We start from the raw sequence: 72,089 nt of genomic DNA on the forward strand, positions 1-72,089 counted from the left end.
TGTACAGCTATTCTCTGACTACTGGAAGAGAGAAGCAGCAGCAGTTTGCTAGTCTGTGTGCCCAACTCGGAATTCTAATATCACTTGGCTTATATTTTCTGGCAATCGAATACATTGGCAGTCAACTTTGAAAGCAGTGTTGTAGCTTATCAGTGCTTTTGAAAATAAGATATAGAAGGGGTACTCTGGTCTGCCTTGCCCACAGAGAGGGATTGGCAATGGATTCATAATGTGTTTGTGACACGATTACAAGAGCTATGTCACGTCCTATAGAGTTACCCTTTGTCTATACTAGACCAAGAAGTACTGCCCTGGGGCCTCTCAGCATGAGCAGGGTTTCCGTCCCTTAGACAGCTACCACGTTGCATTCGCGTCACTATTCAAATGTGGATTTGCATGTAGGAAGGCACTGTGACTTGCACACAGACAGACATAAAACTACTCTTTCAACTGACCCTGTAGGTAGTGTTCAATGATGCCCCCTTCAGCGGAAGGATAACTGCTCACCATTTCCAATGCAAGTAATGTTGTGTTGTATTGAAAAACAAGTTGTCGAGAAGGAGGGACCAATTTTGGGGTGCGACATGCAAGCAAAGGGGGGAGGATATAGCTGGGATATAGTCTTATATTCAAATAAGGATGGCGTCATGGAACTATTCAAATTGTTTACAGGCTAAATTAAACACGTCCTTTTCCAAGCACCAGTACATTGTAGTTGTTTGTTTTAAAAAAGAACATTCATTAATCTATAGTTAAAAGTAATACACCAAGGTTACACCATAGCAGTGTTAGGGGACCACTTGGTTAAGGAACATGGCTCAAAAGTGGGCGGTTGTTACTTCACTGAAGGCAAAGAAAACAGTACAAACAAAACCATACAAGACTACACCCTCGAGCAACTGAGACACAAAGAGAAAACAGCTAGCCTCACTGGGGAATGCAAGTCTGCAACATGCTTTTTTTCCTCGTTCTCCAAATTGTTGTCCATACTTTAGCAATAAAACACATTACTGCTGTTAGTTATTGGGGGACTGCATGATTGTTCAGCCACATTCCAATATTCTTTAAGTCCTGGTAGTTGGACCAATGGAGTCTTGCTGAGCACAGCTCTGATCAGATGAGAATGGGCACTTTGTGGCAGTATTCCCTTCACCAGTAGGGGCAGTGTTCTCCATTAAGTTCTGTGTTACCCTATATGGCAGTGTCTGTTAACAATAGGCACAGTTGGCATATCAGGCTAGCTACAGATTCAAAGAGTCACTTACATAGGTTCGTCTGTAATGACCTGCTTATTATGTCAAACACTCTCAATTTTCCCAGATACATAGGTTTCATAGGCTAGTGGGAGAAAGCCATCCTCAAGACTACTTCAAGCACCAGCAATAATGCTTGTCATGTTGTTGTTGTGACAAGACCAAAAAAATGACATTCTTGTGTTAAAGGCTCACTCCCCTCTCTCTCACACACACACTCAAACACACATACATGCACGCCCACACAAACTTAGTGAAGTTACACATATCCAAGCAGGTTCCCCTATTCATAAGTGCTCTGACAGAACCAAATACCCAGATAGAGTCAACTGTATCAGAAAGACCATATCACATGTTTCTTTTTTCTTTTTTGGAAAGCAACCAAACAAAAAAACAAATACCTCTGCCAATAGAAGGTCCAGCTATCTCCTCTGACACCTCAATAGCAATAGATGTGAAAGATCAAAACAGTCCTGTTTATAATCAGCATGCCTTATTTTCGTTTTTTTCATCACTTTTATGTTAGCTTTACATGATACAAAGTTTGGTGCTTACACCCCAGCTTCTATAAAAATATATCAACACAAGTATATATTTTCATGAATCATTAGTGTGGTTCCCAGCTCTTAGTGGGGGAGGGGCACAAGTTCTTAGTGGGGGAGGGGCCCGAGGGTCAAACAAGGGCTTAAAACCTGCTGGTTTCCGTCTATTAAGAGATGAGCACACAGTCACAAAAAAAAAAAAAAGATTTCAGGTGTCCTTAATTCAAGCCTGTCCTTTCGTTCATTTGATGTTTTATTTTTTTCGTATTGAAAATCTCAAAAAGAGGGCGGAGCAGACAGGCAGGAGGGAAAGGAGGAGGCAGGGCCCTGGGTCCGGTGATCGGGACGGGGGTGGAGCAGCCTATTCACTCATTGTTGATGCTGCTGCTCTCTAGGTCCTTGCACTGGATGTCTCCCCCACTGTAGTCTGTGCCGGGCAGCTGCACGCCGTACTTGTCCACGCACCAGCAAATGCCCCGTTTCCTGCCGCGAGAGGGTTTGCACTGTGGGAGCGATCGATGTGCAGCAACAGGAGGGGGGAAAGAGAGCGAGAGAGAGAAAGACAGTGTAAGAACAAATATTATTTCGAAGCCAATGTGGATCTGAAGAGGCACATCAGTATACAACTGGTCTATGTTAAACCATGAATAAGGATGATGAAGGAGGGATAGTTCTCACCTGTTTGCGCTTGAAGAAGCCCTTTCTGTCACAGTTGGGGAGGTACAGGGACAGGGCCATGACACGGGATGTGTCCTTCATTCCCTGGATGATCCCATCCAGCTTCCTCCTGCAAGGACCCTGTGGAGGAATGATACAACTAACATTAGTTCCCAGTGCTAGCACCATGGGTGGAACAAAATCCTGCACACGCAGTTCTCTCTCCTAGGATCAGAGTTGAAGATGCACACTAGCAAGCATCAGCATTAGCACAATATTAGCGTTAGTCCCCATCTTTCCTACTCTCCACTTGTACTTACAAACTCTGGCTCGTGTTTGTCAATGGGGAGTGGGGAGTAGTCCATGGGCCCAATGAGGAGCAGTTTGGCCTGCGCCCGCTTGCGGTCCTTGTCCTTGCGCATGGCCTGGATCTTCTTGCTGTTGATGAGGTCCTGCTTGGGGAGGAGCGGCACTTTAGCAGGCTGCAGTTGGTCCTCCATTATCTCGGTCGTCAGGGTGTCCTCGTGTTCTCGAGACTCATGATCTACACAGGGAAAAAATATTTGTATCAATGGGTGTGTCATCAACATGAACTAAAACAGGGCATACCTGTTTTGTAAAATGTTCAAACAGCTTTTCCTGCACAAACTAAAATATGGACTATCAGATGCTTTTCCCAGAGTTTGGGCCACCAAATGTTGCTTTTGCATTTGTTTACAAAGGAGGGGTCAGGATCAAGGATCAACAGCTGATAAACTACTGTACCTCCTCCACCACTTCACCTCTCCCCCACCATACAAACAGCCATCATCAACTAATGGAGGTCAAAGGAATGAAAGTAAACACGTCCGAACTCTGACCAAAAATGACAAAAGCTTAGCTCAGTCACTTCTGTATCATGCTGGCTACATGCACGACCTTGTCTCTAAGACATCTGTACAACAAGGTGGGTGGAGTTTTGCGTGACACAATGGCTTATTTGGTTGATCGTAAGCTATTTTGGTAATACAATACTTCTCTGGCAATTCCTGCAGACTTTCACATCTCTCACAGATCAGACTTTGATGTCATGGTAACTGAGGATCCATGGCAACTGAAGCCTATGGCAGTGGTGGACACATCGTAGTCTGAATGTATAGTATAATCTAATATCAAGAAACATAACATAGTAATGTAAAAGAGCCTGAAGCCAGACAGAAAGGCCAATGCTCTCCCCCTACCCCATCCCACTCCCCAGGGGGCACTGCAGTCCTAGAGGTACATAGGAAGTTCCCACCAGGCTAGAGATTTGGGGTCCTGATGCCTTATCCCCTCTCCCCCCAGTCCCTCATCTGGGCTCAGCCCTCATAAGCCAAGAGCCCTAGCCTGCATGAGGTTCTCTGAGGCCAAAGAGATGAGCGCTCCTCTCCCCTCTTTGCTTAGTCTATCGTAAGCACACAAGGCACTGTTATGGGACTTTGCCAGGCCCCAACTGGCGAGCGGCAGCAGTGCCAGTAGATGACCGGGGTTATATTTATCCAGCAAGGAAACCCACAGGTCATTGCAGCGGTGGCAATGAGGAGGGCTGGCCCAACCGGAGTAGTGGTTGGAATGTTAGGGCTGAGTGAATGTGCAAAGTATTGTTGAGGAGAGACAACTGCAAGATATTGACAGACAGCTGAAGATGGGGACGATACAAAATAATTCAAACAAACCACATTTCAATGTTATCTTAATTAAGTACAGGCTAGGCTCCATTGGTCTGGACTTAGTACATGGCCACCTTGGAAAAAAGGAGAGACATGTGAACACTGAGAGGTGTATTTCCCGAGAATTGATGTCTGAAGAGTCTGGACACAGCAGGGGTGTCTGGGAGGAGGTGAGTTGGGGGATGAAGGGAGGAGGGTGATTACCGGAATTGGGACCCTGGCTTCTGAACTGCCGTCCTCGCTTTGAAAGTAATCTCACAACTCATGACTTGGCAGGCGTCTCTCAGTGTTTGGATACGTCCTCGACTCTCCCTGCTCAGACCGCCAGGGCTATAAAACACTATAAATAAGTATGTCAAATGAGCTTTCCTACGTGCTCGATGCCTGGATGCTGGGGTAAGAATTCTTCATTCGACCAGTATTCAAAGTACCACTGATGACAATGCTGCATATGTGTTTCAAGCCTTCATGCATTATTCTGTGATTCTACAAATCATTTTCAGGGTTACCTACTTCAAACCGGAGAATGTATCCCCCTTCCATTTTACAAATGCAACACACACTACATCATTGGCCTACTTTACATGCAGTGTGGGAGACACTTGTGAGATCCTAGACATGTATTCACATTTAGCCTAATATGATTTGGTTGAAGAAATATCAGATAGAGAAATGTCAGCACATTGTCAGCACACTGACATCATTGCACTCCAATTACATTAGCAGTAGGATTTGTGAACAAGTTCATTAGCTCAAGTAAGTCATGATTGAGGGATGAGAGTTTGTGTTACTTGTGTGTATAAGCTTGTGAGGAAATATTGGACGTTATATTGGATGTTCTATTGAAATATGGGATGGTAGAAGAGTTTGCTTCATATTTGATGGCGAAAATGAACATCCATCAACCGTTTAAATGTATGTTATTATTATTACAAAATGTAGTATTTATTTTAGTACATCATGCTCCTTTCCCAGAGTAAATAAAGTGCTGTTGTGCTTCCAATTCACAAGCTGTGCCTGCAAATCAAAGACATGGAGACAGAATGTACCCATCTTTAGCCAACAATACCCAGAGTGTAGCCCGTTTGCAGACAATGGAGTCTCTCTCTCTCTCTCTCTCTCTCTCTCTCTCTCTCTCTCTCTCTCTCTCTCTCTCTCTCTCTCTCTCTCTCTCTCTCTCTCTCTCTCTCTCTCTCTCTCTCTCTCTCTCTCTCTCTCTCTCTCTCTCTCTCTCTCTCTCTCTCTCTCCTAAACCACCAAATTCGTATTTTCTGAAGTGGGCTCTTCACCGCAGCCGCAAAAACTCAGTTTTTCCATGCTTAGGGTCCCCAGCTTGTAAAGGAGGCTTAGTAGGCCTGTGTTTAAGTACTGAAACACTGCCAAGACGCTGGCCTCCAGCCAAGACAGCACGGTCACATGCAGCCCCCTCCATTAAGCCCAGGCTGACGAGGTATTGTTATCTCTCCCCTTGCTCTCACTAAAGTTTTCATTAAGACAAGAGGAATGGAACAGGCAAAGGAGGTGCAACCGATACACCTCTGTTTAAGAATGTACATGTGCGAGGGGTAATTATGCTTCATGAATATCCCAACCCACTGGGCACACACTGGTTGAATCAACGTTATTTCCACATAATTTCTATGAAATTACATTGAAACAACGTGGAATAGATGTTGAATTGACGTTGAATTGACGTCTGTGCCCAGTGGTTAGTTTCTTGCAGCCACGAAGCCTAAGCATGAACGACAAGCCACTCTTCTTTCAGTTGTTTTTCTCTCTCTCAACTGGTCAAAATGAGTTCACAGTCATTCTACTTGGGGTGGAAAATGCGCCAGAAAAATGAGTTGCTCAAATTCTCATTGGCTCACACACCTTACACCACTGAGTGTACCCTAGTCCATGAACTAGCACAGAACACCCTCTGAAATTACACTTTTACAAGATCCAAGGTGGTGAGTAAAGGTGCTGTTAATCCGGGAGTCAGGGGGGTATGCGATAACATAGTGATAACGGCGCAAGAAGTCCTCTGTCATCTTTTAGCCACAACACTGGCCAACCATGGCTCCCTCAGTCTGATTATGATTATTCATATTTCAAGGCTTCTGGACAGAGTCCATGGCCTGATACCCCTGCTGCTGTAGCATAGAGAAGGAGACATGGAAAAACCTTGGACCATCATTGTAAATAAGAATTTGTTCTTCATTGACCTGCCTGGTAAAATAAATGGTAAAATACAAATAAAATAAATGGAACACTGCACTTGAGTAATTATATTACAGGTAGGAATACATGATCCAGACTGTAGGGATCTAAACAAAATGTACAGTCATTGGAGCACATTCAATTCCACAACGAATGGCCTTACAAAATGCTTGCTCATTGGGGCATAACTCAAACACTGCATTGCCCTCCAACACAGCTGGAGAGCAATGCAGTGTAAGAAGAACATGTTGGTTTGTTATCAGTAGTCCTGTAACAACCTCAACTAAAATGTATGTGGAGATAGAGCCAACATACAGTGCATTCGGAAAGTATTCAGACCCTTCACATTTTCCACATTTTGTTACGTTAGAACCTTGTTCTAAAATTGATTAAATAAATGTTTTCCTCATTAATCTAAACACAATACCCCATAATGACACAGCGAAAACAGGTTTGTAGACATTTTTGCACATTAAAAAAAAGAAAGAAAAAAAAATACCTTATTTACATAAGTATTCATACCCTTTGCTATGAGACTCGATATTGAGCTCAGGTGCATCCTGTTTCCATTGATCATCCTTGAGATGTTTTTACAACTTGGTAAATTCAATTGATTGGACATGATTTGGAAAGGCACACACTTGTATATATAAGGTCCCAGAGTTGACAGTGCATGTCAGAGCAAAAACCAAGACATGAGGTCGAAGGAATTGTCCGTAGAGCTCCGAGACAGGATTGTGTCGAAGTACAGATCTGGAGAAGGATACCAAAATATTTCTGCAGCATTGAAGGTCCCCAAGAACACTGTGGCCTCCATCATTATCAAATGGAAGAAGTTTGGAATCACCAAGACTCTTCCTAGAGCTGGCCGCCCGGCCAAACTGAGCAATCGGGGGAGAAAAGCCTTAGTCAGGGAGATGACCAAGAACCCGAAGGTCACTCTGACAGAGCTCCAGAGTTCCTCTGTGGAGATGTGAGAACCTTCCAGAAGGACAACCATCTCTGCAGCACTCCACCAATCAGGCCTTTATGGTAGAGTGGCCAGAATGAAGACTCTCCTCAGTAAAAGGCACATGACAGCCCACTTGGAGTTTGCCAAAAGGCACCTAAAGGACTCTCAGACCATGAGAAGCAAGATTCTGTGGTCTGATGAAACCCAGATTTAACTAATTGGCCTAACACCAAGCATCACGTCTGGAGGAAACCTGGCACCATCCCTACAGTGAAGCATGGTGGTGGCAGCATCATGCTGTGGGGATGTTCTTCAGCGGCAGGGACTGGGAGACTAGTCAGGATCAAGGGAAAGATGAACGGAGCAAAGTACAGAGATATCCTTGATGAAAAACTGCCCCAGAGCACTCAAGACCTCAGACTGGGGCGAAGAGTCACCTTCCAACAGGACAACGACCCTAAGCATACAGCCAAGACAACGCAGGAGTGGCTTCGGGTCAAGTCTCTGAATGTCCTTGAGTGGCCCAGTCAGAGCCCGGACTTGAACCCGATCGAACATCTCTGGAGAGACCTGAAAATAGCTGTGCAGCCACGCTCCCCATCCAACCTGAAAGAGCTTGAGAGGATCTGCAGAGAAGAATGGGAGAAACTCCCCAAATACAGGTGTGCCAAACTTGTAGCTTCATATCCAAGAAGACTCAAGGCTGTAATCGCTGCCAAAGGTGCTTCAACCAAGTACTGAGTAAAGGGTCTGAATACTTATGTAAATGTATTATTTCAGTTTTATATTTTTTATAAATTTGCAAACATTTCTAAAAACCTGTTTTTGCTTTGTCATCATGGGGTATTGTGTGAAGATTGATGAGGGAAAACAATTTAATCGATGTTTGAATAAGGCTGTAATGTAACAAAATGTGGAAATAGTCAAGTGTTCTGAATACTTTCCAAATGCACTGTAAGTGCTGGTGGATAGTCAAATCATAGTCATGTTAAACTTATCCAGAATTACATTATTTCCATACACTTTATTGACACCTTTAGATGGCTACTACCAGTCAAAGCAGATTTTGCTTCCACCAACACGTCCATCAATAGGAGATGTCTTAATTACATCTTCAAAACAAATGATTCACAGGTGAAATTTAGCAGGGCCTTTAGAGCTTTTCTTTCTGCTTGAACTAAAAATGCTGGACCTCATTATAAAAAGTGGAATCATATTCATGTGGTATCAATATTAACACACCCTTTTGCACTGCTAAAAAACAGCTTTGGTTGGACAAGGAGGCCATGCTACTGCTTTATTCAGTACAGTATGTGTGTTGTGCAGTACAGTACAGTGCCTTGGCGTTTTTCCTATTTTGTTGCATTACAACCTGTAAGTAGTTATGCACACTCAAGTTTTCTGTTGTTTTATCTTATTTCTTGTTTGTTTCACAATAAAAAATATTTATGCACAATCAAGTTTTCTGTTGTTTTGTTTTATTTCTTGTTTGTTTCACAATGAAAAATATTTATGCTCACTCAAGTTTTCTGTTGTTTTGTCTTATTTCTTGTTTGTTTCACCCAAAAAAATATTTTGCATCTTCAAAGTGGTAGGCATGTTGTGTAAATCAAATTTTCATTCCAGGTTGTAAGGCAACAAAATAGAAAAAATGCCAAGGGGGGTGAATACTTTCACAAGCCACTGTATGTGTGTGTTGTTGGTTCCTGTTTTGAACCTTGTATCTTGGCCCTACCATTGAAGTCTCCACTGGCACTGAATTCAAACTCAATCAGCAACTTACAGGAAATCGCTTTTCCCAAGGTACAATGTGCAACAAATATGTATAGTGCAACAAATAACCAGAGTTAAAAATAGCAGCAAATAGCAGCAGGAACAATTCAGGGATTGAAAATTAAAGGAACACTTGTTCCGTAGGGATGAGATACCCTTCCAAGTAGGGCATAGGTATACTGACCTCACTGCCCCTCTCGCAACTGCTGCACAAAGACATTTCTCTGTTTAGGTAAAATAAATGTTCGACAGCAGTTGAAAGCACACTATCACAATGCTACATGCCACTGCTCTCCTGTGAAAGCCTAATTTTGGTCTGAGGTCTCATTCCACATCTGAGTTTTGTTTTTTTGACAAGCCACATGGACGGACGCTGCCTTTTTCTGGGTCACCATCACCACAACACAATTGCTGGGTGTGACATAATTCAGACTCCCCGGGGGCAGAGGCTGCTATTTTGGCTCGCAATGAACGTTCTCTATCCACTGTCCAAAGCTCAACTTCAGACACTCAGGCCAGAGACGTGAGGATGAAAATGACAAAATTCACATTTTGGAGCTGAAACCGGCACCAAAGCTGCAGACAAAAGATAAGGACCTCTATTGTTCTCGTTCTGCAAAGAAACTTGAGACATACTTTTTTTGTTGAGCTCATTACAGTGACTTTCAACAAGTTAGGTTCTTCTGTGGGAAGTGATTAGTTGATTTTGAGCCTAATAACATCCTTATGCTGTCCTGGGTCATGTCCAGTAGGGAGAAAATTGATTGAAACTGTGTGAAAAGAAAAGCACTAAACAATAATTTTCGTTGTCTGTTGCAAAACTTTTGGTGTTCTCTACTGAACACGACCCTTGAGTTGGAGCGGTAAATGGTGGCAGCGGTTAACAGGGCCTACACAGTTTAGGTCAGATCACACGTGTTCCGGTTTAAAAGCCAGCATGTGGATGTCACTGCCTTTGGAGTCACATGTTTCTGATAGAGGAGACTACCGTGTGAGCTGATTCTCTCCACAGCTGTTACCCACTAGCCTTCCAGGTGTAAGTGACAAATGCTAGACTGATTGCTATAAAACTTTATTGGAAGAACTCATTCAGGCATGCCAACTCCAAAGTAAGTTCTCTAGCTTTAACACTGTGCATGGGAGCAATGCCATAGCTTGACCGTAGAGCATGTTTGCGTGTTCGTTTGGAGACCTTACATTGGCAATTGGTTTCCCATGATTAACACTTGCCATGGCACAGCATTCAAGAAAGCCAGAACCTACACCAAAGAAGACTACATATCGTACGCCAAAGACGGAATGTCATTGATAAACTGTTTCACATCTGATGAGGTTGGTTATATTTAGCATTCAACAACAATATCCAGTTCTGTGAGGAGGGGGTTCATGGTGAGTGAGTTGTAAAATCCCCCTCAGCAATGGTCTTCTCCCTATGACCTAGCAATGTAACAATCAAACATTTGAGGCCATCTCTGAGTCAACTGAACTGTCCATGACTGATAGAGCCATTTGTGTGCAATGTCTACAGTACAGTGGGTGTTCAAGTAGACCATTTACAGTAGATAGGCCAAACAAGATGCCTCACACAAATGTATTTTGTCATTGGACTCTCTGTTGAAGAAGATTGGCTTGTCTGATGTAAAATAAAAATGAAAGGATGTTTTGTCGATTAGGGAATATAAAAATGCAGTAGGGATGTGCAACGTTAACTAGCCCATACTGGCATTCTGCTGGTCTGTCTGATCAGTTCAGATGAGGAGAATTGGTGTGGAAATACTTTAAGTTGACCCCTGCTACTGTAAAATATTTTCTTTACATGGCTGGGGCTGTATCTTATCTTTAAAAGAGCAGGGATAAAGAAAACTTTATCATCCCCCTAGTTCTAGCCTTTCAAGAACAGAGCCACAAATCACTTGGCACATGGATTAAGTTGTCAAGCTAAGGGAGTAAACTTTATTTATAATAAGGCTTACATGGAGAAGATCGGACCGCTCTGAAATGAAAATGGATGGCCCTCCCTTCAGCAAAATATATTTTACCTAAACCCTCCCTGAACACTTGAAAAAACTGATGACCCTCCCCTATTCCCAAAATAATAATTAAAATAGCAGAGAACATATCTACCGTTTACCCTCACTTCTTGGACAGACCAGAGCCTTAGATATGCAGTTTTAGAAACTGTTCTTTGTTCTGTAAGCATTACATGGCAATGCAGGAATTTTGATAGCTCACAGGGCTGCAGGCCAGAAGGTTGTGGGTTCGCAGACCCCCGTGGACAAGAGTAGGGGTGGAAAGATCTCCTTTATAACAAAGCATTGCATGAATCTATGATTGTATTTGTAGGTCAGAGAATTTTTTTTATTTTATAAAATGTCATGCAATTCTACATCATTTTACATATTCGCAGAATATCTTTTAATACCACACAAATTACCGTAATTAAAGGCTAAGAATAGACAGAGAGATAGGCCTATGTGTTCATCTGATAATATTTCTCCACTGCCGAATCAGTGTCTTGTTTGCAACGAAACTGTCCCTGTTTGCAAATAATTAAATCTGAGACATCATAAGGAATCTGAGCATGGTACTTTCAAAAGTTAGGCCTACCTTTCCACCCTAGACAGAGTAGGCCTACCAATGCAGAAACATTTAAGCTTTAACTGCTGGCTACTCTACTTCTGTGGCTTAACCCAACAAGAGGTAACAAGTGTTTCCCTAAAAGCTGTCTGGGTTTAAACATCTTCTATTGTACAGAAAGTGAATAGCTTAATCAATTGATATAGACAGAATTAGATTACTTCCCAAGCAAAGTCTATTTATTGTCTCCTCAGCTATAAAAGGTTGTAGCTCAGCCTCTGAATGTCAAAGAAACAAAACAATGATATTCCCATATGCATCGGAGTCAGCTTGTTTCTAGAATAAAGCATCGCGGACCAATGCGCTGTAATAGATCACTTTATATAATCGGATCTGTTTTATTTTCTCCAGAATCTTAAGCTAACAAGCCTATGCTTTTTGCCATTTTCATTAATAAAAGGTAAGCCTATGGCATACCCTCTCATACCCCCCCCCCCCCCCCCCCAATTGAAGTGTTGGTTTTAACTTAACAGCCCTTCACTGACACAGAGGTAGGCTATTTAAAGAGTGCATGGTGGGTGGAGGAATTGACCAACAAATCTATAGATATAGCAGCCTATAGCGAAATGTTCTAAAATAGGAAGAAATAGGCTCCAACACAAAGACCTCTTGTTGTTAGTAAAGTCTAATTAAAAGGAAGACCGTTTAAATGAATTATGCCTACTCGAATTTGCCTACTTTCAGTACCATGAGCTGTCTATTTCCCATTGATTGTGCCACAGCTGATGCTTCAGGTTTCAGCACCACAATGTAAATTACTAGAATCTGGCTTAATGTGAAGTCAATAACTCTGATAAATACATCATGGCAAAAAACATATTGTTTTTAATTAAATCGATTATAGTAGTAGCAAGCTATCAAAGTTGACCTCCGGTCCTCCTCATCTTCGTGCTCTCCTTCTCAAACTGAACAGAACATAGGCTATAGGCTAGTCTGTGTGCAAGATAGTGAATTATTTAGACTAGGCCTAATCAAAACAATTATAATCTGAGGAAGCCTTTGACTCTCCTCCTGAACTGCCACCATAGGCCTACACAGCACAGCCATTGGTTAGGTAGCACACAAAAATGTTTTTGATCAGCTAGAGCAGAGCAGGCTGGGGCTCAGGGTTGGAATATCCATTGCAGTGTGTAATGCAGCCTAGTTTTATTTACACCATCCCAGCAGCTATCTTCGAAATATAACTTTGCTCTGTGCTTCTCCGAGCATGCACTTTGTAGCTTATAGCCTATAGCAGGACTTCCCAACCCTGTTCCTGGAGAGCTACCTTCCTGTAGGTTTTTGCTCCAACCTTAATCTAGCACACCTGATTCTAATAATTAGCAGGTTGATAAGATGAATCAGGTTAGTAACAACTGGGGTTGGAGCGAAAACCTACAGGAGGGTAGCTCTCCATGAACAGGGTTGGGCAACCCTGGCCTATAGGCTATGGATCATTTGATTGAGACTATACTAAATAGCCTATTGGCACATTTGATATTACGCTCCTAGCGGAGAATCAGAGATGAGGTATGGCATTCGGGCACACATCGATATATAGCCTAATAAGCAACTAATTCTAAAACACTGAGAAATATTGACATTTCATCAATTACAAATTACATGACCCTCCCCTGGACTAGATTTAAAAAAAATACTAAAACCTCCCCTTGACTGAAATTTTAAAAGCATGACCCTCCCCCATTTTCCTCCAGGTAATAGTTCTGTAAATTCCGATCCATCCCTAACACCACAGTTGGGGTGTGAGCATTTGTTTTGTGCCATAGCCATTGTAAATTGTGTTAACAAGGACAGGTGACAAACAACTGGCTTCTTCGCATTGGCTTGTGATTGCACTAAAACGTGTAAATGTACCAACAAGGCAAAAACAAAATCTTGCAGCACAAAAACAAACCCCAAACATTTTCTTTTCTTTTGGGCTTTGGCGGAAGCTGCATTTGTGTTGATGCTGTGTTTATAGAGCACAACGTGCTTGTTCATGTGCAAGTCAAGCTTTCTAGATTTGTACGCTCTCTTTAATCATCTTCTTGTTTCTTGGCAATGAGCAATCTGTTCAAACATAAGGCTCTTTCACAAGCTCCGAGAGCAAGGGGCCTTCTGCCATGGAGTCATATCTGTTGGCAGGCGTTCCAGGATCCTATTCTTCTGGGCTAACACAGTGCACTAAGAGGCCAGCAACACAAACCAGCCATCAGAGCTAAGCACCATTTCCTTGGAACACAACTCAACAGTCAACAAAAGAGGGTGACACCAGACTTATGCAGAGATGAGAAAGAGACAACAGAGTCATGTGTAGTTTGGCAACATTGTATTACAGTGTTATCCCATGTCATGCCAATACATTTGTGAGAGAGAAATACAGAGATAATTCAATGTCATTCTCTCTCTTCAAGAAACATATCCTGATCTGGCAGTCACTTTAAACAAACTACAACTTATGAAGACCTTACATATGCTATATATAGCCTTTATAATGTGTAGATTGTTTAAAGTGGGTCCACTTTAAAAGTGGCTTTTTTCTTGCTAGGATGCAGTAGAATTGCATGAATGCAGCCAAGAGATGGAAGCTATTGGGTCCCCTGAGGATCTGTCTTTGGACACTTGACCTGTCCTCTCTCTGTCTGCCTTGCTCAGCTGGTCAGAGCAGGTTGAAACCTTACCCAGCAGGAAACCAAAGGCTTGTGTCTAATTCCAATCGTAGCCCTTGATGGACAGCCCTTCAGAGAAGAGCAGCCGGAGGCATTCTGCTGAATCACTGCACTGTGCTTGAGCGCCCACACTGCCTAACCAGGGGCAGGAGAACGGACGCGCTCCGGTTACCACCCAGTGCCAAAAGAGAAGTCAGTATTCACACACATACACAAATGCACGCACAAATGCCTGCACACACACACACACACACACACACACCCACAAGCTTCAGACAGAGTGCGTGTTGGAATTCAATCTACTGGATCAGAGGGACACTTATAGCTAGACAAAAGTACTTGGGTTTATTTCAATTATAGCTGCATGTATTCGTTGGATGTTATGTATAGCCTTGCTGCCATTACTACAGACAATGGTGACCTCTTGAATGGGCTGAATTCCATGCTAATGTTGTTTAATGCATGTCCTCCAAGGAAGTTACATGTAGGGTGTTTCCAAAGCCCAAATAGCCTCAGTCTTTCAACCTGGCCAACCAAAGAAGAAACCAGTAGCATTAATCAAATGTAGCTGTTCACCAAAATGTGTATGCAGCCTAATTTTGTTTTCCAACAACTGAAAATCAAAATCTTGAATCATCTAATACCATGTGTCTATCTGTGACCTCTAAATGTTGATGTTTGGTTAATTCAAACCTAACTTCTCTTGCCCCGTGCACACACACATTTAAGATTTAGAAGTGCGCACAGACTACACACACACACACACACACACACACACACACACACACACACACACACACACACACACACACACACACACACACACACACACACACACAGACAGACACACACACCATCAGATTTTATATTTGAGCGGTAATCCGACTCTCAACACCACCCACAGGGACTAAACCTAAATTCAGCTTTGAAAAGATCTGTAGCCTCAGGAGCAGAACCCTCTTCAGTCAATTAGGCTACAATAAGAAGAATTAGATATTATATGTTGGAAAATATTGATTTTCTTCATGGGTGGCAATTATGTTTGTGAGAAATGCTAGTGTCGAACACAGTGAAAAGGGATATAACTAATTTCCAGAGAAAAAAAGAATAGCAGCAATTATGTATTACCACATACAATATGTTCTCACGTGAGAAAGAGGGCACAAGAATGGAAGTCCAGGCAGGCACTGCGGCAAGGGAGGGACACAGCCATGTAGATAAGCATGCAGAGGAACACTTTAAGTCAGTCTACCATACTGTATTCATAACAAATTACATATAGCAACTGCAAGTTAGAGCAGGGTTTCCCAAACTCTGTCCTGGCTGTGCTGCTCTCTAACTCAGGGTTTCCCAAACCTTGTCCTGCACCCCCCCCCCCCCCCCCCCAACCCCCCGGGTGCACAGTTTGGTTTTTGCCCTAGCACTATACAGCTGATTCAAATAATCAAAAAAATGGATGATGAGTTGGTTATTTGAATCAGCTGTGTAGTGCTAGGGCAAAAACCTAAACGTGCACCCATGGGGGGCCCCAGGACAAGGTTTGGGAAACCCTGAAAGAAAGCAGCACAGCCCACTGTGAAGTCACTCAAAACTAAACTGTCATGAGTCAGCACCCACTTACTTTGAATTTTGGTTTTAGGCACAAACCTGCACAGATAAGATCAATACTCACATCTCACAGGTATTTCCATATATCAAACCTGCTATTACTATGGTAGGCTACAGATGTAGGATCTTAATTTGAAACAGTTTGATACAACAGGAAAATAATCCTGCAGCAACAGGACATGTGAATTATTATGTGGATTATAATTAATGACATTTTTTGTAGGGGTTGATACATTTTTCGTAAGGGAAAATCAATTCTGAAATTTCAAAGATGATATTACAAACTTCAGAAGCCGTTTAAACCTCAAATACTCTACACGTTTTACATTTCCTGCAATGCAGGACAGTTCTCCTGCAACAGGGTGATGAAATTAAGATCCTACATTTGTATGCAATGGCACATGTATTCTGTGCATGTGCTGTTATTGTGGCATGTGATGAATCCGATTGTGTGCAATTGAATAACGACCCAGATTCACAATTAAGCCTGCCGCAATCTCTGACAAATCGGACAGTTTGCGCATAGGAGCTACTCATGCATGCTATTTGTGCAGTTATTTCAAATGTGGATTCCAAAACTTCAGTGTGCTAATGCATTTGCTCACAACAGCATGACTTTACAAAACTGGAACATCATGCAAGCTCGTTTGCGAGGGGTTAGCGAGGGGTCATGGAAGCACCAAGTGGAAAGTCCTGCTAAAAACGAAACAAAACGTGTATAATGCAGTTTACCGGGGCCGGTATAGCTGGAACTGAATTTCAACTGCGACAATAATCATGCTGTTGTATTTTACACAGCCCCCTTGGATCCCCTAAGCGCACGCATTCATTGCGCCTTCTTACCTATCGGTGGTTGGAGGGGTTTGTATCCTTTCTCGTTTGTGCACACTCCCCTGCCATGGAGAAGCGCGTGAAGGGGCTTCTCTTCTCCATTTCTCGGCAAGCAGCGCAAGCCATGGGTGCATGTTCCGGTGTAAACGCCGCACGCCTGACCTTCCGATAGGGCGCAGGTTAGGCAGCAACCGCAGCCCGGTTCCTTCACGAGTTGACAACCGACGGGGACTGGGGGGCACATCGAGAGCGCCTTCTGGTCGCACGGCTCGCAGGGCACATATGAGCCCAAGCACCCAGACAGCCCCAATAAAAATGTCACCAGTAGACAAAAACTGAGAAACATATTCGTCTCGCAATTATTAAACCCCAAATGTGAATCGAATTGACAGACAATGCCCGTGGGTTAAATGATCCGATTTATAAAGCAAAAAATCTGTCCGCGTCCAAATGGATATAGTGATTTCTGCACTTCAGTTGAAATAAACTGAAAAAAATATAGGTTATATTTACAAATAAAAAGTATTCACAGAACAAGTCAAAATATCACGAAAAGACTATACTTCGGGATGCAATGTTTTTCTTAATTGAGAAGTGATGTCCTCTCTCGGTGGAATGCAATTCTTTGCACAAAACCTGGACCTTTCCCCCTTTGAAACCGATTCCAATACTTTCCCCTGCGGAGAAGTTTCCTGAGCAGACTGATCAACTTCAGGCCAGGCTTGCCTTTTTAAAATCAGCCAAACCCCTAACTATGAATACGCCTAACAGCAGGGAAGGGAGTCGCACTTGTTCCAGGTCTTGGCAAGTGGCCAACCTTTTTACAGCAATAGGATCAGTCTTTCACGCTGAAGGCTGAAGTGATGCCAAGTGCGAGGAGCAACACAAGAAACCAACGCAACCTTAATCAAAACATATTTTTGAAAACACTTCATCTGGAGGCAAAATTAGGGTACTGAATACGTGCTTTTGCTAGGCGAGCACACACTCCTTTCTTACCCCTGAATGTTTTCCACCTGGTCTCAAGCGGTGCACATCGATTGACTTTTAAAAAATAAGTTTACGCACGAAGCTGAGAGCAAAACAATTGGAAAACGTGTTTTCTTAAATCATAGTTGCATTATAGACAGAATTAGTAAAATGCATGATCATTACAGAATACACCACTGTGCTGCATCTATCAACGATAGTTCTTTGGTTACAATTTGTCGGGGGAGAACCAATATGAGTTGACACATACCCATCAATGTCAGTCTGGCTCAAAACACTGCTCAGAGGTTGACGCTTATAGCTCGGATCAGCTCTTGATGACATGTTGTGCTGTTTGAATTATATGTTTTACATTTTGAAATGGTGTATTGACTGCTGCTGCTTTCTTGGTCAGGTATCCCTTGCAAAATAGATTAAGTGTCTCAATGGTTAATTTTCCTGGTTAAATAAAGTTTAAATAAAAAAATATATATAAAACAGAATGCTACATTTTGAATAAACGAATTATGTGAATAGGCCTCTACTATAATGAAAATACATGCACTGTATTTTTTTGTAGGCTACTGTAAGCATTATCAGGCACAATATCCAACTTGGTATAGAGAGTGGTTGGGTCATGAAATAAGTGTTTATTATCATAGCTAATCAACATTTAATTTCCCAAATATGTAGTATAAATGTATTAATATGAATGTATGTCAAATCATGCCGTTGTAAAAAAAAAAAAAGCTTAGTCCCAGTAGGCCTTGACGAATGTATGGCAACAATCAGGCAATGCTCGGAGACTCTGGCTAAGATTATCTCTGTTTTGTATTTAGATAACGCTGGCTGTGGATGCCTATTTCACTCTAAAAATAGGCATACTTTAAAGCCTGCACCTGTTCTCTCCATTGGACACCATTTCTGATACAAAGGTAGCCAACTGACTGATTTAAATACATGCATGCCTCTCAGTGTGTGTGTGTATGTGAGTGTGTGTGTGTGCGTGTGTGTGTGTGTGTGTGCGTGCGTCTGCGTGTAAAGCTTTGAACACACCGACTGTGTTTGCGCAAAATAGTATGTGGCATCATCTAGATATGTGTGCAACAAAAGTTCAACATTCACCTTCTGCTATCGTTTCTGTCAACCCGTTTATGCATACAGTTTGACGCATACTTTCGATAAATCCAACTTATGCACCACACAGAACGTAGTGCAACTGCCTCTGCAACGCAATGCTGCAGGGCAAACGCAGCGTTCCATTGGAAATGAATGGACTTCTGGTGTACCAAAACGCAAAATCACAGTCGGTGTGTTCAAAGCTTTGCGTCATTGCGCAAAATAGTATGCAGCATCATCTAGATATGTGTGCAACAAAAGTTCCAACATTCACCTTCTGCTACCATTTCTGTCAACCCGTTCACGCATATAGTTTGACGAATATGCTCGATAAATCCAATGTATGCACCACACAGAACGCACTGCAACTGCCTCTGCAACGCAATGCTGCAAGGCAAACACAGCGTTCCATTGGAAATGAATGTACTTCTGTACCAAAACGCAATGACAAGGGGAGAGTGGCTCAGACCCTGATGCTTAATAGCCTGACAACTCCAATTCAACATGGGACCATCATTTGTTGTTTTCCTTTCACAGACTCTGGCTAAGTGAAGACTGATTTCTTTTTTCTGAATTTGAAAACATTCTATCTCATTCAATTGTTCATCTCCAGTTAGTGGGATATTCTTGCTGCAGCCTTGATTTAGCTCAGGCAGTTTGACAGTTCACCACTAGACGGAGCTGTTACCAATGACAAGAGCTCACTATGAGAGTTCACATGAAACAGCTCTGCTCCCACATTATTTGTCCACACAAATAATCAACAATCAGCTTCATCGTTGAAAGTTCACGACCACTGTGTGCAAGGCTGACAATAAAATGGCTTGCTAGGGAATATGAAGGCAGCCACAGGCTGTGCCTTGAATGTTGGCTTCTGTATGCAGTGTATACTTTAATGTAACTCAATCTGAAAAAGGGGGAGACAGATATACATACATGTTATGACCTATTGAACTACATAGTTTGTGATACATTAATATGAACTAAACATTACAAAAAAGGAACAGACATATTGTCACATACACTGGATAGGTGCAGTGAAATGTGTTGTTTTACAGGGTCAGCCAAAGTAGTATGGCGCCCCTGGAGTAAATTAGGGTTAAATGCCTTGCTCAAGGGAAAAAATGACAGCTTTTTCACCTTGGTGGCTCAGGTATTTGAATCAGGAACCTTTCAGTTACTGGACTAACACCCTAACCACTAGGTTACCTACAGTACAACAACTATGCAGAACTACTAGAATCATTTTTCTTGCTTATTTTGAACCTTCTGTACAAGCACCACACATGCTTTACTATTCATCTTTATACTATTGTAATTTTTCTGTATGTCTTTAGTGCAGAGATGTGTCAAAACCACGAGAACATGTCTGCCATGTCATTTTATCAAACTGATTACAACACATTTCACATAATATAGTGTCTATTCCTTTGAAGCATTCATGAATGTTCTGATCCATTCATTAAAGGAGCTTGAACATAGTGGTGTGCCCACTTGCACTGCCCAGTCTGCTTCTGTATCTGGGCAAGGTTTCCCATGAATGGCTCTTGCCTCCTTTCCTTCCCATTTCTGCCTTTTTCCCATGTCTTCCTCCTCTGCGTTAACCAGAACCCACAGTTACTGCTGTCTGAACTTGGCTTCCATTCCCACCGTATAAGGTGTCGGATTGCCCCTGGTCTGCCTTGCTTGGTTTTTTACACTAGAAAGAAACTGAAACTTGCCAGAAATTCCCTAGTACAGAAGTCGTTGGGAAGACGCTGGAAATGTAATCCAGTTACTAATGAGGAGATAAACTGTTACAAATTACTTGAGGCCGGCTCTGTGGTGTGGAGTGCTGCTGCCATGGTGATTTTTTTTCCAGGAGTGGTGTCCACTCACCGCAACATGCAGGTCTGATATGGCATCAAACTGTCCCTATGTCATGGGGGAAGAGTAGTGTTCTGAGAACAGAGCGTTGAGGAACACTGAAACATACCGTAGATTTCTAATATAAAGCTATTTCCATCCACAGAAATGAATTGATACCTATTGATCAGATCTAAACCTGGCAAGAGCCTGTCGGCATAGACTGTGTAAACCACTGTTTAAGTACGTGATAGAGAAAATGCCTTAGGACGGAATGCTATTTGCAGCAGACTTTTTCACTTTTCAAGATTTAACATTTGATCCCCATTTTTATGACCCTTTAATGGTGCACCTTCAGCACCTGGTTCACTGTGAATTACAGTTCCATAAACCACAATTCTTTCACTTTTGTTGAGACAAAGTCTTGAACATACAGTAATATATGGACAACCTCAGTACCACAACTGCTCTTACCATATTTAGGTGTGAAACATTGCAACTGGTTCCACATTTGAATCATTCTAGTATAGTGCTGCATGGGGGTGGTGTTTTGTCAGTTAGAAAATATTTACTTTTCTTTCATTTCTCTGTGTATACAGTCACCCACATACTAAATAGATGACTTATTTTCAACCAAAACAAAGAAGAGAAACACGTTTTTCCAAACAGTTTTCGTAGGGAATGAGATTGTGGGATAGAAGTGGGTGAAACTGATTTTCCCCGTTAGTCAGCTGTGGTATTTTGCTGTATTTTGTTTGTCATTTCATGTCCGTGCAGCAATGGGGTCATGTGGGTGTCTAAATATGTGGGTGTCTTTAAATGTTAATGGTACATCTGTGTCTTATTTAATCCAAATAAATACCAACAATTGTGGCCTTTGCATTGTTTACAGAATTGCTCACCTAATGATTAGATCATATTAATCTGGGCTTGATCTGAGGGTGACACTTAGCTCTCTCTCTCTATCATGTGTCCTGTAAATGTATGTGTCTGAGCTGTATGTATGCAGTTTGGTTGTGTGTGTGTCATGCATGAGATGAGTGTGTGTATGTATAAGCTGTGTGTGTGTGTGTGTGCCCTGTGATAACTCGCCCCAACAGATGGAGAGGAAAGACTTTTACAGAGCTGAGCCTTTAATGCTTTCCTGTCCTACTTCATCAGACACTCATTTACATATACATGATTCATAAACATACACAAATAAATACTGTGCACAAACACTCACACTAGGGTTGAATGGTGGGAACCCGGTTACCGGGATTTACTGCACAAAAATAAATAACTGCGAGAAACCGGTTAATTATAATACATTATTTATATGAACAGCATGGCGTGAAATGCGTTAAATTATATGCAATGTCTAAATATGGCTTCTCTAAGGCCTCTGCATGATGAATCATGAGACAGACAGCCCATCTCAGTATGGAGCGCAGTTCACAATGCATGTAGACCTACGTATCATCTCATCATTGTAACTTTTTTTCTTGTGACAGGTAGGCCTACATTTGCTGCAGCATAACTTATGCTACAGGAATATAAAGACCGAATGAGTGTCTAATTTACCCATCTCCAACTAGCTTTCGGGGGTCACTGTTTTTTTAATTGGAAAGATGTATAATTTTTTTTTGGAGCTGCAGAGTTTTAAAACAGCCTATCACTAGAATATCGTTGCTTTAAATCAGTGCACGCACAAGCACTATCTCACAGTCATTCTCTCTCCCTCCATCAACTCCAATCAAATTGCATCCAAAATAGATAATCCTGTTCTAGATTGATATACTCTACCAGTCAAAAGTTTGGACACACCTACTCATTCAAGGGTTTTTCTTTATTTGTACTATTTTTTACATTGTATAATAATAGTGAAGACATCAAAACTATGAAATAACACATATGGAATCATGTAGCAACCAAAAAAGTGTTAAACAAATCAAAATATATTGAGATTTGAGATTCTTCAAATAGCCACCCTTTGCCTTGATGACAGCTTTGCACACACAGAATATAGCACTATTTGATAAAAGACCAAGTCCATATTATGGCAAGAACAGCTCAAATAAGCAAAGAGAAACGACAGTCCATCATTACTTTAAGACATGAAGGTCAGTCAATATGGAACATTGAAAGAACTTTTAAAGTTTCTTCAAGTGCAGTCGCAAAAACCATCAAGCGCTATGATGAAACTGGCTCTCATGTGGACCACCACAGGAATGGAAGACCCAGAGTTACCTCTGCTGCAGAGGATAAGTTCATTAGAGTTACCAGCCTCAGAAATTGCAGCCCAAATAAATGCTTCATAGAGTTCAAGTCACAGACACATCTCAACATCAACTGTTCAGAGGGGACTGTGTGAATCAGGCCTTCATGGTCGAATTGCTGGAAAGAAACCACTACTAAAGGACACCAATAATAAGGGGGACCACCCATACGTAAAAATGTATGCACACATGACTGTAAGTCGCTTTGGATAAAAGCGTCTGCTAAATGGCATATTATTGTTATTATATTATTACCTGCTTGGGCCAAGAAACACGAGCAATAGACATTAGACCGGTGGAAATTTGTCCTTTGGTCTGATGAGTCCAAATTTGAGATTTTTGGTTCCAACCGCCATGTCTTTGTGAGACGCAGAGTGGGTGAACAGATTATCTCTGCATGTGTAATTCCCACCGTAAAGCATGGAGGAGGAGGTGTTATGGTGTGGGGGTGCTTTGCTCGTGACACTGTCTGTGATTTATTTAGAATTCAAGGCACACTTAACCAGCATGGCTACCACAGCATTCTGCAGTGATACGCCATCCCATCTGGTTTGCGCTTAGTGGGACTATCATTTGTTTTTCAACAGGACAATGACCCAACACACCTCCAGACTGTGTAAGGGCTATTTTACCAAGAAGTAGAGTGATGGAGTGCTGCATCAGATGACCTGGCCTCCACAATCCCTGACCTCAACCCAATTGAGATGGTTTGGGATGAGTCGGACGGCAGAGTGAAGGAAAAGCAGCCAACATGTGCTCAGCATATGTGGGAACTCCTTCAAGACTGTTGGAAAAGCATTCCAGGTGAAGCTGGTTGAGAGAATGCCAAGAGTGTGCAAAGCTGTCATCAAGGCAAAGGGTGGCTATTTGAAGAACTTCAAATACAAAATATATTTTGATTTGTTTAACACTTTTTGGGTTACTACATGATTCCATATGTGTTATTTCATAGTTTTGATGTCTTCACTATTATTCTACAATGTAGAAAAGAGTAAAAATAAAGAAAAACCCTTGAATGAGTAGGTGTGTCCAAACCTTTGACTGGTACTGTACAGCCCTATATATAGATGTCCTCGCCTACCTCTTTCAGGTCATACATTCAATGCAGTATTAGCCTTATATTTAGCTAATTAATTATGGGTTATGCATAATAGGCCCTGTGTAGCTCAGTTGGTAGAGCATGGCGCTTGCAACGCCAGGGTTGTGGGTTCGTTTCCCACGGGGGGCCAGTATGAAAAGAATGTATACACTCACTAACTGTAAGTCGCTCTGGATAAGAGCGTCTGCTAAATGACTAAAAATAAATAATAAATAAATAATAAGCTTCTAACTTATTGCCTTGATTAGCCTACTGGCTAGTTTCATTTATTTACCCAAGAGAGCATATAGCTAGCAACATCTATGGGCTTTTATATTTTTCTGTCGTGCGTTATGTGCAGGTGCCCCTTTAAGTATGTATTGGATAACGGCACAATCATTTGGGCTTTTTTTGGGCTTGGGCTCAATAAATGTTGTTAATGTAGGGCTCATAAAATGTATTTAATATATGGCTCATCAGGCTCAGGTTCTCATGCTGATCAAAGCACTAATCAAATCCAGACATATTTATATGCTTTATAATGCTTTTGAATGACACTTACGGTTTTGGTGGGAAATACCTGGTTACCCGGGAGAAAAGGGATTTATTCTCGGGTTGGAACATTTATAAAATACTGGGAAAATATTAAACCATAACTCACACCTACCACATATCCATACACATATACAGTGAGGGAAAAAAGTATTTGATCCCCTGCTGATTTTGTACGTTTGCCCACTGACAAAGACATGATCAGTCTATAATTTTAATGGTAGGTTGATATGAACAGTGAGAGACAGAATAACAACAAAAAAATCCAGAAAAACGAATGTCAAAAATGTAATATATTGATTTGCATTTTAATGAGGGAATTAAGTATTTGACCCCTCTGCAAAACATGACTTAGTACTTGGTGGCAAAACCCTTGTTGGCAATCACAGAGGTCAGACGTTTCTTGTAGTTGGCCACCAAGTTTTCACACATCTCAGGATGGATTTTGTTCCACTCCTCTTTGCAGATCTTCTCCAAGTCATTAAGGTTTCGAGGCTGACGTTTGGCAACTCGAACCTTCAGCTCCCTCCACAGATTTTCTATGGGATTAAGATCTGGAGACTGGCTAGGCCAGTCCAGGACCTTAATGTGATTCTTCTTGAGCCACTCCTTTGTTGCCTTGGCCGTGTGTTTTGGGTCATTGTTAAGCTGGAGTACCCATCCACGACTCATTTTCAATGCCCTGGCTGAAGGAAGGAGGTTCTCACCCAAGATTTGACGGTACATGGCCCCGTCCATCGTCCCTTTGATGCGGTGAAGTTGTCCTGTCCCCTTAGCAGAAAAACACCCCTAAAGCATAATGTTTACACCTCCATGTTTGACAGTGGGGATGGTGTTCTTGGGGTCATAGGCAGCATTCCTCCTCCTCCAAACGCGGCGAGTTGAGTTGATGCCAAAGAGCTCGATTTTGGTCTCATCTGACCACAACACTTTCACCCAGTTCACCTCTGAATCATTCAGATGTTCATTGGCAAACTTCAGACGGCCCTGTATATGTGCTTTCTTGAGCAGGGGGACCTTGCGGGCGCTGCAGGATTTCAGTCCTTCACGGCGTAGTGTGTTACCAATTGTTTTCTTGGTGACTATGGTCCCAGCTGCCTTGAGATCATTGACAAGATCCTCCCGTGTAGTTCTGGGCTGATTCCTCACTGTTCTCATGATCATTGCAACTCCACGAGGTGAGATCTTGCATGGAGCCTCAGGCCGAGGGAGATTGACAGTTCTTTTGTGTTCCTTCCATTTGCGAATAATCGCACCAACTGTTGTCACCTTCTCACCAAGCTGCTTGGCGATGGTCTTGTAGCCCATTCCAGCCTTGTGTTGGTCTACAATCTTGTCTCTGACATCCTTGGAGAGCTCTTTGGTCTTGGCCATAGTGGAGAGTTTGGAATCTGATTGATTGATTGCTTCTGTGGACAGGTGTCTTTTATTCAGGTAACAAGCTGAGATTAGGAACACTCCCTTTAAGAGTGTGCTCCTAATCTCAGCTCGTTACCTGTATAAAAGACACCTGGGAGCCAGAAATCTTTCTGATTGAGAGGGGGTCAAATACTTATTTCCCTCATTAAAATGCAAATCAATTTATAACATTTTTGACATGCGTTTTTCTGGATGTTTTTGTTGTTATTCTGTCTCTCACTCTTCAAATAAACCTACCATTAAAATTATAGACTGATCATTTCTTTGTCAGTGGGCAAACATACAAAATCAGCAGGGGATCAAATACTTTTTTCCCTCACTGTATACATATGCTGTGTGCATGAAAGTTTGAGTGAGCCTGAATGATGATTGAAACTTTGAATCCATCTTTTTCTAAATGTTTTTGTCAGTTAATTTGTTAATTTGTGAAGTAATTTGTCACAGAGCACTTGTGTGTGTTGAATGTATGTTGAAGCGATCATTTCCCTGAATGTGCGTGTGCGTGTGTGTGTGTGTGTGTGTGTAGGTGTGGTAAGGTGATTTTACTCTGAGGTCTGATCCTCAGCCAGTCCCTAAGCTTGAAAAGGGTAACGTTTGTCTCTTTTAAAAGGTGATATATTTGAGTGTTCTCTTTCCAGCCATTTCCTAAGCTTCAGTTCCAAGGAGACTTACCTGAGGCATCTTTTTGTAGGTTGAATTCTGAATCTGTATTCTGTTTCTCCATATCTACATCAGCACTCATAATTCACAAGGTCTCCCAGTTCGGCATTGTGGAGAAGGCAGATGGAATGTTATGTTCTCCATATAATATATTCTCATGGAAGTTTTTATTTTATCTGTTCTAATTGTAGATATAGCCATCTGACATGCTTCCCCGACTAATGTCACAACAACAGTAATACATACTATTCACTGCCTACACAACTTCATTTTGAAAAGGCAATAGAACACTATACCGTTTTTTTTTGCGCATATCTGTGCTCCTTTGCACATTAATATGTCGCCCTAGAATGTTTGAACATTCTACAATTTAAACTTGTGGTAATTGACAACCCTCTTCTTGATTGGAATGTTGAATCAGCAATTCTATACAAAAGCAGAGGAGAATGATGGGAATGATATACTGCCTCTACACAGAACACACAGCACAGTGAAAGAACTCCCTTTCCTTGGGTGGAATCAATAAAATCTGATGCCCTGTGGTACCCTCCATCTAAGTTATGGTGATGTGCCCATCTCTGTGCCAACGCCAGCTTGCTGTAGAGTACAGTAACAGTGGCAAGCAGATACTGGGAATCTCAGGTATGTCCTACCTTTAGACCATGACTGGCGTTTTGGACCGCATTCTTGGCCAGCAAGACACCCCATCTGCTGCCTGGCATGTGTTCCAGAACGTAGGGCTCCACTGGAAGGCAGATCAGACGCTACCATAGCAATGAAAGCCAAGACAGAGATATGCGTGTGTGTGTATTTGTGTGTGTGTGTCTGTCTGTCTGTCTGTCTGTCTGGTACCACTGCACTGATATATCACTATGATCTATTTAATTGTGATTAGATAATACATATAATGTGCATACCTTTTGGGGGAAATTTACTAAGTATTTGCACCTGTTCAGAATGTTCATATTGTGGCTCTTTTTCTTTCAGAAGCTTTAGTTGTCATACAGTCTAGACAACTCATTTGACGGTGAAATGGACCATAGCTCTGCAGTCTTGAATTTCTGAATTGAACTGAACCGTCTATGCTGTTTGTCAGTAGTCTGTCTGTGTGCCTGCATGCCTGTATCTCTCATTCTCTGTCTTTCTGAAATGACAGACAGGCCATCTTTTTTCATAGCTTTGGTCACACTTGATTTGGATGGTCCACAATGTTCTACAGATGGTGATACTATCAACAAACTATCTGTTGATATGCAACTGCTTGCTAAGTTTATGGTTTAAGGGTTAAGTTTAGAATATGGTTTAGGGTAAGGGTTATGATTAGGGATAGGGCTAGGGTTAGGGTTAGTTGATAGTAAGTTGAAATGTTGTTGACAGTTATTGAACTTCTACTGACCATCTACAAAACAACTACTTGGGACGTCCAAATAAAGTGGTACCATAGCTTCTCATACCTGCTCATTTACTTTTTGTTCTGTGTTGCCCTTCATTCAGACCTGACACATGTTACATGTTACTATTTCACCTAAATGTGTTTCTCCTCGCCCAATTATCTGTCTACAGTGCTCTGTAGAAAAGAGACCTGCACCACAATGGTCATATTGTTGGTGTCCTGTTTTCTCCTACTTATCTAAGATATTGTGACATCCCAAGTTCCCATCCCCCCTAATTGGGACTTTGCTACAGCTCGTTTGGGATTTTTCTCAGCAAAACCGGCCAAATATAATTTTGGGATTTCTCTTCACCAGTCACAATAGAGTTCCTTCAGCACAGCACTCGTTTACCATGGATCGAATGAACACTTTTGACCAAACTGCAAATCGCAAATTACACCCCGACTGTTGGTGTAAGGGTATTTAGTGAACTGTAGGCATAAAACTTTGCTTCTGGATGTGTGTTTTCCAGTTTTTGATTAGAGGGTTGGTTTGAATTTTGATTTGGTCAATCCTCTGGTTGTGTCTATAATACTACAGAGACTCCCAAATGGACCCGGAGTGGACATAGAGGCTTTTGCAGAGTATGTAATTACATAGTAAATTATTCGGTGGCTCCCAACTAAAACACGAAGGCAACCTTACGGAAAAACCACATAATTTCACATTTGGAAAATCACATGATTTCACATGTGAAATTTCCACATGTTTTGCCTATGTAAAAATGTATTTCACATGTGAAATTTGGAATACTTCACGTGATGATATTTCACATGAAGTTTCACATGTGGATTTTCACTTGTGTGCATGTAACCTTTCACATGTGAAATCATGTGAAACCATGTGACTTTGGACACTTCACATGTGGATATTTTTCACATAAGATTTCACAGGTGATGCACTGCAAAAAAACAAAAGTCGTTAGGATGTCCCCGAAATGTAGTTGCAGTGTTTTCAACGTACATATTTGACATACATTGTGTATGTTTATTTGGATTAATTTACATGTGAGGATATTTCACAAGAAGTTTCACATGTGGATTGACTTATGTTTATTTATACAGTAACTATTATTCAACATGTCCTCACCTGGGATTTTAACTCACAACCTCTTGGAGCACGGCATTCCGATCTTCCTGCTACTCCACCATGTCTGTGTCAATAACTGATTTCACCTGTATTCCTACACAAAGTAAATCTCAGTTTTGCTAAAAATACACTAAAAATAAAACTATTATGTTTATCACAGTGACACAGAAGTAACATTAAAACAGAATAATATGCCCCACCAACATCAGACAACTATACAGAAAACCCTCAAATTGCTGAAAAAAGTAAATGAAATCAATAATGAGAGAATAGTCAGAATAGCTGATAACTAAAATAGCAGTACATATGGCACTCTTTTGCTAAGTGCAGAGATGTGTTATAGGTAATGAATGGTACAGACTTTGTGGCCCAGCAGCAAGCTCAGTGAACCCCAAATCCCATACCTGCCAACTTTTCAAAAAACCTTGGAGTGAGATTTTGTCCTGGGTCCGCCTGGGTCCTGCAGTCGGTGAAAAGCAATTGCACTGCCTGCGTCTCAGAACTGCGGCCGCCTTGTTCTCATGAGGTTATCGTTGCCCACGTGTGCATGACGTCAGAGAAAGTCGGGATCAAGTCGGACACAAATCTAACCAGCATGCATTGGGCGGTGATCGCCGGTGATCGATTCTGCGCAGACCTGGCTCATCTCAAATGAGCCTCGTCTATGATCTGTCGGCATGGTTATACTGGCCTGTGGCCTTCTTGGAGGCCTTGATGATATCGGAGGGGGGCTCCCATTTGAAGCAGGGCTCCAGATTGGCCATCTTTATGGTCATTATTGAGGACAGGGTGCCATCCAATGCTAGGCTGTTTCTTCTCTTGGTTTTGTTCAGTCCCACAACTGAAAACACCCTCTCAGCATCTGCGTTTGCATGGGGCAACACCAGGACAAGCTTGGCGACGGCAGCAAGCCTCTCGAATTCTTTGGCTCCTGTCACCTATGGAAAATGCACCAAAACACAATGGAAAAACATACCTTGATTTTTGATTGATTAATACTGTAAGTATACTGTAGGTTGATCCATTAACAAAGTTCAGATAAAAACATGCATAATTTGCAACATGCATGACACATATATGCATGCAACAATTTTAAGCAACAGATGTAGCCAAGCCACACCTACCAAAAGGAAAGACAAAAAAGGAAAAAAAAATTACCTTATGCTTCCGGGTTGCCATTTCAGCCCAGAAGCTTTCCATTTCAGTTTCGTCCTGCAGGGATATCATTGGCATGGTCTGATAATTTAGAAACTCCTCACCCAGAAGGTCATGCTCCTCTGGCCCATGGTATGGGAGGAGATGGGGAAACCTATTTATGAAAGTAGAGTTACAAGTTGTTACGTTTTAGGTATATAGTCATCAACCAGCAGCAGTTCATACACATCTTTGAGGAGAAGCCACATAAGAATATCTCATGTGCAGTTTAGGAGTGAACACACCTCATCATAAAACACAGGGTATTTTAGCTAAGATGATAGACAATAATTAGAGAAAAAAAACTAACCTTTCAACAAAGTACAGGACATCTTCGATGTCACTTTCAGCCCTCTGCCGTACATCTACAAATTGTGCGTGCTTGATCAGTGGCTCTTCCAGTGGCAGCTTCTTAAGTGCATAGTCCACAGCACTTGTCAGGAAACACAACACAACTTCATGGAATGAATCCACCTGCTGTGGTGTGATGTCACCCTCGTCGAGTAATCTGTTAAGTTTAGCCCTGGTTGTGAACCCAATGTTCAACTTTCTTTTTGTCACAGATACAGCATATCGGTATAAGGTACAAAGCTAAATATCACATATCACAGTGTTTGATCATAATAATAGTCAAATACTAACCTGGTAAATGGTTAGTTTTTTCTTTAAAGGCAATTTCACAAGGCTCCTCATGGCACTGCAGAGCTGCTGGAACCATAAACTTGGAACATAGCTTGCGTACGAATTTCACCATCTATAACAGACATTTACAAAAATAGTAGGTGAAACCTGTTTTAGAGGATCCCTGCAGATATCAGCAAGAAACACAGAATGGAAAAATACAGCAAAATCCAATCCCACCTCATCATGTAACAAAAGTATTGATGACTGCTCTCTCTGAAGCAGCAAGTTGAAAGAAGTGAAAGTTGGTACGGTGGCTTGGAAGAACAGCAGGTACACTTCTGTCATGGGGTCAGTGAATGTCTGCACAAGTCTACTTCTATTGCACACGTTTCCTGAATTTATGTTAAATTCTTTGGAATACATCTTACCTGTTCGAAATCAGCTGAGTTTACATTCACCACACTAAATCATGTTCACACGCACAAACAAATAATTTATTTCAAGATTTAAAGTTTAAGAGAGTGAGTACTCAATTGGACGACATTTCATTGTTACATACCTAGTCTCAGCTCAGCTTCTTATCAGACTTCTTGAGGTAGTGACCGTTTCTTCTCCTGTTGTCTTTCGCGGCAATAGTATCTCTTCTTCTGTCACTAACTTCGGGGTGCAGCGCATATGGTTCAGTGGCGCTCATCAGCGCCATCTACCGTCGGGGAATTTGAAAAAAGGAACGAACAAGTCTCAACTGATTGTTTTTGCGTGAGAAATTGGATGTGTGGCGTGAGTGCGTGTGAAAACAGGCAAAGACGTGTGTCACACGGCGAAAGCGTGAGAGTTGGAAGCTCTGAAATCCAGAGGTTGTGAATTCAAATCCCAGGTGGGGTCATATTGAAATGTCAGCACTAAGTGCAGAATGTGACATTTGGGGGGGGGGTCTCTGTTGGGCGCACAAAACATTTTTATGTGCCTAATAATAAAAAATACGTAATTTAACTGTAAAAATGTATTACCATTTAATGTGTCATGAACACAACCAGCCATGATGCTTTCATCTGGTTGTCAAACAAATCAATTCAAAAAGTAGGCTACCTGTGAATGTTCGTCCACTCCAAAATAATCTAAACAGTGCAATGCAATGAATGGAAATCGACATCTGTTTACAAAACACCAAAAAGTGTGCCTAATGACATTCAGCGATTGCCATTGATTAGGCCTACATTAATTGATGCGTCTTGCTGACAAATTGAACTTTTTTGTAGCCTGAAAAGTCGGGACACCTGAAATGGAGCTGAAACTGTAGCGGGAAAATGGGATGGTCAACCCTAAAACACAAGTCAATTTACTAGACTAGGCTACAATGCATAGGCCTATTGTCATGAACTTCAAATAGGCCTACCGGTAGCCAGTGATGTAGTGGTACAAAATAATTGGTGGGTAAACTCTGATTGCCGGTCACGGTGAAAAAAGTAACGCTCCCTATGCTTTTAATGGAAAAAGGTGGGTAAACTGCATTTAGTTGCGTTTACCCTCCACTAGGCCTACACCACCCCCGGTAGCCTACGCTCTCAGCCAAGGTAATTCTACACATATGAACACATGCAGAACAGGTAGCCTGCATTCAATATAATACATTGTTTTGAAAATAAAAGAGACATGTGAGGTCAGTTGTTCACAATGTGAAACCATATGTTCACATGTATTACATGTAGAGTTCACATGTGAACAGAATAACATGTTTTCACCTCGCGTGCGTTAAAGATTCACATGTGAAATTTGCAGTTTCCCATATGAAAAACATTTACATGTGAACATTGAATTTGCAATTTTACATGTGAAAAAAATGTGCATCCCCATGTTGTTACATTTATGTCACGAGATCATGTTTTCACATTCTCAGATGTTTTCACTTGTAGTTTCATGCTATCACATGTTGCTTATACATGTTGTCATATGTTACCACATTAACTTCAGATAAGATCACGTGAAATTCATGTGGTTTTTCCTTAAGAGCAGTCATTTTCTAACCCAGTTTACAAGACAAAAACTCTAGACCACCTTTACTCCACACACAGAGACGCATACAAAGCTCTCCCTCACCCTCCATTTGGCAAATCTGACCATAATTCTATCCTCCTGATTCCTGCTTACAAGCAAAAACTAAAGCAGGAAGTACCAGTGACTTGAACAATACAGAAGTGGTCAGATGATGCAGACTCTAAGCTACAGTACTGTTTTGCTAGAACAGACTGGAATATGTTCCGGGATTCTTCCGATGGCATTGAGGAGTACACCATATCAGTCACTGGCTTCATCAATAAGTGCATCGATGCTGTCGTCCCCACAGTGACCGTACGTACATACCCCAACCAGAAGCCATGGATTACAGGCAACATCCTCACTGAGCTAAAGGATAGAGCTGCCGGTTTCAAGGAGTGGGACTCTAACCCGGACGCTTATAAGAAATCCCGCTATGCCCTCCGACGAACCATCAAACAGGCAAAAATGCAATACCGGACTAAGATTGAATCGTACTACACCGGCTCTGACACTCTTCGGATGTGGCAGGGCTTGCAAACAATTACGGACTACAAAGGGAAGCACAGCCACAAGCTGCCCAGTGACACGAGCCTAACAGACAAGCTAAATTACTTCTATGCTCGCTTTGAGGCAAGCAGCACTGAAGCATGCATGAGAGCATCAGCTGTTCCGGACGACTGTGTAACCACGCTCTAAGGAAGCCGATGTGAGTAAGACCTTTAAACAGGTCTACATACACAAGGCCGCAGGGCCAGATGGATTACCAGGACGTGTACTCCGAGCATGCGCTGACCAACTGCCAAGTATCTTCACTGACATTTTCAACCTGTCCCTGACTGAGTCTGTAATACCAACATGTTTCAAGCAGACCACCATAGTCCCTGTGCCCAAGAACACTAAGTTAACCTGCCTAAATGACTACCGACTCATAGCACTCATGTCTGTAGCCATGAAGTGCTTTGAAAGGCTGGTCATGGCTCACATCAACACCATTATCCCAGAAACCGTAGACCCACTCCAATTTGCATACCGCCCCAACAGATCCACAGATGAGGCAATCTCTATTGCACTCCACACTGCCCTTTCCCACCTGGACAAAAGAAACACCTACGTGAGAATGCTATTAATTGACTACAGCTCAGCGTTCAACACCATAGTGCCCTCAAAGCTCATCACTAAGCTAAGGACCCTGGGACTAAACACATCCCTCTGCAACTGGATCCTAGACTTCCTGACGGGCCGCCCTGGTAAGGGTAGGTAACAACACATCTATCACGCTGATCCTCAACATGGGGGCCCCTCAGGGGTGCATGCTCAGTCCCCTCCTGTACTCCCTGTTCACCCATGACTGCATGGCCAAGCACGACTCCAACACCATCATTAAGTTTGCCGACGACACAACATTGGTAGGCCTGATCACCGACAACGATGAGACAGCCTATAGGCAGGAGGTCAGAGACCTGGCTGTTTGGTGCCAGGATAACAACCTCTCCCTCAACGTGATCAAGACAAAGGAGATGATTGTGGACCACAGGAAAAGGAGGACCAAGCACGCCCCCATTCTCATAGACGGGGCTGTAGTTGAGCAGGTTGAGAGCTTCAAGTTCCTTGGTGTCCACATCACCAACAAACTATCATGGTCTAAACACACTAAGACAGTTGTGAAGAGGGCACGATAAAGCCTATTCCCCCTCAGGAGACTGAAAATATTTGGCATAGGTCCACAGATCCTCAAAAAGTTCAACAGCTGCACCATCGAGAGCATCCTGACTGGTTGCATCACCACCTGGCATTGCAACTGCTTGGCCTCTGAATGCAAGGCACTAGAGAGGGTAGTGCGTACAGACTAGGACATCACTGGGGCCAAGCTTCCTGCCATCCAGGACCTCTGTACCAGGCGGTGTCAGAGGAAGACCCTAAAAATTGCCAAAGACTCCAGCCACCCCAGTCATAGACTGTTCTCTCTGCTACTGCATGGCAAGTGGCACCGGAGCACCAAGTCTAGGTCCAAAAGGCTTCTTAACAGCTTCTACCCCCAAGCCATAAGACTCCTGAACAGCTAATCAAATGGCTACCTGGACTATTTGCATTGACTAGGCCATTCCAAGACATTTAAATGTTTCCCCTTAAACCACTCGAGTGTTGCTTCAGCAGTATGCTTAGGGTCATTGTCCTGCTGGAAGGTGAACCTCCGTCCCAGTCTCAAATCTCTGGAAGACTGAAACAGGTTTCCCTCAAAAATGTCCCTGTATTTAGCGCCATCCATCATTCCTTCAATTCTGACCAGTTTCCCAGTCCCTGCTGATGAAAAACATCCCCAAAGCATGATGCTGCCACCACCATGCTTCACTGTGAGGATGGTGTTCTCGGGGTGATGAGAGGTGTTGGGTTTGCGCCAGACATAGCGTTTTCCTTGATGACCAAAAAGCCACATTTTAGTCTCATCTGACCAGAGTACCTTCTTCCATATGTTTGGGGAGTCGCCTTTTGGCGAACACCAAATGAGCTTTGCAGCTCCTTCAGGGTTATCTTTGGTCTCTTTGTTGCCTCTCTGATTAATGCCCTCCTTGCCTGGTCGGTGAGTTTTGGTGGGTGGCCCTCTCTTGGCAGGTTTGTTGTGGTGCCATATTCTTTCAATTTTTTAATAGTGGATTTAATGGTGCTCCGTGGGATGTTCAAAGTTTCTGATATTTTTTTATAACCCAATCCTGATCTGTACTTCTCCACAACTTTGTCGCTGACCTGATTTGAGAGCTCCTTTGTCTTCATGGTGTCGCTTGCTTGGTGGTGCCCCTTGCTTAGTGGTGTTGCAGACTGAGGCCTTTAAGAACAGGTCTATATATACTGAGATCATGTGACAGATCATGTGACACTTAGATTGCACACAGGTGGACTTTATTTAACTAATTATGTGACTTCTGAAGGTAATTGGTTGCACCAGATCTTATTTAGAGGCTTCATAGCGAAGGGGGTGAATACATTTGCATGCACCACTTTTCCATTATTTATAATTCTTTGAAACAAGTTATTTTTTTATTTCACTTTACGAATTTGGACTATTTTGTGTATGTCCATTACATGAAATCCAAATAAAAATCAATTTAAATTAAAGGTTGTAATGCAACAAAATAGGAAAAACGCCAAGGGGGATGAATACCTTTGCAAGGCACTGTAATAAGACACTGACATTAGCAACACAGTTGTTGAAAATAAGAAGTGAGGCAGTAATTTATGCACGGTATCAAAACAGTATCTTGAAACATCTTGGCACAAGCATGAGCCGAACAGGCAGGGTGTCTCAGTGCTACTGTCAATGTTGTTTGTTATTTTTTCAGCCCAAGCAGTATATCAAGCCAATCTTCCCCACTCTCAAGGTTTCAACCAAGCAGTCACTCTACATATATTTTTCTAATCAGCTGAGGGGAGTTTGGCAATACAATTCTAGTCAGAGAAACTGAAAAAGACAGATGAAGGGGGAGGGAATAAAAGGATAGACAGGAAAAGAGAGAAAGAGGAGTGTGAGAAAGAGGAAAAGAGAGACTGAGAAAAAAAAGTATAGCTATGAAGAAGAGAGCATGATGGTTTAGCTATGATAGGGATGCTATGTTACAGGAGCAAACCTGTGTGCTTAGTTAGACACAGATATTCAAATAGACTTAGAGTTTAAAAATGGTTGAATTGAAAAGACCCATATCAACTCTGCAATAAATTCAGGATTCCTATAAAATCCTCTTCCACACCCTAGCATTTTTGGATAAAAGGGTAGTTCCTGAAAGTGTACGGTGTGTGTGTGTGTGTGCGTGTATGTGTGCATGCATGTGTGTATCAGTGTCAATGGGGCCTCACCCGATAAAAGAAAGTGACCAGTAAACCGGTAACCATGGTTTGTATTACGTTCCGTTGAATAACTCACCTCAATTCTAGCTGAGAGATGAGCAAACTCAAGCTAACAACACCGTCAGTAGGATTTACAGTTAGGGAAAAAAGTATTTGCTCCCCTGCTGTTTTTTTACGTTTGTCACGATCGTCTACCAGAGAGGAGGACCAAGGCGCAGCGTTGAATGCGAACATTTTATTATATCAAGATGATCACACGATCAAAACAACAAAAACGAAACGTGACGTCCCTGGTTACATAAACCAACCAACACGGAACAAGAAACCACAAACACAAAGTGAAAAGACAGACAGTTAAATATGGCTCCCAATCAGAGACAACCAGCTGACACTCGTTGCCTCTGATTGGGAGTCACTCAGGCCAACATAGAAATACAAACATAGAATTACACACCCTGGCTCAACATAACAGTGTCCCCAGAGCCAGGGCGTGACAGTACCCCCCACTAAAGGCGCGGACTCCGACCGCGCCAACTAAATACCACAGGGGAGGGACCGGGTGGGCACTCCGCCTTGGCGGCGGATCCGGCTCCGGGCCTGATCCCCACTCCCTCTCCAACCCCCCAAAGTACCCCTGGTCCGGTCTGGCCCCGCTGGCCGGAGCTGGACTGCACGCTGATGGAGCGGATTGCTCTAGCTCCGGCGTAACGCATCTGACCGGTGCCGGACCAGGCACCAGTGGAACAGGCACGGGCCGTGCCGGACCGATGACGCACACCACTGGCTTGGTGTGGGGAACAGGCACGGGCCGTGCTGGACTGACGACGCACACTACTGGCTTGGTGTGGGGAGCAGGAGCGGGCCGGACAGGGCTGACGAAACGCACCACTGTCTTGGTGCGGGGAGCAGGCCGGGCCGAGCTGGCGACACGCACCGTAGACTTGGTGCGGGGAGCAGGAATGGGCCGAGCCGGGCTGACGAAACGCACCACAGACTTGGTGCGGGGAGCAGGAATGGGCCGGACTGGGCTGGCGACGCGCACCACAGACTTGGTGCGGGGAGCAGGAATGGGCCGGACTGGGCTGGCGACGCGCACCACTGACTTGGTGCGGGGAGTAGGAACGGGCCGGACAGGGCTGACGAAACGCACCACTGACTTGGTACGGGGAGCAGGAATGGGCCGGGCCGAGCTGGCAATGCGCACCGTAGACCTGGTGTGAGTGGCAGGAACAGGCCGGAACGTACTGGGAACACACACCACTGGCCCTACGTGGGGATCAGGAACAGGCCGGACCGGACTGGCAACACACACCAGTACCTCTCGCCGTGCCTCTACATCTTCCACCCCCTCTTCGACCAGTGGCCCCCGTAACGTGGCGGCCTCCTCTGCCAATCCGCTGGGCCGCTCTGCCGCGGTCTCCTGCTGGCCCGTCTTCCACAGCGTTAGCCCCCCCCTATAAAATTTCTGGGTGTCTCCCCTACCCGTGGACCAGGTCTCCATGTCCCTCGCCAGCCTTTCGCCCTTCTGCCATATTGTCAAGCCCTTCTCTTCCTCACTCGGCTTGACCCAGTCGAGGAGGCGAAGGAGATCTGTTAGGGATCTCCCTGGCGATGGCTCCTGGACACGCTGCTTGGTCACATCTTGGTGGTTTCTTCTGTCACGATCGTCTACCAGAGAGGAGGACCAAGGCGCAGCGTTGAATGCGAACATTTTATTATATCAAGATGATCACACGATCAAAACAACAAAAACGAAACGTGACGTCCCTGGTACATAAACCAACCAACACGGAACAAGAAACCACAAACACAAAGTGAAAAGACAGACAGTTAAATATGGCTCCCAATCAGAGACAACCAGCTGACACTCGTTGCCTCTGATTGGGAGTCACTCAGGCCAACATAGAAATACAAACATAGAATTACACACCCTGGCTCAACATAACAGTGTCCCCAGAGCCAGGGCGTGACAACGTTTGCCCACTGACAAAGAAAAGATCAATCTATAATTTTAATGGAAAGTTTATTTGAACAGTGAGAGACAGAATAACAACAAAAAAATCCAGAAAAACGCATTTCAAAAATGTTATAAATTGATTTGCATTTTAATTAGGGAAATAAGTATTTGACCCCCTCTCAATCAGAAAGATTTCTGGCTCCCAGGTGTTTTTTATACAGGTAACGAGCTGAGATTAGGATCATACTCTTAAAGGGAGTGCTCCTAATCTCAGTTTGTTACCTGTATAAAAGACACCTGTCCACAGAAGCAATCAATCAATCAGATTCCAAACTCTCCACCATGGCCAAGACAAAAAAGCTCTCCAAGGATGTCAGGGACAAGATTGTAGACCTACACAAGGCTGGAATGGGCTACAAGTGTCACGTTCGTTGACGGACAGGAAGGACCAAGGCTCAGCGTGATATGCAAACATGTTTATTAACACAAATAAACAAACAACAAAACAATCAACTAACGACACGTGAAGTCCTAAGGTAACACACAACAAACCTTATACGGAACAAGATCCCACAACCCATGAGTGCCAAAAGGCTGCCTAAGTATTGTCCCCAATCAGAGACAACGAGCAACAGCTGCCTCTGATTGGGAACCACACCGGCCAACATAGAACTACACATCCTAGAAAACTCACATAGAATATGCACAAACAAAGAATACACACACCCTGACTCAACATATAATAGTCCCCTGAGTCAGGGCGTGACAACAAGACCATCGCCAAGCAGCTTGGTGAGAAGGTGACAACAGTTGGTGCGATTATTCGCAAATGGAAGAAACACAAAATAACTGTCAATCTCCCTCGGCCTGGGGCTCCATGCAAGATCTCACCTCGTGGAGTTGCAATGATCATGAGAACAGTGAGGAATCAGCCCAGAACTACACGGGAGGATCTTGTCAATGATCTCAAGGCAGCTGGGACCATAGTCAACAAGAAAACAATTGGTAACACACTACACTGTGAAGGACTGAAATCCTGCAGTGCCCGCAAGGTCCCCCTGCTCAAGAAAGCACATATACAGGGCCGTCTGAAGTTTGCCAATGAACATCTGAATGATTCAGAGGAGAACTGGGTGAAAGTGTTGTTGTCAGATGAGACCAAAATTGAGCTCTTTGGCATCAACTCAACTCACCGTGTTTGGAGGAGGAGGAATGCTGCCTATGACCCCAAGAACACCATCCCCACCGTCAAACATGGAGGTGGAAACATTATGCTTTGGGGGTGTTTTTCTGCTAAGGGGACAGGACAACTTTACCACATCAAAGGGACGATGGACAGGGCCATGTTCTCTTGGGTGAGAACCTCCTACCCTCAGCCAGGGCATTGAAAATGGTTCGTGGATGGGTATTCCAGCATGACAATGACCCAAAACACACGGCCAAGGCAACAAAGAAGTGGCTCAAGAAGAAGCACATTAAGGTCCTGGAGTGGCCTAGCCAGTCTCCAGACCTTAATCCCATAGAAAATCTGTGGAGGGAGCTGAAGGTTCGAGTTGCCAAACGTCAGCCTCGAAACTTTAATGACTTGGAGAAGATCTGCAAAGAGGAGTGGAACAAAATCCCTCTTGAGATGTGTGCAACAAGGGTTTTGCCACCAAGTACTAAGTCATGTTTTGCAGAGGGGTCAAATACTTATTTCCCTCATTAAAATGCAAATCAATTTATAACATTTTTGACATGCGTTTTTTCTGGATTTTGTTGTTGTTATTCTGTCTCTCACTGTTCAAATAAACCTACCATTAAAATGATAGACTGATCATGTCTTTGTCAGTGGGCAAACGTACAAAATCAGCAGGATCAAATACTTTTTTCCCTCACTGTACTTAGTGATGGTCTTTGACAGTGGTTCCAAGCTCTCATACTTTGAGATGTTAGACCCCCACTTAGAGACCCCCCAGAAAGAGAGCAGAAAGAAATAGAAAAAACAGTGATGATTAAAACAGTGAGGTGCAACCTCAAACTGCTCCCCAGAAGTCCTCAATCTGAAACCTCTGAGTGAAAGCTTGAAGTTCAGGCTTCATTCACTGGAATTGGACCCTGGCAAATGGAGAAAATGGAGAAGCCATCACGCTTTTTGGCTGCCCAGAAAATGCCTTTTTTTTGTGCATGCTTTCTACCCAATGGGGGGAACTTGTAAGCTTTGGGAAGCAAGCTGCATTCAGGCCCTATTTAGAAGGGGCACAGCCTGCTCCACAGTGGCCCCAGGAAGGGGGAGTAAGGGGGCATTTTTGCACTCATCCACTGTAGTCATGGTCACAAATGTTTGTTGGACCACTTTATTGGCGTGCCAATTAATTTTGGCACGTTTTCACATTAACATAGCAGTATCTTTGGGGACGGGTTTTGTTACCATGGGGACAGTGATGATTATTTAAAATGTTTCAAACTGTCATCGTGACACATTTCAAGCGCATCCAACGCTGCACTAAAACATCTAGTTCTTTATGTCTATGGCAGTAGTGTTGCCATTGCGGTGGTGAAAGTGGATTTCCAGGCTTTTGTTTAAAGCATGAATTTGGTGGCAAGCACTGTCCAGTTGGCGCCCCACGTTGCCAACCGTGATGTTTACAGCACACATCAGATGATCAGGTTGCCTGTTACTCTATGGCTGCCAGAGCTGGGCATATTTCTATGCCAGCTTCCCTTTTCCTTATAGCCTTTGCCCATGGTCTCCCATGGCTGGTCAATGCATTGTGCCATGTTTGCCCATTGTTGTTAAAGCATTGTGTCGCCTTGATCCATAATTTATTCTACCCTGAGTGAACATGTGACTTCCCTAATCCCCCTTACGGAAAAACAACATGAATTTCACATATGATCTTATGTGAAGATAATGTGATAACAAGTGTCAAGATGTAAAAGCTCCCATAAATGTAACACAAGTCAATCTTTGACTCGAAATAATGCTAATGTAACCATTCTCCTATTTGTTTAAAATGCAGTGGTACATATATTTTACAGTGGTAAATATGAAAATAAAAGCTTCCAAATGCAACGATCACCCCCACCTTTCTGTCATGGTTGAAAACATTTATTTATACGTGGCTGCACAAACCCTCTCCCTGTCCACTGCGCTGTCCACTCAGTAATGCTAAATTTGGCCTCAGCCAATATTTGTTTTCTTTCCTGGATGATGGTCGCCAATATCACTAGTGACTAGCCAACAGCTAGTACCTAACGCACATCCAATCCATCCAACATTAATGACAGTAGGCCTATAGTTGACTCTTTCGTTAAGTAGCTTTCGATTTTGCAATGACACAGGCCTACATTCTTTTGAATTTGTGTGCCCATGAGAACTGTTTCCATGGCGAAACATAAAGAAATGTTATGTACGCATAGTTACACTTTCAGTGCATTTTCAGAGAACTCCAAGATCCAGGAATCGTACAGGGTTTAAGTTCAATGTTCTAATTCAATTGTTAAATGCTTAATAATTACAAATAGCACTGTCATAAATGTCATTAATGTAAGGAAAGAAAAGTAGTGTTTTATGTCACACGATCTGTGAAGACTCCAAGCATTCAACTCATGAATTATGGACAATTCATGAACTAACCTGTACCCCCGCACATTGACTCGGTTTCTGGTAGCCTCATTATTGTTATTTTATTGTGTGACTTTTAATTTAATTTTTTATTTTTTATTTCAGTTTATTTAGTAAATATTTTCTTAACTCTATTTTCTTAAAACTGCATTGTTGGTTAAGGGCTTGTAAGTAAACATGTTTTGATTCAACTCATGTATTATATTGAATGCAGGCTACCTGTTCTGCGTGTGTTCATAGGCCTACATTAATTGATGCGTCTTGCTGACAAATTCACCTTTTTTTGTAGCCTGAAAAGGGTCTGAAACCGTACCGGGAACAATGGGATGGTGACCCTAACACACAAGTAAATTTACCAGACTACGTTGTGTAGGCCTATTGCCATGAACTTCAAATAGGCCTACCGCTAGCCAGTGATGTAGTGGTAAAAACAATAGATGGGTCAACTCTGATTGCCGGTCACGGTGAAAAAAGTAATGCTCCCTATACTTTTAATGTGTAAAATTACCTCGGTTGAGAGCGTAGGCTACCGGGGGTGGTGTAGGCCTAGTGGAAGGTAAACACAACTAAATGCAGTTCACCCATCTTTTGCAGTTCACCCAACGGCTGTAGCTCGTTGTCTCTGATTGGGAGTCATACTTAGGTAGCCGTTAGGCATTCATTCATTGTGGTTTCTTGTTCGTGTTGGTTTGTGTTGACCATTGACTGTCACGTCATCGTTTTGTTGTTTTTGATCGTGTGATCATTATATAAATAAATATGTTCGCATTCAACGCTGCGCCTTGGTCCTCCTCTGTTCCCGACGAGCGTGACACCTATATGTAGGCCATTCAACTTATACTGAGATCTTTACTTCAGCTCTGTGCCAAAATAAACTTTTGTAATATAGACTCAAGGTCAAAATGCAACATTTGATTTGAGATGTAGGGAGATATATAGTTTATTCAAAAGCATATGTAATGTATACAGTATGCATATAGCTCATGAATTGTGTTAGCGCTGTAATTTACAGTATATGGAGTATGGTCTCTGAGGCTCTATTTACCTATTCCCCATGATCCTGTTCTCTCTAGCTCAGTCCTACTCAAATGTGACGTTGATAGAACGCTGGCGATAAACGAAACTAGACATTAATGGCAAAGGCCTCGCTTTCTCTGTGGAAAGAGAGAAAAATGATCCCCGTTTTCGTGACTTTTTAAGAGGCAGCTTTCGTAAGGCGTTCCTTAGGCAGAGGAAGAGAGACATAATAAAAATACTATCCAGACTTACAAAATGACCTTATTAGTTTTGACTGACGGTACTTAAATTACTTTCCTAATCCTCAAATTGTATTAGGATTATTTACTTGGGATTTTGGGCATACTTTATGGACGCAACTGGAAATGTTGAAAAGGAGTCTTGAGGGGAAATATTTTGTTGGATTAATCATTCTTAACCCCAAATGGAGGATCTTTTTTTATTTGATATGGTTTTGCTGCCCTCCACAAAATCATGTTAGACACATGAGCCATTGGCATTGATATATTTCACCCAGTGGGAACTAATAATAAAATATTTGGTATGGCAATTCACTGCTTTATTTGCTGTAGCTAGAAAATACAGCCAAGTAACATATTACACCCCACCCCCCAAAAAACTGACAATGACATGTCCTTCTACTGTGTAAGACTCGTCCTGCACATTTCAGACTTTCAGACAGACAATCAATTTGAGTAGGTGCAAGTGAACTGTTCCAGCGAATAAACGGTGCTACAATCTGGTGTTAACATTATTGAGTCAGAAACGGTTCAGTGTGGTCGGGTTGTCTTTGCGTGTTTACAGTGCGTCTGTTCTCCCTCAGTCTTGAACCATTGTGAAAGATTTATGTCACAGACCTGACATTAGCTAAGCTTGTGATCGGTTGCCATGGAGCTCCTCAATTAGTGGTTACACATCACGTCACCACAGATATGCTAAGATAATGGATTTGGTCCACAGCTAAGTAACCATAGAAATTAGGATGGAAGCCAATGAGCTCAATTCTCCGTCCAATAAGTTCAAAGCCAAATAAATCTCTAATGAGGGATAATTATGCACATATTGGAACATTTCCAGCTCAATTGAAAGAAGACATTGTTAAAAGATCATGTTGTTATTGATTTGTTGCTAAATAGAGGAGAGGAGGTTGCACATATCAGTAGTTCATGTCTGTCATTGCTAATCACAATACATTTACATTTTAGTCATTTAGCAGACGCTCTTATCCAGAGCGACTTACAGTTAGTGAATACATATTTTTTTATACTGGCCCCCTGTGGGAATCGAACCCACAACCCTGGCGTTGCAAACGCCATGCTCTATCAACTGAGCTACATCCCTGCCGGCCATTCCCTCCCCTACCCTGGACGACGCTGGGCCAATTGTGCGCCGCCCATGAGTCTCCCGGTCGCGGCCGGCTGCGACAGAGCCTGGATTCGAACCAGGATCTCTAGTGACACAGTTAGCACTGCGATGCAGTGCCTTAGACCACTGCGCCACTCAGGAGACAATACAGAGGCGTTCTTTAGCAAATTATTTTCTGCAGTTGATGTAGATTTACAGACTTGGAGACATGGAGTTCTGTCGTCAATCATCTACTGAGAGGTGTCTAGAACATATCCAGGGGTTGTGTTAAATAAGTATAAAGCGTTACTTGTATAACAGGATCTGTATTCAAAAACTGTCTCTGAGTGGAAGTGCTGATCTAGAATCAGGTCCCCCCTGTCCATATAATCTTATTTATTATTATCAAAAAGGCCAAACTGATCCTATATCAGCTCTCCTATAGTCTGAGACTCTGTGAATACGGGCCCAGGCCTTTATGAGTGTGAAACATCCTCCATGGGTCTGGCTGAAATTAAGCCTGTCTAAAGAAAATGTACAGCCGAGCTGCTCGATTGATTGGCTCTCCTAATCACCCACAAGCCTCTTTGTGTCCCATTAGAGCCTGTGTCCCCCTCACGCCATCGTCGGGGGGATGTCGAAGGACGTTAGACAACACACAGTCTTGGTTTCAACATGTGAGCACTGACCCCTAGAGCATATCACTTTGCACTCATTTAAAAGGTTGAGAAAGGTCAGGACACCGGGGAGACCTCATGCCTTTTGCCTACCCTGACCTTTGACCCCGGACGGACACTTGTTCAGTCTTTAGACCAGACAAAGGGCCCTTTCAGAGGAGGGCAACCTGTAGAACATCTGTTGCTGTTTATAGGGAGAGGGACATGGCTGTGATACAGGTAATGGACACAATGAGAAGCCATATTTAATTGGTTTCTGATTTGACAGTACCTATAATCTAGTATGCATTATTTGATATACTGTATAATGAAGGTGTTATTGATATGTTGAGCAAAGTAGTAATACAGTATGTTTAATATGTTGTTGTTTTATAGAACAACATGCTGCATTTACTATGTTCAGTATGTTGTTTAACCAAGTCTATGAAATTAGTGTATTGAGGCCTATTTTGATATATCCCAGATGTTTTTTTTCCAGATCTAAAAAAGATCATAACTGCTTAAGGCTAAAGCTTGGAGTTCTTCTCTATAGTTTCAAACATATAGACAAGTATTTTGAGCACATGGTCTGAATAAGACTGGCTGTCTTGAAATGCTTTCACCAGCTTCTGTATCATCACAAACTTGTTTTGATTATCAATAAGCAAAATAAAATTGCATATTGTAATGTTGTATGGTCAAGCAGAATATAAATTTTTTTCAGAAATGAAAAGTCTTAGCAAATGTCAAGACCCTATGGCAACCACATTTCAGATTTAATTTAATGTGAGTGTTTTATGTTTGGCTTTGTTGTTGCACAACACATTTTAGCTCTTTAAGGATATCACATGCATGCTCGCTTGCACAACTACATACGCATCCACACACACACACACACACACACACACACACACACACACACACACACACACACACACACACACAATGCGTCATGGAGAGTCATACTATTTACATCGCAATAAACCATCTCATCTTGTCTAATCAAAATGAGAAATGACCCTGCAGACTTCACGCAAGGCATATCCAGTTACACCAGTAAGTGTGCTGCGTGATATGTACAGTAATTGGCCCCTGTCGTGCAAATCTATTTTCTGCTGATCCAGGCGCAGTGGAAAGGCGTGACGTGACAGGCGTCTCTCTATCCTCAGGCTTTGCATTGATGGTAGACAGGCAGCAACAAGACGTTGAGTCACAGCAAAATTGTGCTGACACGCTCACTTTCTGCTCTCGTCTCCAGTAGAAAAGGGTCCAGAGTCACTCGGCCTATAAAATGAGTCAGCAAAACTGTTAAACTCTGCCCTAGAGTTTTCATGTCACTTTTTTAGGTGTGCCTTTTTTATTGTTCCTCGAGCAGTCGTAATTTGGGGTTTTGGATCTATCAGAGAAGATGTATTCCTTTTTGAACAGGCGGTAGTGGTTGCACTCTCCCGAGTGGCGCAGTGGTCTAAGGCACTGCATCGCAGTGCTAGCTGTGCCACTAGAGATCCTGGTTTGAATCCAGGCTCTGTCGTAGCCGGCCACGACCGGGAGACCCATGGGGCGGTGCACAATTTGCCCAAGGCAGGGGAGGGGATGTAGCTCAGTTGGTAGAGCATGGCGTTTGCAACGCCAGGGTTATTGTTCGATTCCCACGGGGGGCCAGTATGAAAAATAAAAAAATGTATGCACTCACTTAACTGTAAGTCGCTCTGGATAAGAGCGTCTGCTAAATGACAAAAATGTAAATGGAAGGGATGGTTGGTGAAAATGTGGAAGATAAATACACTACCGGTCAGAAGTTTTAGAACACCTACTCATTCTAGGGTTATTCTTTATTTGAGTAGAATAATAGAATAATAGTGAAGACATCAAAACCATGAAATAACACATATGGAATCATGTATTAACCAAAAAAAGTATTAAACAAATCAAAATATTTTATATTTCAGATTCTTCAAATAGACACCCTTTGCCTTGATGACAGCGTTGCACACTCTTGGCATTCTCTCAACCAGCTTCACCTGGAATGCTTTTCCAACAGTCTTGAAGGAGTTCCCACATATGCTGAGCACTTGTTGGCTGCTTTTCCTTCACTCTGCGGTCCGACTCATCCCAAATCATCTCAATTTGGTTGAGGTCGGGGGATTGTGGAGGCCAGGTCATCTGATGCAGCACTCCATCACTCTCCTTCTTGGTAAAATAGCCCTTACACAGCCTGGAGGTGTGTTTGGTAATTATCCTGTTGAAAAACAAATTATAGTCCCACTAAGCCCAAACCAGATGGGATGGCGTATCGCTGCAGAATGCTGGTTAAGTGTGACTTGAATTCTAAATAAATCACAGATAGTGTCACCAGCAAAGCACCCCCACACCATAACACCTCCTCCTCCATGCTTTACGGTGGGAAATACACATTCGGAGATCATCCGTTCACCCACATCGCGTCTCACAAAGACATGCCGGTTGGAACCAAAAATCTCAAATTTGGACTCCAGACCAAAGGACAAATTTCCACTGGTCTAATGTCCATTGCTTGTGTTTCTTGGCCCAAGCAAGTCTCTTCTTCTTATTGGTGACCTTTAGTAGTGGTTTCTTTGCAGCAATTCGAACATGAAGACCTGATTCACACAGTCTCCTCTGAACAGTTGATGTTGAGATGTGTCTGTTACTTGAACTATGTGAAGCATTTATTTGGGCAGCAATTTCTGAGGCTGGTAACTCTAATGAACTTATCCTCTGCACCAGAGGTAACCCTGGGTCTTCCATTCCTGTCGTGGTCCTCATGAGAGCCAGTTTCATCATAGAGCTTGATGGTTTTTGCAACTGCACTTGAAGAAATTTTAAAAGTTCATGATTTTTTCCGTATTGACTGACCTTCATGTCTTAAAGTAATGATGGATCGTCGTTTCTCTTTGCTTATTTGAGCTGTACGTGCCAAAATGGACTTGGTATTTTACCAAATAGGGCTATCTTCTGTATACCCCCCTACAGTGCCTTGCAAAAGTATTCATCCCCCTTGGCATTTTTCCTATGTTGTTGCATTATAACCTGTAATTTCAACTGATTTTTGGGGGGATTTAATGTAATGGACATACACAAAATAGTCCAAATTGGTGAAGTGAAATAAAAAAAATTACTTGTTTCAAAATATTCTACAAAAGAAATAACGGAAAAGTGGTGCGTGCATATGTATTCACCCCCTATGCTATGAAGCCCCTAAATAAGATCTGGGGCAACCAATTACCTTCAGAAGTCACATAATTAGTTAAATAAAGTCCACCTGTGTGCAATCTAAGTGTGACATGATCTGTCACATGATCTCAGTATATATAGACCTGTTCTGAAAGGACCCAGAGTCTGCAACACCACTAAGCAAGGGGCACCACCAAGCAAGCGGCACCATGAAGACCAAGGAGCTCTTCAAACAGGTCATGGACAAAGTTGTGGAGAAGTACAGATCAGGGTTGGGTTATAAAAAAATATCTGAGACATTGAACATCCCATGGAGCACCATTAAATCCATTATTAAAAAATTGAAAGAATATGGCACCACAACAAACCTGCCAAGAGAGGGCCGCACACCAAAACTCACGGACCAGGCAAGGAGGGCATTAATCAGAGAGGCAACAAAGAGACCAAAGATAACCCTGAAGGAGCTGCAAAGATCCACAGCATAGATTGGAGTATTTGTCCATAGGACCACTTTAAGCCGTACATTCCACAGAGCTGGCCTTTACGGAAGAGTGGACAGAAAAAAGCCATTGCTTCAAGAAAAAATTAAGCAAACACGTTTGGTGTTCACCAAAAGGCATGTGGGAGACTCCCCAAACATATGGAAGAAGGTACTCTGGTCAGATGAGACTCAAATCTAGCTTTTTGGCCATCAAGGAAAACGTTATGTCTGGCGCAAACCCAACACCTCTCATCACCCTGAGAACACCATCCCCACAGTGAAGCATGGTGGTGGCAGCATCATGCTGTGGGGATGATTTTCATCGGCAGGGACTGGGAAACTGGTCAGAATTGAAGGAATGATGGATGGTGCTAAATACAGGTAAATTCTTGAGGGAAACCTGTTTCAGTCTTCCAGAGATTTGAGACTGGGACAGAGGTTCACCTTCCAGAAGGACAATGCATACTGCTAAAGCAACACTTGAGTGGTTTAAGGGGAAACATTTAAATGTCTTGGAATGGCCTAGTTAAAGCCCAGACCTCAATCCAATTGAGAATCTGTGGTATGACTTAAAGATTGCTTTACACCAGCTGAACCTATCCAACTTGAAGGAGCTGTAGCAGTTTTGCCTTGACGAATGGCAATAAATCCCAGTGGCTAGATGTGCCAAGCTTATAGAGACATACCCCAAGAGACTTGCAGGTGTAATTGCTGCAAAAGGTGGCTCTACAAAGTATTGACGTAGTGTCCACATGAGTAAAATAATTTATGCAGCAGCATACAATACATATTTTTGGACCGTTGTTTTACTAGGCTCATTTGAGCAGGAAGTTGGTGCGGCGGTTGTTCTTGTTGGCAAACTTTGTCATCAAACTTTGGCATCAAAGTCTGGCATGCTCTGAATATATGGTGCTTTCAAGACAACTGGGAACTATGAAAAAAATGAGGTCAAATCATGACGTCAGTGATCATGAAGTCGGAGCTCTAGAAGAGGCCCGAGTCCCCAACTTGTAATTCTGAGTTGAATGACCATTGAAAACATATTTTCCCAGTCGGAGCTAATTATGTTCCGATTTCCCAGTTGTTTTGAACGCACTGAAGTTGGAAGTCGGAGGTTTCCCATCTGAGTTCCCAGTTGTTTTGAACGCGGCAGGAGTCATGCTGAATTGATAGCATGGCCAATGTATTCAACCTTTTCTGGCCCATGGTGTTGCGTGCAAATGTTTATCCTTTTAAGCTGGGAAAAGAGACCCTTTCAGACAGATGTTTTAAATCCTTAAACATAGACTTGGACCACACACCCTCTCCACCGAATAGCAGGCAGGGGAAGCGAAATAGTGATTGGTTTGCAATGCTTGCAGTTAGCCACTTCCAAACCACCCCATGTTGAATTTGCGATTTTATGTTCATATACAATGGCCGATGAGCACTCTTTTTATATGACAAGGATTGAAAAGGATTTGCCAGTAGATTGCCGACATGATTCATGATGATTACTCTTTGTCTAGCTAGCTAGCTTGCTGGCTAAGATTTTGAAAGTATGATGTTGACATGATCAGTCCAATCAAAGCCGCGATAGATATAACGTGATTTGACGTCATTTTATCTGTAGCCAATGACCTTGAGCCTTCTTGGATGGGCACTTCTAATGTAAATCTATTGCAGCACCCAAGGGGGCTTGAACTGCTGAGCACTTCCGGTAGATTCTGCGGTGATGTAGTGTCCACATGAGTGACAGAACACTGAGGCAATCACAGCGCAACTAGAGAAGATTACCAACGACTACGCTCTGTGCTTTCGCTGGCTGCCCATCCACCACAGAAAGCACTGAGCCAAGCTGAAACCCCTGCATTTTGGAGCTGCCTTATTCAAGAAAGAGACAATGTTTGTATGCGGCTTTATTAACTCAATGATTATTTTTATGTACCACGAATGAATGCCAAAATAACATGAAAACAGGCAACAACCAAAAAATAGAAAATGCTAAACAGGTGGGGCTCAAAACAGGTGATGGGCCCTGAATGACGGGTTGCCACTGTACATGCAAATCTCTGGCCTTGATAGCCAGTAGTAATTCCAAAAACTCAAAATTCTGAAGACCAACTTGGCCATGAACAACTTAAACCCTGTGTGATAATTTCACTATCTACATGTATGTGCTAAAATGTTTTACACAATTTAAAGGTAAATGCAAGTACAGTACTTTGTGTGTGTGTGTGCGTGTGAGCGTGCATGCGATGTATGCGTGGGTAAATGTGCGTGCGTGAGAGATATGTGAGACATTAATTCTCCACATTTACAGTGTGAATGGATTTGATCAATAAACAGTGGAGAGGGTCACTGTCAATGATGTCACAGTGGGTGTGTGTGCCCAATCCAATTACTACTTCCTGTGTATATGTGTGTGTTTGTGCGTGTGTGTGTGTGTATGTTATTACTGATATCATAATCCTCTGTACACTGTCCCTTTCAATCGACAGTTGTTTTCCAAGATATATTCCACTCACTTGGCCAGAGCTTGGTTACACAGTGTGAAGTGATGCGCAGGTACTGTGAGGTAATGGCACAGTGGATGCTAATACGATTAGCCGTGATGATGCTGTGTGGGCGAAACATAACCAGATGACACATTAATGACACTTACAGAGATGCCTCACACAGAATCTGATTCATTTACCCTCTGGTCTAGATCATGTAATAGAAAATAAAATAAAGAAATCCGAAAATGTGTGATTTATTGTATTTTTTCTTTGCAAATAATAAAGGACGCATCGGAAACCAAAGCCTTTGAGTAGTTCGTTTCTGACGCCTATATTCTCATTGACTCATTTGATAATGCAGTGATGTGTAATGGAGATGTAAAAAAGGTTTTCCAATCTCTCCAATGTTCTGTCTTATTGCAGTGCCCTCCGATTCTCCCCAGAACCGGACACTACATCTTCCCCCATCTGGCCAGGGACTGTTCTCACATCAGCCGGCACGTGTAGCCCTCACACGATTCCCCACTGCCACAGGAGCCCTGGTGCATAAGTTCCCTATTTGTGTGTCAGAGATGGCGCTGCCATCTTATGGGCTTCTGACCAATTCTGCTCTTATTTTATTTATTTTTCTGTGACCGTAACTTTTTTTGGCATAATTTCCTATGACAGAAAAACAGCGTTACTAACCTAAATTCTGATGAATATTTCTACTTTAACGAGTCGGCAGCTCTGGACGTTGTGCTTACCCCAGACCAGGCCCTTATTTTATATTGTATTTTCTTGTGATTAGTATTTTTTTTTGTAATTTCTTTAACATGTATTTAATTATTTTAAAATTATTATAATTTTTTTTTTTTTTTTGGGGTATTCTTTCTTAAAACTGCATCGTTGGTTAAGGGCCTGTAAGTAAGCATTTCACTGTAAGGTCTACACCTGTTGTATTCGGCGTATGTGACAAATACAATTTGATTTCATTTGATTTGATTTTGATCCCTGGGACTCGAAAGAGGGAGAGGCTGCTAAAGAGAGGCAAGCGAGGCAGCGTAATGATTAGACTATGTCGGCACGTATCTAGACCGCCATTGCCCTCTGTTTTGTTTGCAAACCTACAATCACTAGAGAACAAACTGGACGAGCTCCGTTCGAGACTATCCTATCAACGGGACCTGAAGAACTGTAATATCCTGTGTTTCTCGGAGTCATGGCTGAACAAGGACATAGATAATATACACCTCGCTGGCTTTCCCATGCATCATCAACATCGTATGGCAGCCTCGGGTAAAATAAGAGGGGGAGGGGTGTCTCTTTGTTAACTACAGCTGGTGCGAATCTCTAATGTTAAGGAATTCTCTAGTTTTTGCTGGCATGAGTTAGAATGCCTAATCATAAACTGCAGACCATTATATTTACCAATAGAGTTTTCATCTATACAGTGAGGGAAAAAAGTATTTGATCCCCTGCTGATTTTATACGTTTGCCCACTGACAAAGAAATGATCAGTCTATAATTTTAATGGTAGGTTTATTTGAACATTGAGAGACAGAATAAAACCCAAAAAATCCAGAAAAACGCATGTCAAAAATGTTATAAATTGATTTGCATTTTAATGAGGGAAATAAGTATTTGACCCCCTCTAAATCAGAAAGATTTCTGGCTCCCAGGTGCCTTTTATACAGGTAACGAGCTGAGATTAGGAGCACACTCTTAAAGGGAATGCTCCTAATCTCAGCTTGTTACCTGTATAAAAGACACATGTCCACAGAAGCAATCAATCAATCAGATTCCAAACTCTCCACCATGGCCAAGACCAAAGAGCTCTCCAAGGATGTCAGGGACAAGATTGTAGACCTACACAAGGCTGGAATGGGCTACAAGACCATCGCCAAGCAGCTTGGTGAGAAGGTGACAACAGTTGGTACGATTATTCGCAAATGAAAGAAACACAAAATAACTGTCAATCTCCCTTGGCCTAGGGCTCCATGCAAGAGCTCACCTCGTGGAGTTGCAATGATCATGAGAACGGTGAGGAATCAGCCCAGAACTACACGGGAGGATCTTGTCAATGATCTCAAGGCAGCTGGGACCATAGTCACCAAGAAAACAATTGGTAACACACTACGCCGTGAAGGACTGAAATCCTGCAGCGCCCGCAAGGTCCCCCTGCTCAAGAAAGCACATATACAGGGCAGTCTGAAGTTTGCCAATGAACAGCTGAATGATTCAGAGGAGAACTGGGTGAAAGTGTTGTGGTCAGACGAGACCAAAATCGAGCTCTTTGGCATCAACTCAACTCGCCGTGTTTGGAGGAGGAGGAATGCTGCCTATGACCCCAAGAACACCATCCCCACCATCAAACATGGAGGTGGAAACATTATGCTTTGGGGGTGTTTTTCTGCTAAGGGGACAGGACAACTTCACCGCATCAAAGGGACGATGGATGGGTGAGAACCTCCTTCCCTCAGCAAAATGCAAATCAATTTATACATTTTTGACATGCGTTTTTCTGGATTTTTGTTGTTGTTATTCTGTCTTTCACTGTTCAAATATACCTACCATTAAAATTATACACTGATCATGTCTTTGTCAGTAGGCAAACGTACAAAATCAGCAGGGGATCAAATACTTTTTTTCCCTCACTGTGTATATATTTCTTACCCTGATTTAGCCCACTGCAGTAAAAAGTTAAGCGCATCGACAATGTCGTCCCCACGGTGACCGTACATATCCCAACCAAAACCCATGGATTACAGTCAACATCCGCACTGAGATAAAGGCAAGAGCTGCCACTTTCAAGGAGCGGGGCACTAATTGGGATGCTTAGAAGAATTCCCGCTACGACCTTAAACAGGCAAAGCGTCAATACAGGACTAAGATCAAATCCTACTACGCCAGCTCTGACGCTCGTCGGATCTGGCAGGGCTTGCAAACTATGATGCATTACAAAGGGAAACCCAGCTGCGAGCTGCCCAGTGACACAAGCCTACCAGATGAGCTACAGTTGAAGTCGGAAGTTTACATACACTTAGGTTGGAGTCATTAAAACTCGTTTTTCAACCATTCCACAAATTTCTTGTTAACAAACTATAGTTTTGGCAAGTCGGTTAGGACATCTACTTTGTGCATGACACAAGTAATTTTTCCAACAATTGTTTACAGACAGATTATTTCACTTATAATTCACTGTATCACAATTCCAGTGGGTCAGAAGTTTCCATACACAAAGTTGACTGTGCCTTTAAACAGCTTGGAAAATTCCAGAAAATGATGTCATGGCTTTAGAAGCTTCTGATAGGCTAATTGACATCAATTGCGGTGTACCTGTGGATGTATTTCAAGTCCTACCTTCAGACTCAGTGCCTCTTTGCTTGACATCATGGGAAAATCAAAAGAAATCAGCCAAGACCTCAGAAAAACAATTGTACATCTCCACAAGTCTGGTTCATCCTTGAGAAAATTTCCAAATGCCTGAAGGTACCACGTTCATTTGTACAAACAATAGTATGCAAGTATAAACACCATGGGACCACGCAGCCGTCATACCGCTCAGGAAGGAGACGCGTTCTGTCTTTTAGAGATGAATGTACTTTGGTGCGAAAAGTGCAAATCAATCCCAGAACAACAGCAAAGGACCTTGTGAAGATGCTGGAGGAAACAGGTACAAAAGTATCTATATCCACAGTAAAACGAGTCCTATATCGACATAACCTGAAAGTCCACTCAGCAAGGAAGAAGCCACTGCTCCAAAACCGCCATACAAAACCCAGACTACGGTTTGCAACTGCACATGGGGACAAAGATCGTACTTTTTGGAGAAATGTCCTCTGGTCTGATTAAACAAAAATAGAACTGTTTGGCCATAATGACCATTGTTATGCTTGGAGGAAAAAGGGGGATGCTTGCAAGCCAAAGAACACATTTACATTACAGTCATTTAGCAGACGCTCTTATCGAGAGCGACTTACAGTTAGTGGATACATTATTTTATTCATACTGACCCCCCATGGGAATCGAACCCACAACCCTGGCGTTGCAAACACCAAACTCTACCAACTGAGCTACATCCCTTCCGGCCATTCCCTCCCCTACCCTGGACGACGCTGGGCCAATTGTGCGCCGCCCCATGGGTCTCCCGGTTGCGGCCGGCTACGACAGAGCCTGGATTCGAACCAGGATCTCTAGTGGCACAGCTAGCACTGCGATGCAGTGTCTTAGACCACTGCGCCACTCGGGAGTACATTTCCCAACCGTGAAGCACGGGGGTGGCAGCATCATGCTGTGGGGGTGCTTTGCTGCAGCAGGGACTGGTGCACTTCACAAAATAGATGGCATCATGAGGAAGGAAAATTATGTGGATATATTGAAGCAACATCTCAAGACATCAGTCAGGAAGTTAAAGCTTGGTCGCAAATGGGTCTTCCAAATGGACAATGACCCCAAGCATACTTCCAAAGTTGTGTCAAAATGGTCCCCTGTAGCTCAGTTGGTAGAGCATGGCGCTTGCAACACCAGGATTGTGGGTTCGTTTCCCATGGGGGGCCAGTATGAAAATGTATGCACTCACTAACTGTAAGTCACTCTGGATAAGAGCGTCTGCTAAATGACAAAATAAAAAAATGGCTTAAGGACAACAAAGTCAAGGTATTGGAGTGGCCATCACAAAGCCCTGACCTCAATCCTATAGAAAATGTGTGGGCAGAACTGAATAAGCGTGTGCGAGCAAGGAGGCCTACAAACCTGACTCAGTTACACCAGCTCTGTCAGGAGGAATAAGCCAAAATTCACCCAACTTATTGTGGGAAGCTTGTGGAAGGCTACCCGTAACGTTTGACCCAAGTTAAACAATTGAAAGGCAATGCTACCAAATACTAATTAAGTGTATGTAAACTTCGGACCCACTGGGAATGTGATGAAAGAAATAAAAGCTGAAATAAATAATTCTCTCTACTATTATTCTGACATTTCACATTCTTAATATAAAGTGGTGATCCTAACTGACCTAAAACAGGGAATTTTTACTAGGATTAAATGTCAACTGAGTTGAAATGTATTTGGCTAAGGTGTATGTAATCTTCCCACTTCAACTGTAAATACCTTCTATGCTTGCGTCGAGGCAAGCAACACTGGACATTGCAGGAGAGCACCAGCTATTCCGGACGACTCTGTGATTTCGCTCTCCGTAGCCAATGTGCGTAAGACCTTTAAACAGGTTAACATTCACAAGGCCGGGGCTCCAGATGGATTACCAGGACACGTACTCAGAGCATGAGCTGACCAGCTGGAGGGTGTCTTCACTGATTTTCAACCTTCAATCTTTAATACCTACATGTTTCAAGCAGACCACCATAGTCCGTGTGCCCAAGAACGCCAAGGTAACTTATCTAAATAACTATCGCTCACATCTGTAGCCATGAAATGCTTTGAAAGGCTGGTCATGGCTTACATCATCACCATAATTCCAGACACCCTGAACCCACTCCAATTCACATACCGCCCCAATTCACATACCGGTCCACAGATGACGCAATCTCTATTGCACTCCACACTGCCCTCTCTGACCTGGACAAGAGGAACACCTATGTGAGAATGCTTTTCATTTACTACAGCTCAGTGTTCAACACCATACATTTTAAATTTTTTGGTGGGCACCATAGTGCAGTATATGTACATATCTACCTCCATTCCCTCTTACCCCTGCACATCGACTCGGTACTGGTATCCCGTGCAAATAGCAAGGTTATCGTTACTCATTGTGTATTTATTCCTTGCGTTATTATTTTTCTATATTTTTCTCTCTTCATTGTTGGGAAGGTCCCATAAGTTAGCATTTCACTGTTAGTCTACACCTGTTGTTTACAACAAATAAAATGTGATTTGATTTAATTAGATTTATAGTCTGACACATTTCATTGTGGCGCCCCTTTCAAAAAAAGCTAATAACAAGTATCTATGACAAGTTAGATGGGGGACACAAGAGAAATTAAAATAAACTATTGTGCATTGAGCTGGACAGGCCCCTGAGTTGGGCTTTTAACAGTGCGATGCAGGGCGTTTCTACCGTGTCTGGGCATATGGGTACACTCTTACTCGTCTCAGGGAGAACGCACAGGCTAAAACACGCTCTGGATAAGATCTCTTCACCGCGTTGTGAGGACAAAGGGCGGAAGCTGTGAAGATAATCAGACACTTCAGTGAAAACACTGGCCCGTTGTGCCTCTACACATCCAGCTACAGCGTTCTGGAGGGAAAGAGGGCCTATGTGAAACTGAGAGCACAAAGAGGAAGAGAGGGATTACAATCTCCTATTTGATAATGTTAGGGACCTGGTTCAGACACGCTGCCAGTTGAGAGGTGAAATGGTTTGATGCGGTTACCACACTGATGCAGTTGTTTTCGGTAGGCCTCATTGGAACGGCCGTGCAAGATGCAGTGGCTGCCAAGGCACTTGACAATCAAACACACATGAAAGTCGATGGAACATGACAGAAGCCACTGTTCTGCTTGTACATGCATATCAGTATGTTTGTTCAACTACACTGAACCAAAATATAAATGCAACATGCAACAATTTTAAAGGTTTTACTGAGTTACAGAGCATAATCCCTTTGCCTAATAACAATGTATGGAGGATAATATAAGTGACCTCCCTTCAAATGGTCAACAACAGGTATAATAGTTGGGTCCCGCTTTAAATGACGTTGAGCTTATAAAGGCTTCATAAAGCCTTCATAAAGACATTGAAAGTGTCTTTCTTCTGGAACCAAGTTACATGTTCCTCAGTACACAAACACACACAAAACAAAAATTAACCATACCGTGCGGTGCTGGGCCCAGTCAGGTCTTTGATACATTCACCTACTCCCCTGCTGAAAGATTAGCCACAAAATGTTGGCACCATTGTTAACAGGTTGTAATCAAGCTCTGGTCTCCAGCTTGGGAACAGAAGAGGAATATCTGGTGTGGTTCTGACACACACACAAACACAAGCTTTGCAGGTCCATCAACCCATTTAAAAATCTCTCACACCCTACAGTAACCTGTAGATCATGAGAGAGCCTTCACAAATCAGCAGAACGTTAATAACCTATTTATTGACACTTTATGTAGTGTCCTGGAATACTTAGTTTGAAGTGAGACACTTCCGGTCCTTAATGACACATCCATAAAGACGTTGTACTTAATTTAAAGTGAGTCCCCTTTGGTAATTTATAACACATACATAAATTATTTGTTTCGTATGACGCTGTATTTACTATAAAGTCAGACACCTTTGGTCATTGATAACACATACATAAAGGCTTAATGATGTAAACACAAATGTATTAACTCTAAAGGAATGATCACTAACATCTAAAACAAATAAACATTAAAGACATGTTTAAACCATACATTTCCTTTTATTTGTACATGTTTTAAACAATACAAATATATTAAGTTTAAAAAAGTCCAGCCATGCAATTACATTGAACATTACAGGGCTGTGAATAGTGTAGCTTGACCCTGAGCTGGCGGATGAATGGTTTTGACTTTCTGCCTGCTGGAGGTACTGCATGTTGGTTCCAACCTTAAAAGTAACAAATAAAGTTAGCAGGTCAGTTAGGAAATGTCTTTGTCACACCATCTGGATAAGTCATTTCTGTTCTGCGCCAGAAACTCTAAATGAGGAGATGGAAAACTCCATTTGATTCGTATTATTATATTATATATATTTACAAATCTCAGGACGTGACAATGAGATGTGGCTGTATCTAGGTGGATTTTTATTTAGCTGAGCCTGCTAGCTAGCTACATTTCGGCTCGATAGCAATTGCTCTGAAGTCACTGAGGTTAATACAGTACGTAATCTAACTCAACACTCAACTACTACAAACAAATTTATATTACAATAAATAAAGGTTAAGTTACTTGTTTTTCGCTGTCCAGTGGCACCACAAGTGGTCATTTGATTTGCGAACTCATCACATGATCAGCATCTCGTCAGCAACACTAAAAAAGGTATTCCGTGTCACGAAATTTCTGAAATGTTAAAAGTAAAAGTCCCCCACTGTCACGTTCGTCGTAATGAGCGGACCAAGGCGCAGCGTGATATGCGTACATACTTTATTGAGTACTTTAAACAACAATACAAAACAACAAAACGATATGTGAAGTCTAAAGGTTCACAAACGTATACAGAACAATATCCCACAAATAACAAGTGCAAAACAGGCTGCCTAAGTATGGTTCCCAATCAGAGACAACGAGCCACAGCTGTCTCTAATTGGGAACCACCCTGGCCAACATAGAAATAAACGATCTAGAAAGAAACACATAGAAAACAAAACATAGACACTACACACCCTGGCTCAACATTTAAGAGTCCCCAGAGCCAGGGCGTGACAGTACCCCCCCCCCCCCCCCAAAGGCACGGACTATGACCGCGCCACACAAACTCAAGAGGGTAGGGGCTGGGTGGGCATTCCGCCTCTGAGGCGGATCCGGCTCTGGGCGTGTCCACCACTCTCTAGCTACCCCTCCGTAGCGCCCCTGGTCTGGTCCCGCTGGCTGGAGCTGGACTGGACATCGGTGGAGCGGATTGCTTAGGCTCTGGTGTGGAGCAGCTGACCGGTACCGGTGGAACAGGCACGGGCTGTGCCGAACTGACAACGCGCACCACTGGCTTGGTGCGGGGAGCAGGAACAGGCCGGACCTGGCTGGCGACGCGCACCACTGGACTGGTGCGGGGAGCAGGAACGGGCGGGACCAGGCTGACGACGCGCACCACTGGCTTGGTGCGGGGAGCAGGAACAGGCTGGACCGGGCTGATGATGCGCACCACAGGCTTGGTGCGGCGAGCAGGAACAGGCCGGACCGGGCTGGCGACGCGCACCACTGGCTTGGTGCGGGGAGCAGGAACAGGCCGGGCCGGGCTGGTGACGCGCACCACTGGCTTGGTGCGAGGGGCAGGAACGGGCCGGGCCGGGCTGGCGACGCGCACCACAGGCTTGGTGCGAGGGGCAGGAACAGGCCGGGCCGAGCTGGCGACACGCACCACTGGCTTGGTGCGAGGGGCAGGAACAGGCCGGGCCGGGCTGGGCTGGCGACGCGCACTAATGGCTTGGTGCGAGGGGCAGGAACAGGCCGGGCCGGGCTGGCGACGCGCACCACAGGCTTGGTGCGAGGGGCAGGAACAGGCCGGGCCGGACTGGGAACACGCACCACTAACTTAGTGCGGGGAGCAGGAACGGGTTGGGCCGTACTGGGAACACGCACCACTAACTTAGTGCGGGGAGCAGGAACGGGTTGGGCCGTACTGGGAACACGCACCACTAACTTAGTGCGGGGAGCAGGAACGGGTCGGGCCGTACTGGGAACACGCACCACTAACTTAGTGCGGGGAGCAGGAACGGGTTGGGCCGTACTGGGAACACGCACCACTGACTTAGTGCGGGGAGCAGGAACGGGTTGGGCCGGACTGGGAACACGCACCACTAACTTAGTGCGGGGAGCAGGAACGGGTCGGGCCGTACTGGGAACACGCACCACTAACTTAGTGCGGGGAGCAGGAACGGGTTGGGCCGTACTGGGAACACGCACCACTAACTTAGTGCGGGGAGCAGGAACGGGTCGGGCCGTACTGGGAACACGCACCACTAACCTAGTGCCGGGAGCAGGAACGGGTCGGCCCAGACTGGGAACACGCACCACTAACTTAGTGCGGGGAGCAGGAACGGGTTGGGCCGTACTGGGAACACGCACCACAAACTTAGTGCGGGGAGCAGGGAGGGCCTGACCGTACTGGGCACACACACCACTGGCCTTGTGCGGGAAGCAGGAATGGGTCGGGCCGTACTGGGAACACGCACCACTAACTTAGTGCGGGGATCAGGAACGGACCGGACCGGACTGGTGACACACACCACTTGCTTGGTGCGAGGAGCCGGACTGGGTTTCTTCATAAACCTCCACTCCCTCTGCTGCCTACTCAGTTCCTCTTGCCGTGCCTCTACACTCTCCTTCTCCCTTAATGCCTCCTGTAGCTCCTCCCTCTCACCATTTAACTCCTGCTCCCTCATGACCAATAGCCCCCGTAACCTGGTGGCCTCCTCTCCTATTCTGCAGATTCGCCCTGTAGCTGCCTCCTGCTGCCCCGTCGTCCACGCCGTGTGCCCCCCCCCAAAAAAATTATTGGGGTTGCCTCTCGCCTGTCCGACGACGGCACTGTTGGCGCCGTACCTCCTCTCTCGCCAGGGCTTTAACTTTTGCCCATGGCCCTTTGCCCGCGAACATGTCCTCCCAGGACCACCATTGGCCCACCTGGGCCATCGCCAACTTCTCCAGCTCCTTTCCCGGCGTTTGCTCCTGAACACGCTGCTTGGTCCTTCTTTGGTGGGATCTTCTGTCACGTTCGTCGTAATGAGCGGACCAAGGCGCAGCGTGATATGCGTACATACTTTATTGAGTACTTTAAACAACAATACAAAACAACAAAACGATACGTGAAGTCTAAAGGTTCACCAACACAAACCTATACAGAACAAGATCCCACAAATGACAAGTGCAAAACAGGCTGCCTAAGTATGGTTCCCAATCAGAGACAACGAGCCACAGCTGTCTCTAATTGGGAACCACCCTGGCCAACATAGAAATAAACGATCTAGAAAGAAACACATAGAAAACAAAACATAGACACTACACACCCTGGCTCAACATTTAAGAGTCCCCAGAGCCAGGGCGTGACACCCACGTAATAGCAGAAAAGCGCCAATAACCTGTATTTATTCATGTTCAATAATTATTGTCTAAACATTATCAATGATTCATATTTGTTCATATTTAAGTGACATTTGCATTAAATGTGGGTTTTAAAACATGTTCCAAGGTCAAAGAAATGCCCCAATGCGAATCACTGTATATGGAATACATATTGGCTTAGAGAAAGAACTATTCTGGGTGCCGCAGTAAAAGTATTGTAGGGAATACTCAGTAGAGTCTGTAGAATGTATATACAGTATGGTGTCATTTCATGGGGCTCTGAATAATATGGAGTGTTGCTGGCCTTTTACTGTATATGGATATCAATGTATATGGAATACATAATCATGACATGTGCACTTACTACGCTACAGAAAACCCGCTAACCAAACAACATTGCAGGGAATGCGCACTGACCTCAAATATCATCCCCTGATGTGGTTTAAGCATTGTTGTGACAGATAAAATCAAATGTTGATTTTCTATTAAAGAAGTGTGAAAAACTGGGATAATCAGAAAACAATTGGGAAATCCGAAACCTGGACAAACAAACCATGAAAATGTAATTTGGGGAAAAAACAGAAGAAGGCAAAAAATGTAAACAGAGTTTAAAAGGCCCTGCCAACGTTTTTTTGCCGTGCATGACTTCACATTAGAGTGTGTGTCATCCTGCAGCACAGGATTTGCATGGGAAAAGTTGAGGTCAGGTCCAATTTTGACTATGCACCCAAGAGTGAAAGAGGTTGGGCCATCCTATAAATGTTTTAGAGAAATATACAGTGCATTCGGAAAGTATTCAGACCCCTTGACTTTTTCCCAAAAAAATTAAGTTACAGCCTTATTCTAAAATGGATTAAAACTATTTGTTGCCCCTTATCAATCTACACACAACACCTCATAACGACACAGCAAAAACAGTTTTCTATAATTTTTTGCAAATGTATGAACATTTTAAAACGGAAATATGACATTTACATAAGTGTTCAGATCCTTTACTTAGTATTTTGTTGACGCACCTTTGGCAGCGATTATAGCCTTGAGTATTCTAGAGTATGACGCTACAAGCTTGGCACACCTGTATTTGGGGAGTTTCTCCCATTCTTCTCTGCAGAGCCTTTCAAACTCTGTCAGGTTGTATGGGAATGTCGCTGCACAGCTATTTTCAGGTCTCTCCAGAGATGTTCGATCGGGTTCAAGTCCGGGCTCTGGCTGGGCCACTCAAGGACATTCAGAGACTTGTCCCGAAGCCACTCCTGCGTTGTCTTGGCTGTGTGCTTAGGGTTGTTGTCCTGTTGGAAGGTGAACCTTCGCCCCTGTCTGAGGTCCTGAGCACTCTGTAGCAGGTTTTCATCAAGGATCTCTCTGTACTTCGCTCCGTTCATCTTTCCCTCGATCCTGACTAGTCTCCCAGTCCCTGCCGCTGGAAAACATCCCCACAGCATTATGCTGCCACCACCATGCTTCACCGTAGGGATGGTGCCAGGTTTCCTCCAGATGTGACGCTTGGCATTAAGGCCAAAGAGTTCATCAGACCAGAGAATCTTGTTTCTCATGGTCTGAGAGTCCTTTAGATGCCTTTTGGCAAACTCCAAGCGGGCTGTCATATGCCTTTTACTGAGGAGTGGCTTCCATCTGGCCACTCTACCATAAAGGCCTCATTGGTGGAGTGCTTCAGAGATGGTTGTCCTTCTGGAAGGTTCTCCCATCTCCACAGAGGAACTCTAGGAAGAGTCTTGGAGGTTCCAAACTTCTTCCAATTAAGAATGATGGAGGCCACTGTGTTCTTGGGGACCTTCAATGCTGCAGACATTTATTGGTACCCTTCCCCAGATCTGTGCCTCGACACAATCATGTCTCGGAGCTCTACGGACAATTCCGTCGACCTCATGGCTTGGTTTTTGCTCTGACATGCACTGTCAACTCTGGTACCTTATATAGACAGGTGTGTGCCTTTCCAAATCATGTCCAATCAATTTAATCTACCACAGGTGGACTCCAATCAAATTGTAGAAACATCTCAAGGATGATCAATGGAAACAGTATGCACCTGAGCTCAATTTCAAGTCTCATAGCAAGGGGTCTGAATACTTATGTAAATAAGGTATTTCTGTTTTTTATTTTTGATAAATTAGCAAAAATGTCTACAAACCTGTTTTCGCTGTGTCATTATGGGGTATTGTGTATAGATTGATGAGGACAAAAATGATTTTATCAATTTTAGAATAAGGCTGTAACGTAACAAAATGTGGAAAAGGGATATGGTCTGAACACTTTACGAATGCGCTGAAATATAACAAATACAATTTAGCAGATGCTTTTATCCAAAGCGACTAACAGTCATGCGCGAATACATTTTTACATATGAGTGGTCCCGGGAATTAAACCCACTATGGTCCACTGTAGCTCAATTGGTAGAGCATGGCGCTTGTAACGCCAGGGTAGTGGGTTCGATCCCCGGGACCACCCATACGTAAAAATGTATGCACACATGACTGTAAGTCGCTTTGGATAAATTTGTCTGCTAAATGGCATATTATCATATTATTATTCTGGCGTTGCAATGCTCTATCAAGATGCATGACAGGGTCAAAAATACTTTTAATATGATTTATAAGGCCTTTATTAAGCTGTATCTATGACACCCTTTTATAAAGCACAGGTTTATGTCATATGTGACATAGTGGGTTATGTCGCATTTGACTTTTGGTGGTTATGTTACACAGTTATGCCACATTTATTAACCCTTTATAAATCATGACGTACAGTTATTGATGATTTGTTACATATGTATGTAGTCTTTATGAATGCTTTATGAAGGCATATGAAGCCTTTATAAGCTGCACTTCATTTAAAGCGGGACCAATATTTGTTTAGTACAGTGTAACAACGTGCACCTGCACTGACTGCACTTGTACGCGGTAGTACATATGTATATATACCTTGGTATGAGGGACACTTATTGTGACTACACTATATGTAATTTCTAGGTTATTACAGTGTTGTTACAATTACATGTGTTATTCCTCTGTGGTTACTGTGATATAAGGCCTTAGTTCATGTAAATGTCTTTATTATATCCTGTTTTCTCGCAAGTTGGTTTCCTGTTCATGGCAATGACAGCTATGACAACAGACCACGTTGGTATGGAACCGTTGTTGGGGTGATCCTGGTAACAAGGAGCTTTAGCTCAGGAGGTTATGATACTGATACTCCCTCAGGGTGACTGATCAGTGCTGCTTCCACAAATATAAAGAGGATAACCACCTGTTCTACCGCCAGAGAAAAGGAAATCATAGAGCGTCCACCCTGAGAGAGATGAAGAGAGAGAGAGAGAGAGCGAGAGAGAGAGAGAGAGAGAGAGAGAGAGAGAGAGAGAGAGAGAGAGAGAGAGAGAGAGAGAGAGAGAGAGAGAGAGAGAGAGAGAGAGAAAGAGAGCATCAAAATCTCTCTTTATACACAGAGATTAACCTGCTCTCTATGGAGATGGGATGGAGGGATGAGAGGTGGAGAGTAGAGAAACACAGGTCTGGCACTGAGAACGATAAGACACATGGAAGCTGTTGCCAAGGAAATGATGAATATTCCCACCCTTGACCCTGGAATGAGTCACCATGACCAATACTGGAAACAATACTGGAAATGATCAGTGTTGTTATGTGGTAGGAGCAGCACTCATTCACAGTGGCTGAAGAGAAGAAAATAAATGTTTTTCTCTATAACTGTAAATGAAACTGACTACTCCTGGTTATTGTTTTAGGAAAGGGTAGGTGTTCCTCTTGCTGTAATGAGGGGATCCGTGTTGTGTGTCCTCTGAGTCACATTGGACATTCTCATATTGTCTCCATTTGGAGTAAACTCAAAGGGAGATGTTTGGAATATTGTGTTTCCACCTTTCTCTCTGCATTTATCAAACTTTGCACTCTAAATTTTGTTTTGCTCCGTGGCCATTAAGTTACACAATAACAGTACATTAAAAAACAAGATTAATACACCCTGGCAATAAAGAGGCATGGAACTGTCATATTGTGTCATTTTAACCATTATTTCTGAGAACCCTGGCAGGTTTTAGGTAGTTAATACTTTCTCGAAGAGCTACTCGTTTCAACTCATGCAAAGAAGGCTGTGCACAAGCATAAATATAGGAATATTGTATTAAATGTCATAAGATTCACAGCATGCAAAGAGCAGAGGACATGAGAATCAATCTCAATGTAACAGTTCCAAAAGTTCCAAACAGTTCCAAAATCCTGCTATGCTAGACAAGAGGGTTCCGTTTTAAAGGTCTCCATGCACCAGGCAATTGAGGTGAACATTCCATCGATTGAACCTATTTAAGTAAAATTTAACATGAAGTATTTCTAAACCTTATAAAATTGTTTGCTGATGCAAAAGGCTATGTCCCTGTTTCAAACCCTTCCTCTCACTGACTCAGTCAGGACCAAATCACACAGTTAAATGAGGCACATCTCTTTTTTAGCATAGGCCTTAGTCTTCTCCAGATGGAGAATTGAGAGCAGGCATGGACCTGTCATGTGGAAACAGTACTTAATTATTATTTCTGCAGATATGAGCCAGGTGAGCGTTGGTCCCGATGAAGACCCTGTCAAGTTTGATGAGGTGAGAGAAATATGCTGTTCTCCCATATGGGCCATCTCAGTGTCAACTTCAATATATCTGGAGTTTCCTTCCAATTCAAAGTAGTGTGTAAAACACACCTGTCATGGGTTTCAATCCCCAAGATTCCTTGTCCTGAAACAACCTGTGCAGTTTTTCTGAATAGCCAATAGGGTTTCTACTGCTGTCTCAGGTCCTTACCTCGTTCCAATACGCAAATAAGAGCTTGTTTGCCAGTTCCCTAATAATACATTCCTAACACAACAATCCTAACCTACTGACTCACTTGATAGCTATGGACTTGATAACTGGAGGTAAAAAGGCAATGAACCATTTGAATAAAATGCTGATTACACCCCAAATCAGCACAGAGCACAACCAGTCTGCCATCTAATTTTTAGGCAAACACAGCCTCGCACTAAGGGGGCCCTTGTCTCTCAACAAATTGCTACTGCAATGCATGGAACTAATTATCAGGTCTCAGGCCTGCGAGATCTGACTCACATGCAACTCTCTGTATGGGAGGACTTGATGAGGTGCTGGGTCCTATAAAACTACAGGGGAGATGAGGCTGATACAATCATGGTGGGCTCTAGTACTTCAGTCCCTGCCTCTGCCTGGCACCACCCTTAATGTTCAGATCATGTCACATTTTAGCAGATCCAAGCTGGGTTCCAGCCTACCAAGTCCCCTCTACATTTAGTGGGGAGCAGAAAGGCATACAGAATAGCCTTTTAATGATTATGAATGCTGCCCGTGTGAACTTGTCTTCTTCTTCGTAACAGATGACGGAGGTGGCAAGGTCCAACTGTGATCCGTAATGGAATATTCAAACCCTTAGTCAAACAAGCTGTGGCCAAGCAGCATTAGAATAACAAGCAGCTAATATGATTTAGGGCTGACATCTTTGTATCGGAATTAATCTTGGCATCATCTGAGGAGAAGTTCTCCCTGATTGCTTGTGTCTTGCGCACACAATAACATATTGTACATACCAGGGAGCTGAGAGCAAGTGTCGGGACGGGGCAAAGATAAACAGCTGGAGACATGGTCCTCATTATCAAACATGCAATGGAGATTCTGAGGATTCGGCTCTGTCACGAAGCGCCTCAAACATTTACGGAGTCATTATGCTTGGGTTTAATTTGTCAAGGGTTGGCCCTATACAGGGCTCATTTCCACATATCAAACAACACGTTGGAGATTGGAGAAAGAAATAACAGTAATTTTTTAAGTTTAAGGTTTCAAGGATGTGACCCTTGAAGGTCATGATTCGACATTTATGGAGACCACAATGCGGTGACAGGCCTGCCAAACAGTCTGACAAATGATGTGGCTGCAGCACAGTCATTAATGTGACTGTCACCGCTCGCATTTCTTCACCGGAGCTGGAATAAAAGACTAATGAATGACACAACAAGGGGTTGATGCGTAACGTCCCCAACAATGTGTCAATGTCTTTAGAATGCATCGGGTGCAGCTGGTTATCCAGCCCACAAATGGGCTTGTCACCAAAGCCAAAACGGCGTTCTTCGAGCAAGGGATGGTCAGGCGCTTTTGTGCAGGAGTGATGGTGTGGCAATGTGGAACCAGTCTAATGGCGGGCTGGTGATTAACTACCCTTCGCTGACGGCTGGAATTTGTCCACACAAAGCCGAACAACAGCGGTATTCTTCGAGTCACCATCACCTACCACCGTCACTTTCTTCTATGACTTGGACGCTGGCTGGTCACCCTTGAAATAACGAAGGGCCCTTTACTTTCCATTACCGTTGACCAAAGATTAAAGGCAACCACACAAAGCTGTGCTTTTGTCCTCTGAAAACCTTTTGTGGTGTGTCTTGTGAGGGAGTATGACTAAGCGACTCTCCCACGTCATCATATAAACCACCCAGAGTGTGCTCTTCCTCATTAATGTGAAACTTCCTGATATCTCACCCCTTGGCACTGGGGAAACACAAATGCCTGGGAAGGGAAACTCTGTGACGCTGGCAGGCCTTCCCATCAGCTCTGGCTGATCAGGAAAAGTCCCTCTCTGCTCGTCACTGACCTCTGAGTCAATACTGCCTGGCACAAGCCAACCAGGAAATGCCAGATTCCACTAGGGGGAATTCCCCCGGGTGGCGAATGATGAATCGGATAATTGCTTTTGGGAATACAATTTTCCCCGAGACTAGAGGTCCAATGCAAAACATTGATCTGTTTCGCAACAAGGTGAGATAATTGGTCAAAGTGTGATTCTCGGTCGATTTGGAAAGTCCCAACAAAGAAACAAAGGTAGAATTTTCCGGAGAGGGAATCCATTCGCTATGAAGGAGATTATTATTGTTTATTTATTTTTAAGGTCGCTAGTTTGTATTTTCAGTCAGATCACCCTCACTGTCCATAGCATTGGACTAGTGCTGTATGCTATATCCAGAAATGCAGATGTACAAATTGTGGGATATTTCCAGAAACAGTCATTGAAATTGACTCCATAATATATCAATCTCCACTTCATTAATTGTCCTCTGTTTTGCATGTGCATATCAAGCTGTCAGCTCGGGTCTGTGCTGGTTTCTTCTATAAGTGTGAGATGATTGATTGTTAGTTTTTCTCTGTTGAGTCATGACATACAGTTGAAGACGGAAGTTTATATACACTTTAGCCAAATACATTTAAACTCAGTTTTTTTTAAATTCCTGACATTTAATCCTAGTAAACATTCCCTGTCTTAGGTCAGTTAGGATCACCACTTTATTTTAAGAATGTGAAATGTCAGAATAATAGTAGAGAGAATGATATGTTTCAGCTTTTATTTATTTCATCACATTCCCAGTGGGTCAGAATTTTACATACACTCAATTTGTATTTGGTAGCATTGCCTTTAAATTGTTTAACTTGGGTCCAACATTTTGGGTAGCCTTCCACAAGCTTCCCACAATAAGTTGGGTGAATTTCGGCCCATTCCTCCTGACAGAGCTGGTGTAACTGAGTCAGGTTTGTAGGCCTCCTTGCTCGCACACGCTTTTTCAGTTCTGCCCACACATTTTCTATAGGATTGAGGTCAGGGCTTTGTGATGGCCACTCCAATACCTTGACTTTGTTGTCCTTAAGCCATTTTGCCACAACTTTGGAAGTATGCTTGGGGTCATTGTCCCTTTGGAAGACCCATTTGCGACCAAGCTTTAACTTCCTGACTGATGTCTTGAGATGTTGCTTCAATATATCCACATAATTTTCCTTCCTCATGATGCCATATATTTTGTGAAGTGCACTAGTCCCTCCTGCAGCAAAGCACACCCACAGCATGATCCTGCCACCCCCATGCGTCACGGTTGGAATGGTGTTCTTCAACTTGCAAGCAACCCCCTTTTTCCTCCAAACATAACGATGGTCATTATGGCCAAACAGTTCTATTTTTTGTTCATCAGACCAGAGGACATTTCTCCAAAAAGTACGATCTTTGTCCCCATGTGCAGTTGCAAACCGTAGTCTGGCTTTTTTATGGCGGTTTTGGAGCAGTGGCTTCTTCCTTGCTTAGCGGCCTTTCAGGTTATGTCGATATAGGACTCGTTTTACTGTGGATATAGATATTTTTGTACCTGTTTCCTCCAGCATCTTCACAAGGTCCTTTGCTGTTGTTCTGGCATTGATTTGCACTTTCCGCACCAAAGTACATTCATCTCTAGGAGACAGAACGCGTCTCCTTCCTGAGCGGTATGACGGATGCGTGGTCCCATGGTGTTTATACTTGCGTACTATTGTTTGTACAGATGAACGTGGTACCTTCATGCGTTTGGAAATTGCTCCCAAGGATGAACCAGACTTGTGGAGATCTACAATTGTTTTTCTGAGGTCTTGGCTGATTTCTTTTGATTTTCCCATGATGTCAAGCAAAGAGGCACTGAGTTTGAAGGTAGGCCTTGAAATACATCCACAGGTACACCTCCGATTGACTCAAATGATGTCAATTAGCCTATCAGAAGCTTCTAAATCCATGACATCATTTTCTGGAATTTTCCAAGCTGTTTAAAGGCACAGTCAACTTAGTGTATGTAAACTTCTGACCCACTGGAATTGTGATACAGTGAATTATAAGTAAAATAATCTGTCTGTAAACAATTGTTGGAAAAATTACTTGTGTCATGCACAAAGTAGATGTCCTAACCGACTTGCCAAAACTATAGTTTGTTAACAAGAAATGTGTGGAGTGGTTGGAAAACGAGTTTTAATGACTCCAACCTAAGTGTATGTAAACTTCCGACTTCAACTGTAACTTCAACGGGGAGATGAAAGGCTCATAAAACTTTAACTAGCGACAAACTGCACTATGAGACATTTTGTGCATTCCTCAGGTATACTCACATCATTCATTATATATTTTAAAAAGTACATCACATGTAATATATCGAAGAAGGCAAATAAGAATTTATGTTGCAGTAAATATTCTGAGAAAACAGTGTCAGGGGGAAATTATAAATTCAATGTTTGGAGAATTTCAACCAACAAACTACCATTCAAATATTCTCTCTGATTAATTGCTTTCAATCTGAAATACTTTAAATAAGTGATAATGAACAATGGATAAATATAGTATCATTACATCAATGATACCTTTTGGATAATCTCAGATGTTAAAATTTGACACAACGGTTTGATAAAATGCCTTCCATTTCCCCCTGCAATACTTCCTACATCGTAGCAATGCCCAAAATAAACCAGTGTAGAGATTTGGCATCTGAAGCACATCTAACTCAAGGACTTCCTGATCAAATCTAAACTCACTGTGAGACGCAAAATGTGTTATGCAAAACCGTTTTCCCACTCCACAAATCCAAGCCTCTTGATGAAAGAAATCTTTGAAACTATCCAAATATTCCAAACGGGTTTGCTCTGACAGTTTATGAATAAACTTTAAATCGGGTGGGTTATGTATCTTCAGACTTTGCTTCACAGACACACCATAAATGGCGAAAGAAGTCAGAGCGGAACAAAATGTCTAATCCAAACAGCTTCTCTCCTGAATGACATCTCATGCCTTCTTCCGATAACTGTGGGCCTGAGCTGCATACAGTATCTCAAAATGACTGTGGCTCCATTAGGCTACATGTAACAGATAAGAA

General features: G+C 43.1%; 1 protein-coding gene and 1 long non-coding RNA gene across 3 annotated transcripts; both read right to left on the reverse strand.

Moving 5' to 3' along the window:
* Positions 1 to 1,625: 1,625 nt before the first annotated feature.
* LOC311120810 (insulin-like growth factor-binding protein 5) lies at positions 1,626 to 17,529 on the reverse strand. Its single transcript, XM_084195384.1, has 4 exons — positions 16,804 to 17,529; positions 2,773 to 2,996; positions 2,474 to 2,593; positions 1,626 to 2,298 (listed from the first exon to the last, which is right to left on the reverse strand). Exons 1-4 carry the CDS (start codon positions 17,135 to 17,137, stop codon positions 2,161 to 2,163), a joined length of 816 nt encoding a protein of 271 aa, XP_084051510.1. The 5' UTR covers positions 17,138 to 17,529; the 3' UTR covers positions 1,626 to 2,160.
* A 12,567-nt stretch (positions 17,530 to 30,096) lies between these two features.
* Positions 30,097 to 30,758, reverse strand: LOC311120808. Of its 2 annotated transcripts, none has more exons than XR_014612188.1 (3): positions 30,718 to 30,758; positions 30,372 to 30,522; positions 30,097 to 30,144 (listed from the first exon to the last, which is right to left on the reverse strand). It is a non-coding gene; the product is annotated as an uncharacterized lncRNA (long non-coding RNA). The 2 variants fall into 2 exon arrangements; XR_014612189.1 differs by having other exon boundaries at positions 30,104 to 30,151.
* Between the last annotated feature and the right edge of the window lie 41,331 nt (positions 30,759 to 72,089).

The sequence above is a fragment of the Coregonus lavaretus genome (genome assembly GCF_964263955.1).
Source record: "Coregonus lavaretus genome assembly, contig: HAP1_SCAFFOLD_914, whole genome shotgun sequence".
Classification (NCBI taxonomy): domain Eukaryota; kingdom Metazoa; phylum Chordata; class Actinopteri; order Salmoniformes; family Salmonidae; genus Coregonus; species Coregonus lavaretus.

What these genes read in the sequence shown, in the direction of transcription:
- LOC311120810 (XM_084195384.1), bottom strand. Translation starts at nt 17,137, where the DNA reads ATGTTTCTCAGTTTTTGTCTACTGGTGACATTTTTATTGGGGCTGTCT. An exon ending in ACCCCTCCAACCACCGATAG is followed by an intron (nt 2,997 to 16,803) that starts GTAAGAAGGCGC and finishes TTCCCTGTGTAG; the next exon opens with ATCATGAGTCTCGAGAACAC. An exon ending in GCTTCTTCAAGCGCAAACAG is followed by an intron (nt 2,299 to 2,473) that starts GTGAGAACTATC and finishes TCGCTCCCACAG; the next exon opens with TGCAAACCCTCTCGCGGCAG.